At 31.8% G+C, this 52,825-nt stretch overlaps 5 protein-coding genes across 5 annotated transcripts; all 5 read left to right on the top strand.

The window, feature by feature from the left end:
• The first annotated feature begins 4,046 nt into the window (after window positions 1–4,046).
• Window positions 4,047–8,650, top strand: LOC114760559 (uncharacterized). Its single transcript, XM_028949822.1, has 3 exons — window positions 4,047–4,568; window positions 7,222–7,482; window positions 8,275–8,650. Exons 1-3 carry the CDS (start codon window positions 4,134–4,136, stop codon window positions 8,461–8,463), a joined length of 885 nt encoding a protein of 294 aa, XP_028805655.1. The 5' UTR covers window positions 4,047–4,133; the 3' UTR covers window positions 8,464–8,650.
• A 10,264-nt stretch (window positions 8,651–18,914) lies between these two features.
• LOC114760564 (ethylene-responsive transcription factor ERF020-like) lies at window positions 18,915–20,243 on the top strand. The gene is made up of 2 exons (XM_028949828.1): window positions 18,915–18,925; window positions 19,498–20,243. Exons 1-2 carry the CDS (start codon window positions 18,915–18,917, stop codon window positions 20,015–20,017), a joined length of 531 nt encoding a protein of 176 aa, XP_028805661.1. The 3' UTR covers window positions 20,018–20,243.
• Window positions 20,244–25,803: 5,560 nt separating this feature from the next.
• On the top strand, window positions 25,804–26,361 carry LOC114760563 (ethylene-responsive transcription factor ERF019-like). The gene has a single exon (XM_028949827.1). It carries the CDS (start codon window positions 25,804–25,806, stop codon window positions 26,359–26,361), a length of 558 nt encoding a protein of 185 aa, XP_028805660.1.
• Window positions 26,362–39,459: 13,098 nt separating this feature from the next.
• On the top strand, window positions 39,460–40,026 carry LOC114760562 (ethylene-responsive transcription factor ERF019-like). The gene has a single exon (XM_028949826.1). It carries the CDS (start codon window positions 39,460–39,462, stop codon window positions 40,015–40,017), a length of 558 nt encoding a protein of 185 aa, XP_028805659.1. The 3' UTR covers window positions 40,018–40,026.
• A 9,952-nt stretch (window positions 40,027–49,978) lies between these two features.
• Window positions 49,979–50,527, top strand: LOC114760561 (ethylene-responsive transcription factor ERF019-like). Its single transcript, XM_028949824.1, has one exon. The coding sequence runs from the start codon at window positions 49,979–49,981 to the stop codon at window positions 50,525–50,527; it is 549 nt and encodes a 182-aa protein (XP_028805657.1).
• Window positions 50,528–52,825: the final 2,298 nt, after the last annotated feature.

Here is a 52,825-nt window from a genome sequence, read left to right as displayed (position 1 = left end):
GAAAAAATTAGTCCCCCATAATATGGTGAAACAAGGTTTGAATCTCTATTGGGATAGGAACCTATATTTAGTGCTCGACAATATATCAAATAACATTAATTTCAATAAGAGAATATCTATGTTTTAGCTAAAAATAATTATATTCATTGTTTGAGATTTTATTAGTTAAGAAGTTCACGCTGTGAATATTTGGTCCAATTTTATTTAGTTCAAATTCCTTTTAGGGAGAATGTAGTTAAAACACCTCAAAATTAAACCATGTTGAAATAACAGTTCAATATCAATAATTTAAACCTATTTAAATTGAGATCAACCAAAATATAACTAAATTAATATAATTAAAATATATAAACATATCTATACATAACTCTAAAAAAATAATATTTAAATAAAAAAGTATTCAAAGTAAATAAAATATCTTTGTATAATTGCAAACAATCTAATAAAATAGATTTGCTAAATTATAACATGACAATTTTTTTTTGAACTCAAAACAACCTCTTTTCAGATACAAAATGATAACCTTTAGAATTTGTTTTGTAGCTATTTTTTTCTTTAAGACTTTATTATAATTATACTTTTCGAAAACTAGTTTTCGTCAGTAATACCAAAATATGCAACTATAAAAAAAAATTAATAATAATAAAAAATTATAAAAGTAAAATAAAACTGCAATTGAGTTGATAATAATATTTGAATTTGGGAGTTTAGAATGACCAATATCATCAATGTAATGTATAAATTGGGAAAATCAATTTTTTTTTATTCTTGAAATTTTGACTTAGTTACAATAGTCCCTAAAATTTGATTCCACGGAACTTAGTTCCAAAACTTATGATTTATCTAAAATTCAGTTCCTAGTCCGTTTATAATTTTATCTTTAATATAAGTCAACACTAACTCATCCTATATGGCCAAAAAAAAAAACAGTAATAATACTATTAAAAATTACTTATGTGGCTTTCAACCCAACTCCTCGTGGAATTTATTAAAAAAAAAAAAAAGTAAGTAGAGACTAATTTTTGCCAACATGAGTTGGCACAAGTGGTCCAAATTTCTGGATACCGCCTCAAATTAAAGTCCCACCCAAGTGTAATATCTGAGTCATTTGAGTGGCTTGGAACTAATCCAGTTTGGCCACCCAAATATCTAGACCATTTGGTTGGATTCTCAATTCTGTACCATGAAATTGGCAACATTAAAAAGTTGTATATAACTACAAACTCTATTAGTCTTTAAGACTACCTTTTCTTGTTATTTCTTCTAATTCTAAATATAAAAACTAATAGATATGTTTATTTTGATCTTAAATATGAGATATTAATTTATTTTGTTTCCCAGGTTCATAATTGTTTTCCCTTAAACTCTTCTTAATGATTGCATATATTAAAAGGTTTTTCATCAAATGAATAATATTCAATGCTAATCATTCAAAGAAGTAACTCACACGTTTGTTCTTTATAAATAATTAACTTAATTAATTTTTTAATATGTACAAATTAATTATTTAATTTTCACATTTAGGATAGAAAGGAATATATTTTTCAAAACTAAGATCTCACTCTTGACATGGATGTTGTGCTGGAAAACCAAAATTTTCCCTCCAAATGTATATCCCCTTGTTATTATATATATATATATATATATATATATATAGGGAAATTTGAACAAATTGGTTTGTGACTTTGATATTTATATATTAGGAAGGGGATTGAGTAGTTTATTTTTCTAACATTAGCTGAAACTGTGAAGGCTGGAGTTAGTATTACAAGTTTAAGATCAACGATTTAACGTTGATATTCAAATTGAGCCTTTAAAAATTGAGCGAGCTCCATGCATGTTTGGTAACCTCCAATAATCAATTCAAAAAAAAATTTTATGCTTTATGAGATAAAATTCTTCTCATATGACACAAAATCACCTAAAATAAACTAATTTTCTTGTTGATTGCAATTGGGAAAATATTTCTATTGTTCAACACAGCAAATTTGTAATGACTTTTCCCCCCATAAAATTCCTGATTTCCCACTAGACTTACCAATTTTTTACCAACTTTGTGTGTGACTAGTTCGTTAAATGATCCAATTGACAAGAAAATTATATATTTAAAAAAAAGAAAGAAAGATCCCTCCATATTGTTGCAGGAAGATAGAGAAGGTAATTAAGAGTTTCATCTGGGGCAAACAAAAGATCAAGGAGGTGTTAATCTCATTAAATGGGATGATTTATGTCTTCCAAAAGATTTTGGGGGTGATGGTTTCAAGAAACCAGAAGCTCAGAATAATGCTTTGTTAACCAAGATTACTTTCAGACATAGTTCATCATCAAGCTCTCACGTTTGGAAGAATTTAGGCAAGGTTTGGGACCCCATTGAAGTGGACCTTAAATGGAATTCTAGAGATGGTGCTAAAATTAAATTGTAGGGTGACCATTGAGTGGGAGAGCATGGTCCTCCCAAGCTGCCAATTACTTTTGCAGAAGACAAACCTAGTGAGGCACTTTCACTCTCTCTATTTGCAAGTTTGAAAACTTTATCCCTTATGAGGGTTTTATTTTGCAAATGACCAAAATTAAGGCTTCATCTTCAAATAGGAATTAGTTTGGCATAACGAATCATAAGCTTTTTACAGCTCATAGAAAAAAAAAAAACCATGAGTAAGGTCTTCACATCGACAACAAGATTTGAATTTATGATTTTGTAAGTTATGAACTGACTCCTTAATAACTAGACTAATTTTCATTGACAGTGAAATTGGTTTCTAATCCTTCCTAACTCAATCGAGCTTCCTTGTTTATGGAACCTTTGGAAAAGTGGCTCCTTAGGAGCCTGCATCATAAACTAGGAAGCTGCAATAAATGAATCCTGTTTGGGATTATGTGCTGAAAACTGTAGAGCTCTCGACACCAACATGCTTTTCAGAAATATCACACATTCACCCTTCAAAATTGCTTAGACATTCTTTGGCACGCTACACAGGCTATAAACATTTTGAACATCTTTTGGTATCTCTTATTTGTTTATATCTCCTTTTGATATGAGTAGCTGGTGAAGCATGGGTTTTTTGGGTTCGCATCTCCTTTTGTAATTTCATTCTTTAGTGAAAATTTTCCCCTTTTCCAGTTTTGTTTTTTTAAAAAAAAAACAAGAAGAAGAAAGAAACAAGAGACAATAATGATACTTCGTTTATTATGCTATGGGCTAAGCTAGCCCAAAGTTCGTTGTGGTTGTTAGGCCCATTGTTATGCTTGACTACGTCCACCTCTTTTTTTGGTGTTTCTTTTTTTTTTTTCTTTTTTGTTTTTTCTTTGTAAAACCCCTAGTGTTCACTAATGATAGGATTAAGTCTAGTGAAATAAGCTAGTTTCTCACAACGTAAAGTAACAAAATTTAAAACCTTTTTAAAAAAAGTGTCTACATTTAGTGTCAGAAACAAAAACAAAAAAATAATTTGCTACATATTTTATTGTTGAGAAATTTTTCATAATTTATTTTATTAATTAGTAAAAATTTAAACTTTGTTTTCTATGAAGAAAATAAATTTGTGAATATTAACCTTTAATGGATATCATAATAAATTTGTTAACCTTTAATAAATTTATGAATATTAACTATAAATAGGCAAGCTCTGATATCATAATTCAATTCTTGATTTTCAATTAGATGATAAACACAAATAACTGATTTTCTAAACAAATCGGAGGGCTACATAACAATTTATTACTTTGATTATACATATACATATATATATATATATATATAAACAACATGAAATAATTTTTTTCCGAAAACATATAAAAGTTTTTGGAAAAAGAATATTATACTCATAAAAAGAAATAATTACCATTTTTTTTATAGCTGAAGAAATAATTACCAATTAAAAAAAGAATTAGCAAGTATGTAGGCAAAATTCAGGCAAAAAAAAAAAAGTATGTAGGCAAAATATTCTTTGTTTAAAAAAAGGGGGCAACAAAATAAAATATTTAAGAAACAGAAATGTGGCTAATACATGCTCGTCCCTTCATTATCACCTTTTTGTGGACTCTGAAGATGTCATGCAGAGTCAGAACCTCAACTTTCTCTCTCATCTTCCTTCTCCATTCATTTCTCCCTCCTCTTTCCACTCACCAGCTTCATGGCCGCATCTCCTTTCTCCCTTTCATGTTGCAAAATCCCATCTCTTAATTCCTCTTCTACCATCTCTCCTCGCAGATCCTTTCTTCTCTGCCCCTCAATTCCGTCATCCAACCACTGGTTTTTCCTCAAGTCTTCGTTAAACTACCATTACTTGTACGGCAACTCTGTTCGGCGTCTAAGATGTGAGGCAACTCAAGTTTCAGTGGCTGAAGAATCTTCAGCATCCGGAGGAGGAGGCGGCGGCGGGGGAAATGAAAACTGGATTCCGGTGGTGCCGGTTGCAGCGCTGCCGAGAGGAGAGCGGCGTGTGATAATTCAGGACGGTGAAACGATTTTGTTGCTGTGGTATAAGAATCAGGTTTACGCCATTGAAAACAGGTCCCCTGCAGAAGGTGCTTATAGTGAGGGTTTAATCAATGCCAAGCTTACCCAGGTTTGAGTACATTCTTTGACTTGTTGTTGGTTAAAATTCTTGTGAAGATAAAGCTAATATGCATAGTCTATGAATATTGAAAGGTTTCTCAAGAGTATTGTTAGCACTCTGATCATGTTAGGATCTCGATTGAGTTGGCTAGCTGCAAAGTGGATTTGATTTGGAAATATCTATGAATTCTTGTAATTACGAGTAGTTCTTATTTTAAGTCATTTAAGATAAGATGCTTCCTTGATGTTTAAACTTGGGATCAAATTTTATCTCGTAATATGCATGTTTGTCAGGTGCTTATGGAAAGACTACATATTAAGTTATACAGTATTGACAATTGAAACAACAGATACAGTTTTGTAAAATTCTTTGACAAGAATATCCAACTAACGCAATCTGAAAATGGAAAGTTTATCCATTGATATTTCAAGGAAAAAAGGGCAAAGACAAAGCTCAACCTACAATTATCAGATTTCAGATTTTAGCCGCTCATCTGTCAAGATTCTTGATTAGCTGATCTCTTCCCTCTCAAAATACAATATTTATCAGTAATCAGTTGCTCATGTTTTCTTCTCTAAGTTGATGTTGCAGTTGGATTAATGACATCGCTACCTTTATTGACTGAGGAAAATTGAGCAACGACTTGGTAGATTAGTCATAGGAAACAATGTCATAATCCTACTTGATGGAGCCTAGAGCCCATGATGGACTCCTCCTTCTTAATTGGCTAATATGGTTTTTGAGAGCAAGGGCAATTGGACTGAGTAGCTTCAAAAGGTTACTATTTTCAGTTTCATATCACCTTGGGTTAGCCATACTTTTGATGCTATTTGGAATATTTTGCTTTGTGCGGGGGGAGCATCCATTTTATGAGAATACTATTTTATTAGTGCCTCCCAAGTTCTGACAGGTCCTTGATGGAGTGTCTTCTGAAAGCTCTTGCTTAGTATGAGTAGTTTCTCTGGGTTAGAAAGTTAAATGCTTTCGCTGGTTTATCTATTTTAGAATGTGGAAAACCTGTGTTGCAAATTTCCTGTATTTTCCATATTTTTATATTTTTGTTTGATCCGATATGGGAAGCTTTAGATTAAGTATTATTTTTTATTTTCCTCAGAAAAATTGAATTTCAGTTTTCTTTTTAATTACAAGTGTGAGACTAAAAGTTCAAATAGGATTAGCCAAACATAATGGTGGAACCAACTTCAAACTAAGTTCTTGGCCTCTTAGATCGACATATATCAGTTCTTTTGCTAAAACACGTCTTCTTGACATTTGTGTCAAATATGGCAATACTGCTTTTTTTTTTTTTTTTAAATAAGCATGACTGTTGCATTTGGATGCAACACTTTTTACCAAATTATTTTGGTTGGGGGACTACATTTTTGGCATATCAGACTCAAAAAAAGCCATATTAAACTCTTATAGGGTTAAGGTGCAAATCTACCCATAAAGTATTTTTCCATAGGTGTCTAACACCATAAACTTTTCTTGGACACAAAAGTATAAATGAAGTTCCTAAAAGGGTGCAAAAATGCCATGGCCGTTAAGTCAACTAATTTTGACTGTTTAGCAAACATATGGGTCAAGAAAATGTTGCAGAAGTACACATAAAGTTTTCAAAATGATGCAAAAATGCCATGGTTGTTGGAAACTCCATATGTATTTTTTCACTATTTTGAAAAGTTCATGTGTATTTTTGCACTATTTTCTTAGTTGACATGTTTATTAAACGGTCAACATTAGTTGACTTAACTGCTGTGGTATTTTTGTACCATCTTGAAAACTGTATTTTTGCAACCAAGAAAAGTTTATGGTGTTTGGTGCCCCTAACAGAATACTTCATGGGTAGATTTGCACCTTAACCCAACCAGGTTTTTCTTTCCAAGAAATTAGCAAAACTATCATCCTAAGTTTTGCTTTAAGAACTTAGCTAAACTCTCTAGAAATGATTTCATGCCCACAATCACAAAGTGCTTCTCATAATAACTTCTATGGTGTTGATTTTCCATTGATATCTCACATGAGAATATATGAGAAGAGAGTGAATTTCAGCCTTGTGATTGCTTTACTCTTTTCACTTTAATCTTCTTTGCAGGTTGGCTTTTATAAATGAAAATATAATAGTTCGAGAATGCATTTCTAGCTGTTGCCTTCAAATTTAAGTTCCAGTCGATTCTGATTCCTTTGTGAATCTCTAGGCTCCTCGCTTTTAGACCACAGCTCAGCTTCTAAAATTTTCTCATTTCTTGAACTCCTATGTTAGCTAATTCAATAAAATCATTTCCGAAGAATGTTAGAATAATTTGGCTATAGGTAAACAGCAAAGAAAATTTTTCCAACACAAAGGTACTCGCACGACATATGATGATCGAACCAAGATTCATGGTATTTTCCAAAATGATTAATCATTGAAAATTTTCAAATTATAGTTGGTAGTGCCTTACCTATATAAATCTTGGCTCATCAAAATCAAATCTTAAATCATCTTTAAACATCATGAAACTTGAAAAGTATAATTGAAATCATACCTTTGACGCAAATTAAATTTTGGATACTAATATATTATTTAATATATCTATTAACACCTTATCTGGTAAATCTGTTCATAGTTTTTAGTTTGACCGAAAATCAACTGACCTCTTGCGGTCCTGTCTTTACATAGGATGGTTGTATAGTATGCCCAACAACTGATAGTACATTTGATCTACGGACTGGAGAGATCAAGGAGTGGTATCCAAAGAATCCAGTACTAAGAGTTCTTACCCCTGCTCTGAGGACACTTTTTGTATATCCTGTGAAAACTGATGAAGAGAACATTTATATCAGCATGAGAGGATCCGTAAAATCTGATGCTTCTACTGAGATAGTTTTTAGTGGGAAGGCTCAGCCTGGTGTAACTGCAACTGATGTCAATGTTGATGAGGTAATTACGCTACCTTCTGTATAATAATCACTGATTTTGGATATTTGGAGAACAAAAACATTGCAATCATATTCCCCTCTTCACAGAGGCTCAGATTGGCTAATAATTTCTTTTCCCTTTTTTAGTGAATTACATGAACCTTCTCTAAGTTCTGTTGAAATTACACATACTTGCCTTCTTTTTCTAAAGATTTTGGATCGATATGCTTTGAAAATAAGAAGTAAATTATGTCGATTTTCCCCAAGTTTTGCTAAAATAATGTAGATCACCCTTCTATTTTTATTTTTAAAATTTGCCTAAATCTCCCATGAAAACAACAAGAATACTACGTAGATTGCCCCTGAATTTTTGCTAAAACTGCACATGTATCCCTTATGTTTTGAAGAGTTCACATCATTTCATCACAGCTTATGGGAAGTTTGCGCGCTTTATTCTTTATTTCGTGAGAGGCCTGTATACGTTTTGAAATGGGGATTTCTGTCTAACAAACTATACATTTCATGAGCCACTTGTAGTGCGGCTTACGTTAGAGTTTGTGTAATGCATGGGATCTAAATTAGTTTAAATGAATTCAAGGAAGATTTGTGTTGATTTTATGCATTTTCAATGAAGTTTAAGAAAAATCTGTACAAGTTACATTGTTTTTTAATCATGTCTACTGTGCCTTTTCAAATATGACTCGCCGATTTTTATCTTTTTTTAGCCCACATGTACATGGGGATTTTTAATTTTCTTTTGTCATTTTATCTTTTGTTGCATTCTGTATAATTCATAGCTATACAATTTGGTCAGGTTAGAATGGTGGTTGACGAGGGGCAAGAGGGTTTTGGTTTCACTGGGAAGAATGAAATAATAAATGGGAAGGCTGCGATCATCGGCTTCCTTTTGTTGTTGGATTTTGAGCTCTTGACTGGTAAGGGTCTCCTTAAGGGAACTGGCTTCTTGGACTTCATTTATTCTGTCTCCAACGCCCTACAGTAGAAATTCCCTTTCTTCTTTCTGTTCTGAATTATATGTATACACTCCCCCATCCCCATGAAAAGAAACGACATATTGTATTGAATTTTAGTCAGCATATTATGTTGTTGGTTCTTTGTAGTAATTTGTATGTATTCTAACCTACGGTACATTGTGAAAATAGATCATAATAATCTTTCTTTTAAGAAAACACTCCCTCTTTTTAATATGAGAGTTACTTATCTATTTTGAGTAAATTAAGAAAGTTCAATAAATTAATTAATTATAACTAATATAATCTGAGCTATCTAAAATACTCATGTATGATATTAGATTGCATAGAGGAAGAATGATAAATCTGGAAGATAAAGTAGGTTAAGGTGTTGTAAGGATCAAATTTAATATTCCAACTAATTCTTATATTAGGAATGAAAAGAGTAAAATAAATTACTGTATTTATACGTATGATGTACCTTTTTTCTTCGGTGAGTGGATGATATTCAATAATGATATTCCAACATTTGGTCTTTTCTATAGGATTCGCGATCCTATATCAAGAGGATTCGCTTCGTCAGTAATTTGTGATCATAATTCTCATTTGCTTGCTTGTTCCCTTTCTTGACACAGCTCATTCATTATCTGTATGATAAGTTTGTACTTATTGTTTTCATAATAACGGTTAAGGTATCAGGTAGACAGGTATGTTGGTTCGGCTTCTAAATGCTCAAAACTGAAATATTTTTCGGGCAAAAAGAAAATATTTGGTTTGGGTGCGGTTCAGTTCATTTGGTTTGGGCCTTTGAATTGGCCCTGATGTGGCTAGCATTTTCCCTTATCTTAAAAAAACCCTAACCGAGTTGAAATTTCAGCATGGATAAGTTATAGAAATTTTAAACTGATCCTCTCTATTATCCTTATTATGAACTTTCAACTAGCAAGTACTCTGAGTCCTTTTTACAAGGTATTTGCTTAGTTTTAAGGAGTATTAAATATCTTTTCTTATATATGTCCATATTTAATGAGAAAAGTGAGAATATAAAACGATTTTATAATTTAACTATACTTTTAACTATTTTTATTAAGGGTTAAGGTGTATCAAACACCTCAAGATATTTTCTCAGGTACACCTAGCATATCGAAATATTTTGTTATGCATCCAGTATCCTGAAGTATTTTTCTAGGTACATCTAACACTCTAAAGTTTTTTTTTTGTCTTAGTATTGGATGCACCAAAAAATATTTTTGGGTTCTAGATACACCTTAAAAAAAATGTTTCGAGGTATTAGATGTACCAAAAAATACTTTATGGTGTTGGGCGTACTTAAAAAAAATTTTAGAGTACTGGATACACTACAAAATAAGAAAATACTTTGGAGTGCTGGATATACTTTATCTTTTTTATTAATATGTGTGAATTAGTTAGAAATGATTTGTAATATGAAGGAGGGTGTATACACGGGAATTCTAATAAAAAAAAAAGATAACTGATAAATTATTCATTTGTGAATTTAACTCAAAATTTAAAATTCCTGCATGCATAACTGCATTAGGCAAGTTATTATAGGATGGAAAAGTAGATATAAATTCCAACTACATATAAATTAAAACAGCACAACTATTGTAAAGAAAATTAGAAAACAGAAACGATTAATATGATTATTTTTTTTCATATAACGATGTAATTTATAAATAATCTTTCGGGTACTTTTTATAGAAGATAATTATGAAATACGACATGTTTTTATGTCAAAAAAAAAAGACATGTTTCTTTTAATAAAAGACATATAGGAGTTGTCTTAAATCTTGTTTATTGATTTTTCATTTTATCTTCATTTAATGACTCATATTACTCATGTTATTATATCTAATTCTCACACATTCTGTTCTCATTATACATTCTCTTTTCTCCACATAGATGAGGATTTTTTTAAAAAAAAACAATTACTTTTTTTATATATTTATTTATTATTTTAACCTAATTTTAATTAACATTTTGGAGTGTTTGATTTACAGTAAAAACACTTTTTAAAAGTAGTTTCACACAAATTGAAACGAAATTCCTTTGTATATTTATTTCATATGCTATAAAAAAAAATTTAATTTGTTTTTTATCCAAACATTTTGTTTTCAAAAATGTCTTTTTCCAAGTGGGAAGGGATTGAAATGGATTCTCCTCGACGGATGAATGAAGGGGTGATGGAAGACCCCTTCAAAGACTCTGGACATTCATGTGAACAAGAAAAACGACAAAATTCCACTTTTTAGTTGGCCGCCCATAATTTTTAGCCTTTGACGTTTTAATGATGAATTGAGGAGAGGGCCAAGTTGCTCCCTTGTCGACCTTTTTCTTAATCAAATTTCTTCCCAATGCCGCACGTGGGATCTTGTTGCAATCCAATGTACCAAATATTGTCATTAAACTGATTCAACAAGATATTCCTTTTATTCCTTTTTTTTTAAAAAAAATTATTACTTTAAAGCTTTATAAATTTTTAGAATACTTCTTGCTTCTTAATTTTTAAAGAAGCAATTATTATTTTATTATCTTAACTTTTTAAAGGGATTAATTTCTTCCACTAACAAAATGACACACCTATCTTGGAAAAACAATTAACAAAAACTAACTCAAATGACAATAATATAAAAGTAATCAATCAGTAGTTCAAAACATTGATAATTAAACAAAATACATATCAAGATAATGTGTAAAGTAATTTAATTATTGTGCCATATATACAAATTAAGAGCAATTAATATGAAATTCTGAAGCCGTGATTTTAATTGCATTTCATGCAAAAAAAAATTTTAATTTTGTTTTTCATACTATTATTTTTCTGACAAAAATTTGAGAGTTCATTAATTGGGGCAATAGGAGGCGCTGCATCAAAATTCTTGACCGCCTCTAGTTGGCTTCCATTTTTCCGATAGCAATGTCATGGATGACGTAATCGGTAATTCACGATATCGTTTCTCCACGCGCTGATATTTTTTTGGTCAATTCCAAGCGTTTCCTATTCTGAAGTGCTCCTAATTCATTGCTGCTGCTTTTGAGTTTTGATTGCAGTTTTTTTTATTTAAAAAAAAAGGACAAACATTACTAAGATTAAAGGAAAAGTTTATAGTACAGATTTAGTAAAAGAGTAGAATTTTAAATTAGAAAAGGAACCTAAAGTAGTAGTATTAATAAAAACTATAATAACAGTCTTCAGTATGTCTGAGAAATAGATTAGGGTGATAGAAAAGGTAAATAAAATTTTTTTTGATGCAGATAATGTTGAGCTTGTTTGATTAAGATATGAAGCCTAAATGGTAAATCCAACTCAAAGATGCTCTCAAGCAAAGAATATATGAAATGTTTGGAGAAGATCCACAAGAACGATATAACCATCATCATAATTGTTATGATATTGTAATTCTACCAGCAGAAGTAATAACTTGTGATTATAAGGTAATAAACAGGTCAAAAGGAGGCTGAATTGTAATAACCGTTCTTCTAAAAACTGCTTTAAATTAAATTAAATTAAAATTTCAAATCGGTTAAACATCAATTATAAGTCATATTAACATATTCCAATCATCAAAACTCATTTTGAATCATGATAATATCATTAATCATCATAAACCTCCTCAAAAACACAAACCCTAGGTTCAAATTTCTCAAAACACTAAATCCAAGAAAACTAATATGATTAAACACTTAAACTAGTCCATAGAAGTCATTTGAACTTAAAATAATCAGTTAAAATCTTAGCCTATTGGAAATCATTAAAAAATCCTAAGACTCAAACTTAAAAAATATAAGAAAAAATGATAGAAATAAGGTTATGAATACTGACTTTGATGTTTGGAAGAGCAAAAATTTAAAAATCGCATCTGAAATGGATTTATAAAACCTAATTTTAACACATTTATTATAGCAAACATCTAATAAACGACACAATGAACAATATGTTGTTCGCTATAACAAACATTTAACAAAGGTCTAGCAATGACACAGCCAACATACTATGTTATTTGCTATAACAAATGTTTAGCAAACATCTAGCAAAAACACAAATAAGAGATTCGATTGGGAAAATTCATAACTACAAGGATCTCCAAAAATTATAAATTAGGGCTTTTAGAAGAGCACGAAATATCTATTCTTTAATGCCAAAATGATCACTCAAAAGCAAGATCATTTGACCCTTGAAAACACCCAATTTTCAAGACTACTCAAAAAGGTTTAGAGATATAACCTCAAATTATTAATCTTAGTATTTTTAAGGCTCAACATCCAATTTCAACTACTTAATGCCTCAATTTTCTGGATAATCAAAGTTTAATTAACTCTAGTCCTCAGATTAAAACTTAGAATGTTACAACTATCGCTACCTTTTAGGATTTTTTTTCCCCTTAAAATCACACATATAAAACACTACATAACAAGGAAAAACAACAAGAAACTAAACAAGGAAACAAGTTTGGGTACTTGCACTGCATCTGTTCCTCGATCTTCTAGGTGGCATCACTTGGGGTCATGCACTTCCAAAAAACCTTCATAAGTCTAATGGTCTTATTCCTCAACTATTTATCCTTCATATCTAGGATTCTCTTCATCTCAGCTTTATAAGTCAGGTTCTCACGTAACTCAACCTTTTCGGATTCTAAGATGTGAGACGGATTGGGGTGATCAATTGTGACACATGGAACACATCACGTACATTAGACAGATGCAGGGGCAAAGCGATTCAAGAAGCAACTTTCCCAATCTTCTCTAAAATCTCAAACAGCCCAATAAATCTGGGAGTCAACTTCTTCTCCTTAATGGACCTCTTAATACCAGTCATAGGCGTTATCTTCAGAAACACATAATCACCTTTATTGAATTCCAAAGGTCTCCTCCTCTTGACTGCATAACTTCCTTGTCAACTTTATGCACTAGCAATTTCTTCTTAATAACATCGATCTTCTTAGTTGTGGCCTCAACTAAATTCGGTCTTAAAACTGTTCTCTCACTCAACTCAATCCAACAAAGAGGTGATCAACACTTATGTCCATATAATGCTTTATAAGGTGCCATTTGGATGCTAGCACGGTAGCTCTTATTATATGCAAGTTTGGCCAATGGGAAGTGATTAATCCAGCTTCCCTTAAACTCAATAGCACAAGCCCTCAGCATATCCTCAAGTTTCTAGATCGTTCACTCTGTTTGTTTATCAGTTTAAGGGTGATAAGCATTACTGAACTTCAATTTTTTGCCCAATACTATATTCCTTGACTTCTAAAAGTTTGAAATGAAACATGGATCTCGATCCGAAACTATGCTTAGCCACATGGTGTAGTTTCACAATCTCATCTATGTACAATTTCACCATTCTCTCGAAAGGATAGTTAACCTTATACAGTAAAAAGTGTATAGACTTTGTCAACTTGTCTACTACAACCTAAATAGCATTGTAGCTATCAAGTGTCCTTAGCAAACCCACAATAAAATTCATGGAGATGCTATGCTACTTCCATTAAGGAATCTCTAAACTTTGTAATAACCCTCCAAGGTTTCAATACTCTATCTTGACTTTCTGACGGGTCAAACATCAAAATACAAAAATTTGTCACCATTACTATTGTTTCAGATCATGGTGCATCTTGGTTGTACCTGGATGTATAGCATACCTACTCTTATTAGCCTTTTCAAGGATGATTTTCTTAATTTCCTTCTTATTGGCAACACAAATCCTCTTTTAATACCTCAACATACCCATATCCCCTATGTCAAAATCCTGAACCAGCCTATTTTCCAAATCTACCTGGATCCTTGCCAACTGATCATCCTCCTATTGAGCTACTATCAAGTCCTGATAGAACTCATAATCCCCAAACACTATGCATAAGGTTGCCTTTTCTGAGGGTATAACTAGTATATATGTCAACTCTTGTAACAAGTGTTTTTCTTTTAGACTTATGCAAAACACATGCACAAATTTCCTATTTAAGGCATTCGCAACTACATTAGCCTTTTCAGGATGGTATTTAATCTCAAAATCAAGGTCCTTGAGGAATTCCATCCAATGGCGCTGCCTATTATTCAACTTTTTCTGGTCTACCAAGCATTTCAAACGCTTGTGGTCACTAAACCCCTCAAACTGCGAGTTGTATAGATAACGTCTCCAAATCTTCAATGCAAAGCATACAGTTGCTAACTCCAAGTCATGAGTTAGGTAATTCTCCTCATGTGGCCTTAATTTTCGTGAAGCATAAGCTATTGCCTTATTGTCTTGTACTAGAACGAATCCTAATCCCTTCAATGAAGTATCAGTATACAAAATATAAGGTACCCCAGGAGTAGGAAGGGTAAGTATTGAAGCCATACTCAATCTGATTTTCAACTCCTAAAAAGCAGCTTCACACTTCTTTGTTCAAACAAAAGGCTAGTCCTTCTTAGTCAACTTGGTTACTGCATGGCAATCAGAGAAAAATCTTGAATGTATCTTTGATAATAGCCGGCTAATCCTAAAAAGCTTCTCACTTTAGTCACTGATCTGGAGACCTCCCACTTCACTATAGCGTCAACTTTACTGGGATCCACTAATACTCCTTGAGTAAAGACAACATGATGTAGGAACTTCACCTTCTTCAGCTAGAATTCACACTTGGATGGCTTAGCATGTAACTAGTGATCTCTTAAAATCCGTCACACAATGTGAAAATGCTCTTGATGTCCCTCTTCATTATTGACACATATCAATCTATCATCAATAAAGACCAAAACAAATCTATATAAAAAGGACTTGAAAATCCAATCCATATAATCCACAAAGACATATGGAATATTGGTCAACTCGAAAGGTATCACTAAGGGTCCTGGATAGTGTACTATTTTGGCCAAGTTCTCAACCCTTTTTAACTCAGCTACCTTTCAGGCTCTCATAGCCACAACCCATAACTTAACACATATGTCATCAAAAGTCTTAACTTCTATTGTTGCTGGTTACTGCTTCAACTTTGGCTTAGCATGATTCGTCAACTATTGTGCCAACCAAAAAGAGTGATTTTACTCTTGACGAGTAACATACTTCAGCAGATCAATAAACCTGGTAATTAACTGGTCCTCATGCATGTTGCCTTGCTTCAAGGTGTAAAGCTTAATTTTCTTCTATTGTCTCATGAATAGGAAAAAGTAGCGGCTAACAAACTTCTTGTTGAACTCCCCCAAATAACCCTCGAATCATCAAGGCCACTCACACTTCTCCACTACATTTTAGCTCGATCTTGTAAAAGCTCAATAGCTACATATGGTTTCTAATGAGGGTTACGGCCACATGCATAAAATATGCTCTCTAGCCTACTAATCCAGGTCTCAACACCCACAAGGTCCAAGTCTATTGGAAACATCTTCAAGTGATGGCATTCTATCTCCTTTTAGACATTCTTAGGAATTGTAGCCTCATCTATTTGTTGCTGCTTCCAAGATCATTACCTCCTATAGTTACTTTAGTAAAATCTTGGTAGGTTCTAAAATTACTCACTATTAGCTCAATATACCCATTCTCTCCTGATTCTTCAAGGACATTCTTGCTTTTTATGTCTTCCTCTAGGTTTCTTTCTCTTTCCTCCACTAGTGTTACCACCACATCTTTTAACTATTACCGTTAGGACTCTTGGTTGAACAGAATCTGCACCATCAATTCATTAGTTGGGTTTGTGGGTTTAACATCATCTTGTTAGTCTGTCGAGACCTAATCCATATCATCTTCCCTATCTAAGGATGCAACCCACCATAACAAAGGAATGAACAAGGAAGCCATACACACATAGCTAATAGGGAAGATTATGTGAGAATATTGTAACCACTAAATGCAATGTAACATAATGCAGTTTGTAAAACCTTTGGTTCTGACACTAGATTGTAACAACCGCTCTTCTAAAACCTGCTTTAAGTTAAGTCAAATCAAAATTTCAAACCAATTAAACATCACTTCTAACTCATATTAACAGAACCCAATCATCAAAACTCATTTGAATCATTACAATATTATTAATTATCATGAACCTCCTCAAAAACACAAACCCTAGGTTTAGATTTCTCAAAACTCTAAATCCAAGAAAACTAAACCGATTAGACACTTAGATTAGTCCATAGAAGTCATTCAAACTCAAAATATTCTGTTAAAATCTCAACCCATTCAAATATTCGGTTAAAATCTCAACCCATTCAAAATTATTGAAGAATCCTAAGATTCAGTTATCTCAAACTTGAAAAATCTAGGGAAAAAAATGGTAGAAATGAGGTTATGAATACTTATTTTAATATTTGGAAGCTCAAATATATTCCTCTAAGTCAAAAACACCAAATCTTAATAGAGCTCTATGAGTTCTTCTCCCCAAACCTCCTAAAAATCGCATCTAAAACTAACTTATAAAATCAATTTTCGATACATTCACTATAGTGAATATCTAGCAAACGACACAGTCAATACTGTGTTGTTGGCTATAGTGAACATCTAACAAATGTTTAGCAATGACACAGCCAACACCTTGTGTTATTTGCTATAGCAAACATTTAGCAAAAACATAAATAAGAGATTCAATTTCAAAAATTCATAACTAACTCCAATAATCTCTAAAAATTACAAATTAAGGCTCTTCTAAAAGCATGAGATGTTTATCTTTCAATGTAAAAAGAATCACTCAAAAGCAAGATCATTTGGCCCTTGCAAGCACCTAATTTCCAAGACTACCAAAAAAATTTAGAGATATAACCTTCAATCATTAATCTTAATATTTCTAAGTTCAACATCCAATTTCAACTACTTAACACCTCAATTTTTTGGATAATCAAAGCTTAACTAATTCTAATCTTCAAATTAAAACTTAGAATGTTACAAGAATAAACTGTGCACACATGATAATGCATAATTGGAGAAAAGTGCAATTGAAATTTGCAAATCTAGCAATTTTTACCTTTAAAGTTGGGCTAAAAATCAGTTAGTATAATGGGAATCTAAAATTTTAATATAGGGTGAAGAAAGGGTTTTTTTTTTGGGTCTTTTAATATGCGTCATATAATTAAATTTACTGTATGAGTATATGATTTTACCTTTAATTAATAGGAACTAAAAAAAATACTTTGTTCAATCCTATTTATAAAAAAAATTTAATTAATTTCATGATTCTTAGGAGATGGAAGTGTATATCTTTACATTTGTATAAAAGACAATGATGCATGATTTTTTTAATTTTACTTTTCATTGAAACTAGTGATTGTGTCTAAAATTCCAAGAGTATATCAATAACCAGATGTGATTAAAGAAGAGTAAAAAAATTTTCAAAATATTTAATTAACACATCTTTATTCTATGATTGTCTCCTCCTATTTATAAAACAACTTTACACAAATCAAATAAAACTTTAAACTAATTAGCTCTGCTTTAGAATATAAAATTTTTTTAAAATTTATCTCAATTTAATATATATTTTAAGAAAATAACATTTTAAAATATAATAAAAATTTAATAATGTAACTTTTAAATAGAATGAATTTTTTTTCCTCTAATAAGGACGCAAATAAGATTTTAAAGGGGATAGCGTGGCATCAATACGTACAGCGCGCGTGGGCCTTGTGAGAACATAGTTTAGGAGCCTCACAAAGTTTGTATCTCATACTTCATCCTTCCACTTGCGCTAAACTATGACCACCGTCCCCACGACCTTTATTTTGACCTAGCCACCTTTAAACTTTTTCTAAAAAAGTTAAGGAAGTGATTAGGTCATTTTTAGTTTCTGATTTGGAATTTACAAATTTGAGAAATTTTTATGTGTTTCACCCAAAAAAAAACATATTTATATATATGTATTATTTGCTCTTAGCCACACCGTAAGAAGAGATGGGATAGGATGAAAGGAGAGGAAAATTGTAATGACTTTAATTTAAAAATATATATAAATGTGAGATAAAATATTAATAAAAGAATAAATATGAGAAGAGAAGGAAAAATTTATTAAATTATAAAAAGATTGTTCCCATCTCTATTTTTCAAAATCAACTTGTTAAAATTTTCCCCCACTTGTCTCCTCTTAGACCAAACAAACTCTAAATGTAAGACAACTTTTAGAACCGAAACAGAGGGCAATATGAACTGTTTGGATTCTTTTTTTTTCCCTCATTTATTGCTGGTTTAATTCCAAAATAACATTTAATTCTAGCCATTTACTCATTTATTGCATTGAAGGGCAAAATTGTAAATATATTTTTTGAAAAGAGAGATAAAGAATATAAACACAAACCTTATAATGCATTAAAATTAATTCCTTCATCACGATTTTCCTTTTTTTCTTTCCCTCATTATTCTTGAGCTAAAATAGCATCCAATATCTTGATGCTACTTTTTAGTAGCATTCAACACACTAATTTTGTTTATAGTTCTAAGTTTGCTTATAATTTTAGGTACTAAATATATTATAAATAAGATTATAATATTAAAAGTACTAGAAAAATGATATTAAGGTACTAAGATTTGAATGTTTCATGCAATTGAGAAATAACATCAGAGTATAGTATAGTAAATGCTACTTTATCCTTATTCTCATTATTATATTTTTCTCCCAGCATTTTTCAGCAAAAAAATTGTTCAATAAAACATTTAATTAAAATATTTCTATCAAATTGTCATTGATTTGTTAATTGCAAGGGAAAATATCTAATTTAGGAGATAACAGAGACTAATGATCTTCATTGACCTAAGAAAAATTATAAGGCAGAGCCGTGGAGCACAGACACTATCAGATTATCAGATGTGTGGTGGCCAAAGCATTTAAGTGTTTGCTTTGAACTTTGAATATTTTGACTCTCCGTTTTCACATTTCATCTCATGGTCCACCTTCATTAATTAACACTTGCCCCCTGCCTTCTTCAAAGGTCATCATCGTCTTCTTCAAAGCCTATTTAACGCTCCTCTGATCTCTGGTTCTCCTCACAAACACTCACAGAATCACCATTCACGACTCACAAATCATTTAATCCATACGCACATCGGTCCATTTCTGGTTTGATGAGGTGTGGCTGCGGCGACGACAAAGGAAGCAGCGCCACAAGCAGGGACAGCGCCGTCAGTACAAGGGAGTCCGGCGAAGGAAGTGGGGCAAGTGGGTGTCGGAGATTCGAGTGCCGGGGTCACAACAGCGGTTGTGGTTGGGCACGTATACTTCGCCGGAGGCCGCAGCGGTGGCTCACGACGTGGCTTTCTACTGCCTGAGGAGACCGGCCTCGTTGGAGAAGCTTAACCTCCCGGAGATGTTGCCTTCTTGTTATGTCTGGCAGCAACCAGAAATGTCGCCGAGGTCGGTGCAGGCGGCAGCTTCAAATGCCGGCATGGCAGTTGATGCTCAGAGGATTGTTGAAGCCGAAGAGAAGAATGAGAAAAATGATGAGCACAGAGAAAACAGAGACATGAATGATGGGTTTTGGTGGGACTGGAATGGTGACGGCGGCGGCGGTGCTGACGGTTATTTATGGCAAGGAATCGCCGGCAGTTATTCTCAAGGAGAAGCATCGAGCATTACCGTTGATGATTATCTTCTCGATCTTCAACAATCTTAGAAATTCCGATTCACACATAACAGGGCAATCAGATTCTCTGAAATTTGCTTCATTTAGAGAAGCAGAAAAAGTGAATCTGTTTTTTCTTTTCTTTGTGTTTTTTTTTTTTTGGCCAGCACTAAGTGAATCTGTTTTATTTCATAGGCTTTAGTGTATATCTTTCATTCTTTCTCCGATTTTGTTGTACAAATCATGAATGTATTTCGAAAAGGGAAAAGGACCACGATTGAACTATTATCGTCTTTTGTGTACAGTACACTGATTATAAAATTCTATTTATAAATCACTTTTAATATGTTTTATTCATGATAAAAAAAATTTTATATTTCATTAACTCTTATTTAAAATTTAATAATTTTTTAATTTTATCTCTATTTAATATGCATTGTACCTCATATAAATAAGGTCAATACAATAATAAATAAAGAGTAAAATTATATATTCATATAAAAAATTTCTCTCAATGCCTTATAAATAAAACAAAATATGTCTTTTTTCTTTGCCATATAAATAGGACCAAAGGATTATATACTACCCCTACGCTCAATATGTTTAATATAATATTATAATTTTAGTTGACTAATATGAGAAAATTACAAAAATTACATAATTACTTAATTATAACAAAATTTACATGATCTTTCTAAAATTAAAAGGTGCTTATAGGAGAGGACAAGAATGAACCTGTCTCGATAATTTGGAGAGAACGGTTTTTCCGCCCCGTGTCCCGTTCCCTTTAGCTTTCGTTGGATTTCTTTTTACTCTTTTTAAATTGAAAACTAGTTTTAGACAAAGTATAAAAATTTATGATAAAAATTATATGAAAAAATAAATAAATATGAGAAAATAATGACCAAGAAAGAATGCTTTTATAATCTTCAAAGACAAAAAAATAAACAACTTAAAACATTCACCGCAAAGAATATCATGTAATCCAGACAAAATAATTTATAAATAAATAAATAAAACAATTGATAAATATTATTACCAAAATACTATTACAATAATAAATAAAATAAAGGTAATACATCGGGATGAGACCAAGACGAGACATGCGCCTCTCATCCCGTCCTCAAATAATTTTGTTTTGTTTTGAAAACTTTTTCGTCACAAAATGACTGGGCCAAGAATGGAATGAGACACAATTGAACACTCCTATCTAAAATATTTATGGCTATTATTAGTTTATATATTAATATATAAATAACGCAAATTAGTTTGCAGAAAAATAATAAATATAAATAATTTAGAGTAGTTTAGTTACTTTTTTAATCTTTTCAAATTAATCAACTAGATTTTATGTTAAAAACATAAGGTTTATAGATGTTAAGATAATTAATTAATACTATCTTGGGTCTATAATATAACAAAGAACTCTACAAAATTTTTTTTTTTTAAATTATTAAACCCAAAATCAAGTTTCCTAACAACACTTTAATAGGTTTTGACAATACTAAATTTGTAAATAATAATATATTTTTGTAGGAATTTCTTATTTGAGATTTAGTAATTTCAAGATTCTTTTTGTGGAATTCTCCCTTAATATAAGTACTAAATAATTAATTTGTCAATATTAAAAAAAATTAGTTAAGCTAATTATTCTTCCTAATAAATATATGTTATTTTTTCTAAAATATCCTTAATAATCATACGCATTTGAGTTACCTACTGATAATAATTTTCTCAGTATGTGCAATTATCATAGAGATTACTTGAGAACTAAAAGCAAAATGGATAAATATTTAAAACAAAGTGAGTAAAGTTTTATATTTGAACCAAATTGAATATTTAATTAATTTTTATATTAAGAATAAAAAATTATATATTAGTTATTTATAATAAATATATTTTAGTTTTTTTTAGTCATTACCTCCGTCACTCCTATTAATCTATGTAATCAATGTGGATAAGTCGGGTAAAAAAGTAAAAACTGTAAACTTTGAAGTAAGACTAATTGAAGTTTATATTCAGAAGCAAAAACAAATTTTTTAATTACATTGTACTCCTTTGGTTCTAAATATAAGACCATTATACACGTATGTATAAAGATCTTATATTTAGGACTGAAAAAGTATATATTTAGAAGAGAAAAAATAATTTTTATTTATTTATTCAGTAGGGCTTCTCCCTATACCACGGCAGGGCTAAAATCCAGTGGCTATGAAAGTTTAGACGGGGTCATTTTCAAATCCTCCCGTGTCTTATAGATTCTGACTTCTGAAGAGCCAGAGCCTGTCCATTCCAATGTCAAAATTGAACAACCATCTAATCTAATGGATAATTTTTTTTGGCAGAAAATCAGTTTGACTAATTTAGCTTTTAAGTAATACTTCCTCTCTAATTCTAAATCTTTTTGTTCTCGTACTCCTCCTTTTTCTTTTCTTTTTTTCATAAATTACAAATAATCAATTACATGTATTAAAATGTAAGTTAAAATTTACTAAAGATAATAAATATATAAAATTGTAATATTTACTATTTTTTTATAAGATCTAATTTAGAATTACATGAACATTAAATGCATATTCACCAATTTTAATTACAAATGATCTTTTTTCTTAGTATTTGTTTCTCTCCTGCCTTCTTATAAATAAGGCCTAAGGGTATATTTGAAAAAAAAACAGAAGTATGTTTTTTAATTTATTACTCTTAAACAATATTAACAGATTTTTTAAATCACACAATTCAATTAATTGGATCTTATAAAAATAATTAGAGCTAGTATTTTTTTTCCCCCTTTGAACATACGGTTATCTATAGAGAAAATGTGAGAGAGAAAGAAAATGAGTGAAAAAAAGAAGAGCTGATAAAAATATGTAAGTGAGAGGAAATAAAAATGAAAAAACATACATTAAACTTTTAGATATGAATTAGTAAAATCACTCATATATAGGGCTGTTCACGAGACGGGACAGGATTGGAATCAGCCTATCTTGGTCAAAAGTATGGCTTCTCAGGGACTTTTCAAGGCAAAGAAATACATGTGCTGTCTTTTCACCAAAAAAAAAACATGTGCTCTCAATTAAACTAGGTTTTGAAGGAGACCCCCAAGCCCCTCTACACTAAGCACCCAAGATGGCATTCCAGGAATATATGTTTCTCCGAGGTGTATTACAAAACACTCGATAGGCAACAGTAACCTCATTGCGCTTGGAATACAATTCAATTAGGTGGTTGGAGAGAAAGGTGTCGGAAGAAAGGGATAATCGGAAGATTTGTGCATGGAGAACCTTACCAGCAAGGAGAGCTTTCTTGCTAACACACAGCTGAAGAAGATTTGCCAAATTGGGAACATTCGTTTCCATGAAATCCCAGCAAAAACTACAAGTTTGAATACCAAGCACGGGTGTTATCATAATGCTCAAAATGGATGAAATTCTACATCTTAAAAAATTTGGTGGAAGTAACCTTGAAATAATTCTCCAATTATTTTTTTATAAAAAAGAAACTTAACGTAATCCTCCACCTCCTCTTCGCCTCTGCTTGATACGATTCATGTGTTAGGATTTCTAGTCATCAAAGTTACTAGTGGAGCAATAATTCAATCGGATTACCAAGGAATTTGCAGTGCCTAAAAAGTTACCAAACAAAAATAAAAGCAAGCCCCCTGTTGCTGAAAGGACAACTGCGTTGTGATGTGGTGGTACAAAATGGTTGCCGCAAGCCATCAGTTCTTTCTAGGTTGTTTTAGTGTTTACATTGTTCAGCCAAGTTCCAATTTTTTCCCCTGCGCAGCTGAAATTTTTTACTGTTCACACTCAAATTTTTTACGTGAACCCTTCCATTTTAGTTAACAGGGATTATAGACAAGATGGACTTGAATAGATCATACAAATTTATATTTACATGGATACTAAACATGAGTTGTCTTTTTTCAATGCCTACTAGTGTTGGGAATTTTTCAAGCTACTGAGTTCTTTAAGCAGGTTATTTCAGACCCATTTGGAACAGCTTATAAGTAGTTTATAAGTAATTTTTTAACAGTGATTTACGGAATATGAGGTGAGTATGTGAAAAGAGCTTTGTATCAGTTTACATGAAACGTGCTTATTAGAGATTTCTATCGCTCTGCCAAACAGGCTGAATTCATCGGCTTTTTGCTTATGGAAAAATTCCAACTATTGAAAAGCTCCCATAAGCTCATTTCACGTAAGTCAAGACAAAACTCTTCTAATATACTTACCTCGTATTACGGAAATCACTATTGAAAAACTACTAATAAACTGTTTCAAACGGACCCTAATAAACAAGCTTTAATTTAATGGCTCATACAGCATTTAGGATGAGGCTAGCAAACAATAAAATAACAATTGAAGCGATGCCTTGTGACTGAGCTTAGTCCATTTAGATAGAGAGACAAACAGGACATCGGAATTTTTATGTGTTTCATCCAAAATATATATGAACCTATTTGGAACAGCTTATAAGTAACTTTTTAATAAGGATTTATTGAATACAAGACAAATATATAAGAGAAGTTTTGTCTCAACTTACGTAAAATGTGCTTATAGAAAATTTTTCAAGTCCTCTCAAACAAGCACTATGTGTGTTTTATTTTCTTTTAACCACACGCTAAGAAGGGATGGGATAGGATAAAAATATTTATAAAGAGAATAGATACGAGAAGAGAAGGAAAAATTTATTAAAATTATAAAAAAGATTGTTCCCCATTTCTATTTTTTAAAATCCAACTTACTAAAATTCCCCCCACTTATATCCTCCCAGGCCAATCGAACTCTAAATATAAAAATATAAGAAACTTTTAGAATCAAATCAGAGGGCAACATGAACTGTTTGGATTCTTTTTTTTCTCATTTATTGCTGGTTTGATTCCAAAATAACACTTAATTCTAGCCATTTACTTGCGTTGAAGGGCAAAATTGTAAATATATTTTTCAAAAAGAAAGATAAAGAATATAATCACAAACATTATAATATATTAAAATTACTTCATCAAGATTTTTCTTTTTTATCTCATTATTCTTGAGGTAAAGTAGCATTTAATATCTTGATGCTATTTTTCAATAGTATTCGACATACTAATTTTGTTTACAGTTCCAAATTTGCTTATAATTTTAGATACTGAATGTATTATAAATAAGATTACAATATTAAAAGTACCAGAGAAATAATATTAAAATACTAAATGCAGTATCAATAAGATTTGAATGTTCAATGCAGTTCAAAAATAACATCAAAGTATGGTAAATGCTACTTTATCGTTATATTTTTCTCCTAACTCTTTTCACATAAAAAAAAAAGTGTTTATCAAATTGTCATTTATTTGTTAGGTAAAATAGCAAAAAACAACCGCTGAAAAAAAAAATTACACACATGGACCGTGGTTTATAAGAATCGTTATAAAAAAAAATCATATTATTGTTATCGAAACCCATACTAATATTTTTATGGGTCTTTATTTTTAATTTTTTTGCCATTTTTCCTATTTGCTAATTGCAAGGGAAGATATCTCATTAGGAGATAACAGAGACTAATGATCTTCATTGACCTAAGAAAAATTATGAGGCAGAGCCGTAGAGTGCAGGCTACAGCATTTAAATGTTTGCTTTGACCTTTGAATATTTTGACTTTCTATTTCATATTTCATGGTCCACCTTCATTAATTAACACTTGCCCTCTGCCTTCTTCAAAGGTCATCATCGTCTTCTTCAAAACCTATTTAACGATCCTCTTATCTCTGATTCTCCTCACAAGCACTCACAGAATCACCATTCACGACTTACAAATCATTTAATCCATACGCACATTGGTCCATTTCTGGTTTGATGAGTTGCAGCTCCGGCGACAACAATGGAAGCAGCGTCACAGGGAGGGACAGCGCGGTCAAGCACAAGGGAGTCCGGCGAAGGAAGTGGGGCAAGTGGGTGTCGGAGATTCGAGTTCCGGGGTCACAAGAGCGGCTGTGGTTGGGCACGTATACTTCTCCGGAGGCCGCAGCGGTGGCTCACGACGTGGCTTTCTACTGCCTGAGGAGACCGGCGTCGTTGGAGAAGCTTAACCTACCGGAGATGTTGCCTTCTTGTTATGTCCAGCAGCAACGAGAAATGTCGCCGAGGTCGGTGCAGGCGGCGGCGTCAAATGCCGGCATGGCCGTTGATGCGCAGAGGATTGTGGAAGCAGAAGGATGGAACGAGAAAACTGATGAGCACAGAGAAAACAGAGACATGAATTATGGGTTTTGGTGGGACTGGAATGGTGACGGGGGCGGCGGCGGTGGCGGTGCTGACGGCCATTTATGGCAAGGAATCGCCGGCGGTTATTCTCAAGGAGAAACATCTAGCATTTCCGTTGATGATTATCTTCTTGATCTTCAACATTCTTAGAAGTTCGGATTCACACATAACAGGCCAATCAAATTCTCTGAAATTTGCTTCATTCAGAGAAGCGGAAAACACGAATTCATTACTCTTAAGTGAATCTGTTTTTCGGGCAGCACTAAGGGAATCTGTTTTATTTCATAGGGTTTGGTGTACATCTTTCTCCAATTTTGTTGTATAAATCATAAATGTATTTCAAAAGGGGAAAGGACGAGGATTGAACTATTATAGTCATTTGTCTTTTCTTCTTTAGGTTACTTGTACAGTACACCGGTTATAAATATATACACACACACTGCCTCCTGCTCTTAACATGTTTAATATAGTACTAGTTGAATAATCTAAGAAAATTAAAAGAAGTTACACAATTACTTAATTATAACAAATTTTATATTATCTTTCTAAGATTAGAGGTGTACATGGGACATCCATATCCCGGTCCTGTTCCGATAAGTGAGACGCCTGGTCCATCTTTTTAATTGAAAACTAGTTATAGACGAAGTACAAAAACTCATGATAAAAATTATATAAAGAAAGTAAATAAAAATAAGGAAATAATAGCAAAGAAAGAATTTTTTTTAATAATCTTCAACGATAAAAAATAAACAAACTTAAAATCTTCACTGCAAAAAATATCATGTAACCCTTACAAAACAACTTATAAACAAATAAAAAAGTAATAATTGATAAATATTATTATCAAAATACTATTACAATGATAAATAAAATAAATTTATAACAATTAAAAACAAAGATAATACATTGAGACGAGACGCGGTCCCAAAATAATTTTTTCCCCCTCCCTTTTTGTCTTGTTTCGAAAACTTTCTTGTCCCAAAATGTCTGGGACAAGGACGGGTTATTAGGACTAGACACAATTGAACACCCCTGTCTAAAATGTTTATGGATATTATTAGATTTGATATCAATGCATAAATGAGAAAAGTTTTTTTTTGTCAAAGAAACGATGTATATTAATTCCAAAGAAACAGAGGCTCATCCTATGCCTTCTCTATAGTTCGACCTATCAGAAGTAAGCAAAAACAAAAGAGGGGATGGGGGAGCCAACTCCCAACCAAAAAACCACATCCCCTTACATCCAGATTTGGCTAGCCAATCAACTACCAAATTGCACTTTCTAGGAACAAAGGATAAGCTAAAGTCTGTAAAGGAAGCAAAAAAGCCCTTTCAATCAGCAACTAACCCGTTTGCTTTTCAATCAGGGCAATGAGTATTTTCCTTGATTGCTTTTACCAGAGGAAGATAGTTTGATTCCACATCCACCTTGCATAACTCTCTATCTTTATAGCAAAAGATAGCCTGATGTAACGCCTCAACTTAACTCTCAAAAACTAATAGTGCTCTACCTTTTTGACAGAACAGATCTACCACTTGGCCCCGAGCATCTCGCAGTACAAAGCCCACACCACTACGGTTTGTACCTGTTACAAAAGAGCCATCAACATTTAATTTTAAACTATTAGGAGTTGGAGGAGACCAAACCATATCTTCTTATTCATTAGCTGAGGAAACCGATTGAGATTCATTCCAGGGTTTAACACACCACAGTTCATTTACATCAGTAGAAGCAGTAGTCAAAACCAATTCAAATTTGGGTTTTTTGTTCTAAAAAATCAAACCACAACGAGCCTTCCAAATGTACCAACACACATAGGCCACCACAGCTTTCAAAAAGTCATCCTGCTTAAGTTCATGTAAGATTTTAGCAAGCCAAAAATCAAAGGAAACCACATTTAGCTCATGCACCACAATAGCAAGTAGTGAGGCAAACCAAACTCTACGCACCCAATCACATAAGAGTAAACAATGTTCAATAGTTTCAATGTGACCATAACAATGACTGCAAAAAGGAGAAACAAGGCATTTCTTTTTTACAACAACTTCATTAGTAGGTAAGGCCTTGGAGCAAGCCTTCCACAAAAAATGTTTAATTTTTGGTTGAACTTTAAGACCCCAAATTTCTTTCCACAAATCAGAAGGCACCTGAGTAGAAGAACTAGGACCCCTATTAGGAGAGACAGGTTTATGACACTGAAGCCATTTATAGCCCCATTTAACCAAGTAAACTCCATTCACACTCCCAATCCATATCATGCAATCCTCTAATTCGGACCTAGGAAGTCTAATATTTTGGATAGCTTGTGCAACACTGTCTGAAGCTGGAAGGTTTCTAAGATTCCACCTTCCTTGGTGTAGCAGGTCTGAGACCATCAACTCCTTTATGTCTTTTGGAACAGGACCTCCTGGTATACGAAAGCTCTCTAGATCTGGAATCTACAACTCCTGCCACACATTATCTTCCTCCCATCACCTACTCTCCAAAGGATGTACCAGAGAAAATCTTTCTACCATCAAGGACACTGTTCCAAACCCAAGAGGCTCTTGCCCCTTTCTTCGCATTTAAGAAGGAGCAATTAGGGAAATAAATTCCTTTAAGTATTCTAGCCCAGAGCTCATTCGGTTCAGTCATTAGCCGCCAGTATTGTTTTCCAAGAAGAGCAAGATTATAATCCTGAAAATCTTTGAAACCTAAACCCCCCTCTCTTTTGGATTTTGAAAGACTCCTCCATGTCTTCCAGTGAATTTTCCTACCACTCTCACCATCTCCCCACCAGAAACTAGAGATAATACTATCTAATTCAGCACAAGTACAAGCCATAGGGTAGGTAGGAATAGCATTAGCTATTGATTTTATAAGGACTTCCCTCCTTGCTTGTGAAAGAAATTTTTTATTCCAGCCCATGATTTTCCTCCTTATTTTATCCCTAACAAAGGCTAAGCCTTCCACTTTTGATCTTCCCCAGAGAATAGGTAGTCCCAAGTAATTTCCTGGGGAAGACACCACAGTAATACCAAGGCTGTGACTCACCATATTCCCTATAGTTTCAGGAGCATTTTTAGAGACAAACACACAGGATTTTTCCAGGTTTACTCTTTGACCATACGCTTTACAATAAATTTCTAATAAACTCTTGAAAAGCATACAATTTTTCTTATTTGCCCTTAAGAAAAATATCGAGTCATCAGCAAAGAGACAGTGTGACAAGACAGGGCAGCTGTTAGCCAATTTAATCCCTTGAAGATCACCCCTAAGCACGTGGGAGCTAACCATACGAGAGAAAACATCAGCTACAATTATGAAAAGATAAGGGGAAAGAGGGTCCCCTTGCCTCAGACCATAGTTTGGCTTAAAATCATCAATTTTTTTTCCTTCCACCCTAAGATTAAATTTCACAGAAGAGACACAATTCGTTATGTTCTGAACCCATTTAGTTCATTTTTAAAAGAATAGCTTCTAAAAATCCCCATTCTACCCTGTTATAAGCTTTATTCAGGTCTAGCTTGATAGCAAACTCATACGTATTCCCTAACTTGTTTTTCAAATAATGGAATGCTTCATGGACCATGAAAATATTATCCTACATTTGACATCGAGGGACTAAAGCTCTTTGTTGCTCTGTAATAATTCTGCTTAAAAGGGGTCTCATCCTATTACAAAGAATCTTTGAGAAAATTTTGTAGTAGAAATTACAAAGGCTAATGGGTCTAAAATGGTTTACTATCTCAGGAGAATCCACTTTAGGAATGAGAATAAGGTCTGTTTCATTAATTCCCTCAATCCCAGCATTATTTTTAAAACAGAAATGCACCTAGTAACAAATAGAAGGACCTATACTTTCCCAGGAATGTTGATAGAACACCCCTGGGAAACCATCAGGTCTAGGGGCCTTTAAACCCCCTAATTCATGAGCAGCAGCCTTTACTTCCTCATCCGTAATAGGCCTCAGCAACACAGCATTATCACAATCATCAATGACAGCAGGAACATAAGACAGAACCGGGTCACACATCAAATTATTACTTCTAGAGAACAAAGATTTGTAAAAATCACCAAAACATTGATTTATTTCTTGAATATTATCAGTCCACGAATCATTTTTTAACTTTAGTCGCACTATCTTATTTCTTCTTCTATGTTGAGCAGTAATGGCATGAAAAAATTTTGAATTGTCATCACCCCAAGTTAGCCAATTTACCCGTGACCATTGGAACCAGTATTTCTCCTCACGACTCCAAACCTCTTCCATTTTAGCTACTAAAGCCCTAGCTTTTCCTAGCATTAACCTCATTCCACTCCCCCTCATAATAGTTTCTAAACTCAGCCAAAAGCTCACATAACACTTTATTATTATTAGGAAAATCGTTTTTACTCCAGTCCACAAGAATTCTTCTAACTTGCTTTAAACAGGAAATGAAAGATAACAAGCTATCATCATAAGAGTCAACATTAAAGTGCCAATTCTGTTTAATCAAATCATCATAATGACAGTGATCAATCCAGTTTAATTGAAATTTAAAAACTTTATCCCCATGACAGCCATCATAGCTAGGAATAAGAAGCACGGGAGAGTGATCAGAACCCAACGGCTCAAGAATACTAATCTGGGCATTAGGACAAGCATTTCTCCAGACTCCATTGCACACTGCTCTATCCAGTCACTCTTTTACATCTGCCCCTTCCAAACAGTTGTTTGACCAGGTAAATCTCATCCCCTTGTAGTCCAAATCCATGAGCTGACAAGATGACAAAAAAGACTGAAACTCTTCAAATGATCTCAATGGTCTTGTACGACCCCCTCCTTTTCGAAGCCGTATAATAGATCGTTGAAGTCTCCACAGCATAACCAGGGGACATTATCCCCAGGATTGAGACCCCTTAATCTTCTCCACCAAGTTCTTCGATTCTGTATCGTGGGTGGCCTGTACACAAAGGAGATAAAACCATGTATAGCATCAAGACCTAACATAACCTTGACATGTATAATGTTGCTTTCAACTAAGATCACCTCTAGGTTTATACCCTCTCTCCACCAGAGAGCTAAACCACCCCCTATACCCACTGGTTCCACGTATACTTTGTTCTAAAAACCCAAACTCCTACGACAACGATCCACCTTCCTCACATGAACTCTAGTCTCCATAAGAAACACTAGGGAGGGCTTATATTTTCCACACAAGAATCTCATATTCTTGCCTGTCAAGGCCGCCCCAAGCCCTTCACAGTTCCAGCATATGAGACTTATGGCAACTTGGTGGCCCTTTGAGGCTGGGCACCAAGCCCTTCAGTAGAGAAAACGAACTGTTGAGAAACCCCATCTTTAGTCAAAAACTTGACACATGAAACTTCTTTTATTGGAATGTCGACCAACCCTGCCCCATAGTACTTAGCCTTACGCTTCTTCTTTTTTCCATTTAGAGGGTTGTTCTAACCTTCAGAGAAAACTACATGATTCTCACCTATAACATTAAGGAATTCTGCCTCCACAAACTTTGTCTTCTGTCTTTTTGCTTGTTGGAGCTACTCCGCATCCTCCAGACTTCTTTTCAACGTAACTTTGGCAAGTTTATGGACCAGAGAGCCTTCATAGGTTATCTGGAGTAAGTTGCTGCCATCCCAAGGGGGCGTTTGTTCCCCTACCTCCTCACTCTCCTCTGGAAGTTCAACAATATAAGGCTCAGAGGTACGAGATAGGCGTAAGACCAGAGACCCTTGAAACAGAGTTTTCCTGCAGTGCTTAGATGGACTAATCCACCTTTTCCTTTCCATTCTCATTGTCTTTGGGCTTCTTGTCTTTTCAGGGCCTTTCTGTGACTCAAATGGTTTCTTCAAATCATACTTCTCGTTGGGTGGGCTTGCTTGTTGATTCAGGGAATCCTCCTTTAGTTCCTTACCTTTCTCTGGGCTGTTCACTTCTTCATAATCCATTTCGCTATTCGGACCAATATCCAAGTGTAGGAGCCCCTTTGCTGATCCACCTTCTGAAACATTCATGCTACCAACACCTTCAACCCACGTGTTCTGTTGTACCCCCTGTTGTTCCGCATCTCTGCTAACTGTGTAACGGCCTTCCATACCCCCCTTTGAGCGTACCTCCTCCACGCTCCTACGGGAAGACGACTCCTCACGCGCCATCTCTATGTGCACAGAGACTCCTTCCCCTTCCCTGATCATTACCACCGCTGCCATTATCTTGACGGGGTTTACACGCAATGCTGCCGAATACATAGGTTGAGAAGGATCAAATTCAGCCATAACTCGTTCAGAATCACATATTCTTAAATCATGTCCAACCCTCCCACAAGTATAACAAAAACTTTGCAGCTTTTCATGGCACACCGATGCCCACACTTTCTCCAAGTCTAGTCTCAGAATCCAGAGACCCACCGTAAGGGGTTTAGTTAAATCAACTTCAACTCTAATGCGTACAAAATTTCAAAACAGCAAATCATTTAGCTTAGGTTCCTCGAAACATATTACCTCTCCAATCGCCGCACCGATCTTCACAATGTTCTTCTTGGTCATGATCTTCAGTGGTAGATTGTGTACTTGAATCCAGTATACACACTTAGAAGTAAGAAATTCATTCACCGTTAGCAACGGCGACTAGGGGCAAAGGTTCAAAAGAAACCCTTCTACCGCCCACGGACCATCTCTAAGAACTCTCTCAAACTCATGTTTGAGCTCAAAATGAAATGTGTAGATATTTTCCTCAGCAAACACAATTTCAAGCTTCCCTTTAACACCCCAACCTCTTTCAATCGCCTTTCGAAATGTCATTCGATTAATTGCTCTGGTTGCAACCAATTTCCCTACCACTACAAAACCCCCAATCTAGCTCGCAGTTTAGATGCTCACCCATTGCAATATCCATTTAAGCAATTTCAGAATACGGCCGCTTGTGGCCACCCCACAACAGAGGAGAAAGCACTCATGCTACGAGTGAAAAGAAACCGCTCTCACAGAGGAGAGAATCAGGCCCTCACGCGGAGAGAATAAACCCGTCATTCTCAGTCTGCATAAATGAGACAAGTTAGTATGGAAAAAAATGATAAATATAAATACTTTAGAACAATTTAGAATCTTTCTTAATCCCTTCAAATTAATTAACTAGATTTTATATTAGAGATAGGAGATAGTAGAAACTAACTAATTTATAGATGTTAAGGTAATTAATTAATACTACCTTTGGTCCATAATATAAGGGAGAATCCTACAAAAAGAAGCTTAGCATTGTTAAATCTGAAATCAAGTTTCCTAACAACACTTTAATAGGTTTTGACGATATTGAATTTGCAAATAACAGTATATTTTTGTAGGAATTTTTTATTTGAGATTTAGTAATTTCAAGATTTTTTTTGTAGGATTCTCTTTTAATATATGCACTAGATAATTAATTTATAAATATTAAAAAATTAGTTAAATTAGTTATTTTTAATAAATAGATGTTGTTTTTTCTAAAATATGCTTAATAATCGTGTGCATTTGAGTTACATATTGATAATAACTCCCCCAATATGTAGAACTATCATAGAGATTACTTGAGAGTTGAGAGCAAAATGGATAAATATGTTAGACAAAGTGAGTGGGGTTTTATATTTGGACCAAATTAAATGTTCAATTAAATTTTATATTAAAGATCAAAAGTTGTATATTAGTTATTTATAATAGGGTTAACATAATTTTTTGTCCTTCAAATTTGTCCTCATTTTGGTTTTGATCCCTTAAATTTCAAACTACAGGTTTTAGTCGTTCAAATTTCTTTTCATTTAAAATATTGGTCCTTATAATACAATTAAAATCTTGACTATTTTGCTCCTAGAGAGACCAAAACTTATAATTTGAAATTTGAGAGACTAAAACAAAAATAAAGACAAATTTGATGGAAGAAAGATTATATTAACCTTTTATAATAAATATGTTTTAGTTTTCTTTAATCATTACCTCCATCATTCCTATTATCTATGTAATTAATATGGAAAACTCGAGTAAAAAGTAAAAACTGTAAACTTTGGATTGGCCCTGATATTGCTAGCATTTTTCCTTAGCTAAAAATAACCCTAGCCGAGTTAAAATTTCAGCAATGGATAAATTATAAAAATTTTAAATTGATGCTCTCTCTTATCCCTATTATAAACTTTCAACTAATAAGTATGCTGAGTCTTTTTTATAAGGTATCTACTTAGTTTTAATGAGTATTAAATATCTTTTGCTAGGTATGTCCATGAGAAAAGTCAGAGAATAAAATGAGTTTAGAATTTAACATAGTTAATAAGGATAATATTTAGAATCAGTTGAATTTTCTTAACAAATTCGATATTTTTAACTATTTTTATTAATATGTGTGAATTAGTTAAAAATGACTTGTAATGTGAAGGAGGGGTATATATACGGGAATTTTTATTAAAAAAAGGGATAAATGATAAATTATTCATTTGTGAATTTAAATCAAAATTTAAAATTCCGGCATGCATAACTGCCTTAGGCAAATTATTATAGGATTAAAAAAGGTATATATAAATTCCAACTACATATAAATTAAAAAGCACAACTATGGTAAAGAAAATTAGAAAAGAGAAATGATTAATAGGATTATTTTTTCATCCAACCATGTAATTTATAAATAATTTCCCGGTTGCTTTTTATAAGCGACAATTTTGAAACATGACATTTTTTAAAATTATATTTTTATATTTTTATTATTTTTAATTAATTTTAATTAACATTTTGAGGTGATTGATTCATAGTAAAGACATTTTATAAAAGCAGTTTCACACAAACTTGTAACTAAATCCATTCATACATTTATCGTATGCTACAAAATTATTTTTAAATTTATTTGTAGTGTCTTTTTCCAAGTGGGGAAGAATTGAAATGGACTCTCTTTCATGAATGGATAGGTGTTGCGTGATGGGAGACCCCGTCAAAGAGTCTGAACATTAATATCAACAAAAAACCGACAAAATTTCACCTTGTAGTCACCGCCCTCAGTTTTTTTTTTGTTTTGGCCAAAACACCGCCCGCAACTGGCTTTTGACAATTTAACGATGAAGTGGAAGGGAGGGCCAGGTTGACCCCCTGGCCATTAATATTGAAATTCAATATACTCCTCCTTTTGCCTAATATTGTCATTTTCACTGATTCAACAAGATATTCCTTTTATTCTTTTTTCAAAAAATTATTACTTTAAAGCTTTTATAAATTTTTATAATACTTCTCGCTTCATAATTTTAAAATAACGATTCTTATTTTATTATATTAACTTTTTAAAGGGGTTAATTTCTTCTACTAACAAAATGATGCACCTATCGTGAAAAAACAATTAAGAAAAACTAACTCAGATGACAATAATATAAAAGTAATCAATCAGTAGCTCAAAACATTGATAATTAAACAAAATATATATCAAGATAATCTGTAAAGTAATTTAATTCTTGTGCCATATATATATAAATTAAGAGAAATTAATTTGAAATTCTGAAGCCGTGATTTTAATTGTATTTCATGCAAAATAACTTTTTAATTTTATTTTTCATATTATTATTTTTCTGAAAAAATTTGAGAGCTGATTAATTGGTGGATTGGGACTCGGGAGGCACTGCATCAAAATTCTTGACCGCCTCCACTTGGCTTCCAATTTTCCGGCAGCAACGTCATGGATAACGTAATTCACAACATCGTTTCTCCACGCGCTGATATTTTTTTTCCCCGCCAATTCCACGCGTTTCCTGTTCTCATTTCTAAAGAAGCTTCTAATTCATTACTACTTGTTTTGATTGCAGTTTTCTTCTAAAAAAGGGACAAATATTTCTGAGATTAAAGGAAAAGTTTATAATACAGATTTAGTAAAAGAGTAGAAATTTAAATTAGAAAAGGAAACTAAAGTAATAGTATTAACCAAAAACTACAATTACAGCCTTCAGCATGTTAAAATATATACTACATCCATTTTTTCAATATATGAGTTTGTTAATTAATTTGAATAGATTAAAAAAGCTTGTTAAATTCCTTATTCATAATAAATATTTATTTTCTTCTTTAGAATACCTTTACTAATAATATGTATTAGCTAAGACTACCATTTGATAAAATCTTTAACATGTGCAACTACTACAAGAACTACTTTGAAAAAAATAAATAAATATAAGAGACAAAGTAGATTAGAGTCTTATATTTAAAACTAAATTGAAAGCTAAAGTAGTTTTTATATTAAGGATCGAATATGATATCTTGTTAAACTAGTCTTTGAGGGAATAGCGGAAAGGGGCAATAAAAGAATTTTTTATGTAGATAATGTTGAGCTTGTTTGATTAAGATATGAAGTCTAAACGGTAATCCAACTCAGAGATGCTCTCAAGCAAAGAATATGTGAAATGTTTGGAGAAGATCCACAAGGAGGATATAACCACCATGATAATTATTATTGTATGGGTGTAAGAATAACTTGTGATTATAAGCTAATAAACAGGTCAAAAGGAGGCAAAATGAACTTGTGCATAATCAGAAAAAAGATTTGTTGAAATATGCAAATCTAGCAATTTTTCCCTTTAAAGTTGGAACAAAGATCAATTAGTGTAATCTGAACCTACATTTTAATATAGAGCAAACAAATAGTATTTTTTTTTGTTTTAATACAGGTCATATAATTAAACTTACTTTATGAGTATATGATTGTACCTTTAATTAATAGGAACTCAAAAGAGAATACTTTTTCCAATCCTATTTATAAAGAAAATTTAATTAATTTCATGATTCTTAAAAGATGAAAGTGTATATCTTTAAATTTGTACAAAGACAATGATGTATGATTTTCTAATTTTGCTTTTCATTGAAACTAGTGATTGTGTCTAAAATTTAAAAGGTATATCAATGACCAGATGTGATTAAAGAAGAGTATAATTTTTTAAAAAAATTTACTTAACACATCTTGATTCTATAATCATATCCTCTTATCTATAAAACGACTTTAGACAAATCAAATAAAACTTTAAACTAATTAGCTTTACTTTAGAATATAAATTTTTTTAAATTTATCTCAATTTAATATATATTTTAAGAAAATGACATTTTAAAATATAATAAAAATTTAATAATGTAACTTTTAAACAGAATAAATTTTTTCTCTCTATATAACACAAATAAGATTTTAAAGCGCATGATGTAGCATCAATGCGTACAGCGCGCGTGGGCCTTGTGAGCACAAAGTTTAGGAGCGTCACAAAGTTCGTCTCACAAACTTCTTCACCCTTCCACTTGTGCTTACCCATGACCACCGTCCACATAACCTTTATTTTGACCTTACCTTTAAATATTTTTTTTCCAAAAAAAAAAAAATTAAGGAAGTGATTAGGCCATTTTTAGTTCCTAATTTGGAATTTACAAATTTGAGGAATTTTTATGTGTTTCATCCAAAAAATATATTTATGTATTTTATTTTCTCTTTAACCACACTGTAAGAATGGATGGGACAGGATAAAAATATTTATAAAGAGAATAGATATGAGAAGAGAAGGAAAACTTTATTAAAATTATAAAAAAGATTGCTCCCCCTTTCTATTTTTTAAAATCCAACTTATTAAAATTTCCCCCCACTTCTGACCAAACGAACTCTAAATATAAGACAGCTTCTAGAACCAAAACATAGGGCAACATGAACTGTTTGGATTCTTTTTCTCTCATTTATTGCTGGTTTAATTCCAGACATTATTCATTTATTGCATTGAATGGCAAAATTGTGAATTTATTTTTCAAAAAGAAAGATAAAGAATACAAACACAAAATTTATAATGCATTAAATTTACTTTCTTCGTTAGGATTTTTCTCTTTTATCTCGTGATTCTTGAGGTAAAGTAGCATCCAATATCTTGATGCTACTTTTCAGTAGTATTCGACATACTAATTTTGTTTACAGCTTCAAATTTTCTTATAATTTTAAGTACTGAATGTATTATAAATAAGATTACAATATTAAAAGTACTAAAAAAATAATATTAAAATACTAAATGCACTATCATTAAGATTCGAATCTTCGATGCAATTCAGAAATAACATCAAAGTATGGTAAATACTAATTTATCCTTATTATTAAATTTTTCTCCTAACTTTTTTCACAAAAAAAGTTTTGTTCAATAAACTATTTAATCAAAATGTTTCTATCAAATTGTCATTTATTTGTTAATTGCAAGGAAAAATATCCAGGAAAAATGACAAATAAAGAAGCTTGAAAATGTAATATGCCAATTTAGAAAGCTAAGGAAATGTAATGACAGAGAGGAAAGTACTTTTTAAATTGGAATTTTGAAATTCAATGAAATGACAAAAATGTCTTTTGTCTTTAAAAAAAAAACCTCAGCCCCTCACCGGTAGCCGGCGGCCGACAACCACTGCCGGCAACTATTGGCCCAAATGGTCAAGGAGTTGTGGCTACTGGCCGCCGGCCACCACTGAGGAATTAAGATTTTAAAAAAAGAAAAGACAAAAGGTATTTTTTTTATTTCACTTAATTTCAAAATTTCAATTTGGGATGGACTTCTCTCTCTGTCATTATATTTTTTTTGGCTTTTTAAATTAGCATTTCATATTTTCAAACTTGTTTATGTGTCATTTTCCCAAATATCTAATTTAGGAGACAATAGAGACTAATGATTTATTCAACTAGGAAAAAGTATAAGGTAGAGCCGTGGAGTACAGACCATAGACACCAGAACTACAGAAATACTCCTCCGGTCCTTATTATAAGACCCAATTTGACTTTTTATTTAGTCCTAATTATAAGACCCAATCCATTTTGTTTCTTATATTTATGCATTTTTCTCCAAGATAATCCTTCTAATAATGATAGTTTAGCCAATATACTTAATTAGCAAGGATATTTTAAGAATGACAACACTTATTTATTATAAATAACCAACTTAACTTACTTCCTTAATCTCCTCAAATAAATCAATTGGGTCTTATAATTAGGACCGGAGGAGTATCAGATTATCAGCTGCGTGGTTGCTGAAGCATTTGAGTGTTTGCTTTGACCTTTGAATATTTTGACTTTCTATTTCATATTCCATGGTCCACCTTCATTAATTAACACTCGCCCCCTACCTTCTTCAAAGGTCATCATCTTCTTCTTCAAAAGCTATTTAACGATCCTCTTATCTCTGATTCCTCACAACTCACAAGCACTCACAGAATCACCATTCACGATTCACAAATCATTTAGTCCATACGCACATCGGTCCATTTCTGCTTTGATGAGTTGCAGCTCCGGCGACAACAATGGAAGCAGCTTCACAAGCAGGGAGAGTGCCGTCAAGTACAAGGGAGTCCGGCGAAGGAAGTGGGGCAAGTGGGTGTCGGAGATTCGAGTTCCGGGGTCACAAGAGCGGCTGTGGTTGGGCACGTATACTTCGCCGGAGGCGGCAGCGGTGGCTCACGACGTGGCTTTCTACTGCCTGAAGAGACCGGCGTCGTTGGAGAAGCTTAACCTACCGGAGATGTTGCCTTCTTGTTATGTCCAGCAGCAACGAGAAATGTCGCCGAGGTCGGTGCAGGCTGCGGCGTCAAATGCCGGCATGGCAGTTGATGCGCAGAGGATTGTGGAAGCAGAAGAGAGGAACGAGAAAACTGATGAGCACAGAGAAAACAGAGACATGAATGATGGGTTTTGGTGGGACTGGAATGGTGACGGGGGCGGCGGCAGTGGCGGTGCTGACGGCCATTTAGGGCAAGGAATCGCCGGCGGTTATTCTCAAGGAGAAACATCGAGCATTTCCGTTGATGATTATCTTCTCGATCTTCAACATTCTTAGAAATTCGGATTCACACATAACAGAGCAATCAGATTCTCAGAAATTTGCTTCCTTCAGAGAAGCAGAAAACACGAATTTATTGCCCTACGCCAATCTGTTTTATCTTTCTCCAATTTTGTTGTATAAATCATAAATGTATTTCAAAAGGGGAAAGGACGAGGATTGAATTATTATAGTCTTTTGTCTTTGCTTCTTTAACTAACTTGTACAGTACACCGGTTATATATATATATATATATATATATATATATATATAGACACACACACTACCTCCTGCTAGGGGTGTTCAACCCCGTTCCGGTCCCAGTCCTATTGGGATGGGACAGGACGGGACACAGGACGGGGTCGTCCCATCCCGGTTCCTTTCTTTTTTATTTTAATTTTTTAATTTTTTATCCTATTTATACAATATCATTTTTTTATTTTTTTTTTAAGATTTGAGACTATTGTATAGAATTAGATATATTTATTTAGAATTTTTATATTTGTTAATGATCTGAGATTATTGATGATTAGAATTTTTAGAAATCTAATTTTATTTAAAGTTTAAGCCCAAAAAAATATAATTAAAAAAATCTGATTTTATTTAAAAAAATTTTAAAAATTAAAAAACTTAAAAAAATAAAAAAAAAAATTTCTGGACGTCCCGGATCCGTCCCGTCCCGTCCCGACCAGGACTGGGACAACCCCGGGATGGGCCAGGACACAGGACAAATTTTTTGTCCCGTTACTGTTTATCGGGACGGAACCGAGACGGGCATGTCCCGATCCCGATCCGTCCCGTGAATAGCCCTACCTCCTACGCTTAATATGTTTAATATAGTACTAGTTGAATAGTTGAATAATCTAAGAAAATTCAAAAAGTTATGTAATTACTTAATTATAACAAATTTTATATGATCTTTCTAAAATTAGAAGTGTTCATAGGATGTCTATGTCCCAATTCTGTCTCGATAAGTGAGACAGGATGACTTTTTCATTCTGTATCACGTCTTGTTTCATCTTTTTTTTTTAATTTCTTTTTATTTTTTGAAATTAAAAACTAGTTATAGACGAAGTACAAAAACTTATGATACAAATTATATAAAAAGAATAAATAAAAATAAGAAAATAATGGCAAAGAAAGCTTTTTTTTAAATAATCTTCAAAGACAAAAAATAAACAAACTTAAAATCTTCATGGCAAAAAATATCATGTAACATATACAAAACAACTTATAAACAAATACAAAAGTAACAATTGATAAATATCATTACCAAAATACTATTACAATGATAAATAAAATAAATTTATAACAATTAAAAATAAAGATAATATAATATTTTAAAGTAATTTATTTATTTATTTTTAATCTCCTCAAATTAGTTCATTGCAGCCTATATTAAGGATTGGAGGTAGTATTTGGATGCAAGCAATAAACCTCATATCTTAGAAGGGAAAGATGTGTTTTGCTTAAATACATATAAAAGGCTTGAAGGCTTAGAAAACAACATGACAGAGAGAGTGTGCGTGTTGACTATGATAAGAGAAAGATGGATCGGCTTGGAAATGGAAATTTATAGAGAGAAAATATAACATTTGGTGAGACCAAAAAGAATAAAATTAATGGATGTTTATGAAGGTTGAAGAATTTTGTTATTTTTTTCCTTTTACAAAGTTAATGTATATTTTTACACCCAAGTAAATTTCATGGTGCTTAATGCCCTTTGATGCAAACTTTGTTGTTAAAAATGCACCTTAAAACTGACTTTCTGGGCCCCTCTAACGGTAAACTGACGGACCTTAACGGTATGGTGCCAGATGCTCCCTTTTGACAACTTCATGTATATTTTTGCACTCGAATAAACTTTATGGTGCCCAATGCTCTTTCAGGTAAACTCTGTTGTTAAAATTGCACCTTAACCCATTACTTAATGATAACAAATTTTATATGATCTTTCTAAAATTAGAGGTGTTCATAGGATGTCTATGTCCTAGTTATGTCATGATAAATAAGACAGGATGACTTTTTCATTCTGTGTCACGTCTTGTTTCATCTTTTTTTTTAATTTCTTTTTATTTTTTAAAATTAAAAACTAGTTATAGACGAAGTAAAAAAACTTACGGTAAAAAGAATAAATAAAAATAAGGAAATAATGGCCAAGAAAGCTTCTTTTTTTTTTTTTAATAATCTTCAAAGACAAAAAATAAACAAACTTAAAATCTTCACAGCAAAAAATATCATGTAACATATATAAAACAACTTATAAACAAATAGAAAAGTAACAATTGATAAATATCATTACCAAAATACTATTACAATGATAAATAAAATAAATTTATAACAATTAAAAATAAAGATAATATATTGAAACGAGACCAGAACGGGATGTGGTCTCGAAATAATTTTGTCCCCTCCCTCTTTATCCTGCTCTGAAAACTTTCCTATCCCAAAATGATTGGGACAAGGACAAGTTGTTGGGATGAGACACAATCAAACACCCCCTATTTAAAATATTTATAGGTATTATTAGATTATATATCAATGCATAAATGAGGCAAATTAGTTTTAAAAAAATAATAAATATAAATACTTTAGAGCAATTTAGTATCTTCTTTGATCTCTTCAAATTAATCAATTAGATCTTATATTAAAGATAGGAAATAGTAGAAACTAACTGATTTATAGATGTTGAGGTAATTAATTAATACTACCTTTGGTCCATAATACAAGGGATAATCCTACAAAAAGAAGCTTAGAATTGTTAAAGCCGAAATCAACTTTCCTAACAACACTTTAATAGGTTTTGACTAGATTAAATTTGCAAGTAACAACATATTTTAATAGGAAATTTTTGTTGGAGATTTAGTAATTTCAAGATTCTTTTTTGTAGAATTCTCCTTTAATATAAGCGCTAGATAATTAATTTGTAAATATTAAAAAATTAGTTATTTTTAATAAATAGATATTTTTTTTCCTAAAATATGCTTAATAATCATGTGCATTTGAGTTATTGATAATAACTCCCCCAATATGTAGAATCATCATAAGGATTACTTGAAAGTTGAGAGTAAAATAGATAAATATATGAAACAAAATGAATGGGGTTTTATATTTGGACCAAATTGAATGTTCAATTAACTTTTATATTAAAGACCAGAAATTATATATTAGTTATTTAGAATAAATATGTTTTGGTTTTTTTTAATCATTACTTCCATGATTCCTATTATCTATGCAATTAACATGGATAACTCGGCTAAAAATTAAAAACTGTAAACTTTGAATTGGCCCTGATATTGCTAGCATAAAACCCTAACCAAGTTAAAATTTTAGCAATGGATAAATTATACAAATTTTAAATTGATATTCTCTCTTGTCCCTATTATAAACTTCCAACTAATAAGCATTCTGAGTCCTTTTTATAAGGTATCAACTTAGTTTTAATGAGTATTAAATATCTTTTGCTACGTATGTCCATGAGAAAAGTCAGAGAATAAAATGAGTTTAGAATATAACATGGTTAATAAGGATAATATTGAGAATCAGTTGAATTTTCTTAATAAATTCAATACTTTTAATTATTTTTATTAATACGTGTGAATTAGTTAAAAATGACTTGTAATGTGAAGCAGGGGTGTATATATATAGGGGAATTTTAATAAAAAAGGGATAAATGTTAAATTATTCATTTGTGAATTTAAATCAAAATTTAAAATTCCGGCATGCATAACTGTCTGAGGCAAATTATTATAAGATGAAAAAAGGTATATATAAATTCCAACTACATATAAATTAAAAAGCACAACTATGGTAAAGAAAATTAGAAAAGAGAAATGATTAATAGGATTATTAATTAACATTTTGGAGTGTTTGATTTATAGTAAAAACACTTTTTAAAAGTAGTTTCACACAAATTGGAACTAAACCCATTCATATATTTATAGTATGGTATAAAATTATTTTTAAATTTGTTTGTAATGTCTTTTTCCAAGTGGGGGGGAACTGAAATGGATTCTCTTTCATGGACGGATGGGTGACGGGGAGACCCCTTCAAAGAGTCTGGACATTAATATCAACAAAAAAACCGACAAAATTCCACTTTGACAATTTAATGATGAATTGAAACAGAGGGCCAAGTTGAAGCCTTGGTCATTTTCTCAGTCAAGTTTCTTCCCCAGTACCACACGTGTTGAAATTCAAGATACTCCTTCTTTTATCTAATACTACCTCTAATCCTAAATATAAAAGTTAATTAACTAATTTGAGTAAATTAAGAAAATAAGTTAAGTTAGTTAGTTATAATGAATAGGTGTTGTCTTTCCTAACATATTTTTACTAATCAAGTTTATTGGTTAGAATTACTATTACTATAAGGATTACTTTGAAAAAAAATAGATAAACAATAGAGATAAAATATATTTGGATATTATATTTATGATCAAAATAAAAGTCAAACAAGGTCTTATGTTAAGGACAGAAACTAAGTATTGTCATTTACACTGATTCAACAAGATATTCCTTTTATTCTTTTTCAAAAAATTATTACTTTGAAGCTTTTATAAATTTTTAGAATACTTCTTACTTCCTCATTTTAAAATAGCGATTATTATTTTATTATATTAACTTTTTAAAGGGATTAATTTCTTCTACTAACAAAATGATGCACCTATCTTGAAAAAACAATTAACAAAAACTAACCCAGATGACAATAATATAAAAGTAATCAATCAGTAGCTCAAAACATTGATAATTAAACAAAATATGTATCAAGATAATTTGTAAAGTAATTCAATTCTTGTGCCATATAATAAATTAAGAGAAATTAATTTGAAATTCTGAAGCCGTGATTTTAATTTTATTTCATGCAAAATAACTTTTCAATTTTGTTTTTCATATTATTATTTTTCCGAAAAAATTTGAGAGCTGATTAATTGGTGAGTTGGGATTTGGCAGGCACTGCCTAAAAATTCTTAACCGCCTCTACTTGGCTTCCAATTTTCCAGTAGCAACGTCATGGATAACGTAGGGGTGTTTGGCAAAACCAAAACATAGGTTTCAGAATTACTTTTCCGCAAAACAAGGTAACCTCCTCCACATATTTACTTTGTAATTCGTAAAAGCACTTCTGAAATTATGGTTTGGTTTCTATCCAAACACCCCGTAATCGATAATTCACAATATCGTTTCTCCACGCGCTGATATTTTTTTGGCCAATTCCACGCGTTTCCTGTTCTAATTTCTAAAGTTGCTTCTAATTCATTGCTACTTGTTTTGATTGCAGTTTTCTTTTAAACAAAGGACAAATATTTCTGAGATTAAAGGAAAATTTTATAATACAGATTTAGTAAAAGAGTAGAAATTTAAATCAGCAAAGGAAACTAAAGTAATAGTATTAATAAAAACTACAATTACAGCCTTCAGCATGTTAAAAATATATATTACCTTTGGTTTTTAATATAAAAGTTTGTTAATTAATTTGAGTAGATTAAGAAAATTTGTTAAATTCATTATTCATAATAATTATTTGTTGTTTTTCCTAGAATACCCTTACTAATCATGTGTATTAGCTAAAACTATCTTTTGATGAAATTTTTAACATGTATAACTACTACAAGGACTATTTAAAAAATAAATAAATAAATATAAGAGACAAACTATATTAGAGTCTTATATTTAAAACCAAATTAAAATTTAAATTAATTTTTATATTAAGGATCGAAGATAGTATCTTGCTAAACTGGTCTTTGAAGGAATGATGGAAAAGGGCAATAAAAGAATTTTCAATGCAGATAATGTCGAGTTTGTTTAATTAAGATATGAAGCCTAAATGGTAAATCCAACTCAGAGACGTTCTTGAGCAAAGAATATGTGAAATGTTTAGAGAAGAGCCACAAGAAGGATATAACCACCATGATAATTATTATTGTATGGGTGTAAGTAATGATTAAAGAACCGGGCCGAATCGGACTGTCGAACCAGTTGAGTTGTCAGCCAGACTCGTTAACAGCTTGATTTTGACCAAAAAACCGTTCATATGGTTGAGCCAGTTTGGACCGGAGTTGAGCCATCATTAAGCCAGAACCCGAAGTTGGACCGGGAACCGGAACAATTTTCAGAAAACCGAACGGTTTTTAAGCCTGACTAAAAAAATACTAAAAAATTAAAAAATAGAAAAAAAATAAAAAATTGACCCCCTTAAATATCCTAATATATTTTTAGACTATTTATAACCATATAGTATTATTTCATTGAAAATTTCATATATTGTGGTGTTAAAACCGTGAGTCACTAGCTTTTTTGTTTCGATGTCTGGTCTATCTTTTAAAATAATATTTTGATATGAGTGAATTAATAATTTTTAATATTATTAAATATTTTAAACATACATAAATTTAAATATATAAGGTTTTAGTCCATTTTCAGTGATTTCAATATAATTTTAGATTATTTAAATGAATTTCTAAATTATTTAATAATTTGATAATTTGATATTTTTCATATATATTAATTATATGTATATAATATTGTTTTAAATTAATTTACACGTCTTTGGTATGATCGAACGGTCCGATTGTCCAACCGATTGAACCATGACCCATTGATTTTTCCGATTCGACTTCCAGTCTGGCTTTTGAAACATTAGGTGTAAGAGTGTCGGATTCTAAGAGTAGAAGTAACAACTTGTGATTAAGAGATAATAAACGGGTCAAAAGAAGGCAAAATGAACTCGTGCATAATCGGAAAAAGGGTTTGGTTGGAATCAGCAAATCTAGCAATTTTTCCCTTTAAAGTTGGAACAAAGATCAATTAGTGTAATATGAACCTACAACTTTAATATAGAGCAAATAAAGAGTATTTTTTTTGTCTTAATACAAGTCATATAATTAAATTTACTTTATGAGTACATGATTGTACCTTTAATTAATAGTAACTCAAAAGAGAATACTTTGTCCAATCCTATTTATAAAGAAAATTTAATTAATTTCACGATTCTTAAGAGATGAGAGTGTATATCTTTAAATTTGTATAAAGACACTGATGTATGATTTCCTAATTTTGCTTTTCATTGAAACTATGATTGTGTCTACAATTTAAAAAGTATATCAATAACCAGATGTGATTAAAGAAGAGTGTAATTTTTTAAAAAAATTTAATTAACACATCTTTATTCTATAATCATCTCCTCTCATTTATAAAACAACTTTACATAGATCAAATAAAATTTTAAACTAATTAGCTCTAATTTAAAATATAATTTTTTTTTAATTTATCTCAATTTAATATATATTTTAAGAAAATAAAATTTTGAAATATAATAAAAATTTAATAATGTAACTTTTAAATAGAGTAAAGTTTTTCTCTCTATATAACACAAATAAGATTTTAATGGGGATGGTGTAGCATCAATGCGTACAGCGCGCGTGGGCCTTGTGAGCACAAAGTTTAGGAGCCCCACAAAGTTTGTCTCTCACGCTTCTCCACCCTTCCACTTGTTTTTATTTTGATAGGCTCTCCCCCCTTCCACTTGTACTTACCTACGACCACCGTCCGTATAACCTTTATTTTGACCTGGCAACCTTTAATTTTTTTTTTTAAAAATAAGGAAGTGATTAGGCCATTTTTAGTTCCTAATTTGGAATTTACAAATTTGAGGAATTTTTATGTGTTTCATCCAAAAAATATATTTATATACATACATTTTATTTCCTCTTAACCACACAATAAGAAGGGATGGAATGGGATGGGATGAAATGGGAGGAAAAATTGTAATGACTTCAATTTAAAAAAAAATATAAAGGTGGGATAAAAATATTTATAGAGAGAATGGATATGAGAAGAGAAATCAGATTAAAAAAAAAAGATATGAGAAGAGAAAGATAAATTTATTAAAATTATTGAAAACATTGTTCCCCATCTCTATTTTTCAAAATCCAACTTACTAAAATTTTCCTCCACTTACGTCCTCTGGGACCAAACAAACTCTAAATATAAGATAACTTTTAGAACCAAAACATAGGGCAACATGAACTCTTTGGATTTTGTTTTTCACATTTATCGCTGGTTTAATTCCAAAATTACATTTAATTCTAGCCATATACTCATTTATTGCATCGAAGGGCAAAATTGTAATATGCTTTTTGAAAAGAAAGATAAAAAAATATAAACTATCATTGTTTAAAAGGAGAATTAGAGAGAGGGACCAATAGGGAGTGATATTTATGGGAGATGATCATAAAAATTAAAATTACTTCAAAAGACTAAATATTTAAATATAAATTTAAAAATACTATATTGTCTCTATCCAAACCGCCTACATTTTTCTTTATATTTTATTTTTAAAACTAATACGAGTTAATTCATTAAATTAAACATGATGCAACGTACATAAAAATCAATTAAAAAATATGCAAACATTGTTCATTCATGTAAAAGTTGAAGTTTCCTTTTGTTTATGAAAAGCTAAAATTTTCTTTTTAAAAACATCACATATTTTAATTAAAAATAAATTAATATAATTTTATTAAAATTCATATTATTATATAATTTATTATATACTTGATTTTAAAAAATTCAAAAAAAATTGTATAATCTATTTTTTATTTTATAAAAAACTTATTTCATATTTAAAAATAAAAAATTCATATAATGTTAACAAAATTAAAGAATTTAGATAATCTATTATATTATATGCTAATACAAATAAAATATAAAATATAAAAAAATTAACAAATATAAAACGAATTACATTTCACTCAAAAGAATTACAACAAGGGGATATATTCCTAAAAAAAATTTGTTTGTAAAATAAATAAGTTTAAATATGTCAAATTTTCTTTGACTTTTTAAAAATTGTTTATATAATAAATTATATGATAATCTAAATTTTGATAAAGTTGTATAATTTTTATTCCCAAAAAATTTTTGTGATGATTTTAAAAATAAAATTTTAATTTTTATAAAGAAAATAAAACTTTAATTTTTACATGATTGACCAATGCTTGAATATTTTTTAATTGATTTTTATGGAGATTGTAAATTTTGAGAGAAATCAGGTTTAATTTAGTAATATTTATTAATTCGTATTAGTTTTAAAAATAAAATGTTAGAGAAAATATAAAAGAAAATGTAGGGGGTTTGGATAGGACAACATGGTATTTTTAAATTTATATTTAAATATTTAGTCCTTTTAAATACTTTTAATTTTTATGATTTTCTCTCATGATTCTAACTTCCAATTAGTCCTTCTCTCTAATTCTGTTTTGTTTAAAATGTGTGAATTAGTTATATTTTCCTAATGAATAGGACTGCAAAAAAATTATATAATTTCACACAAACGTTATAATACATTAACATTACTTCCTTCATCAGGATTTTCCTCTTTTTTCCTATTATTCTTGAGGTAAAGTAGCATCCAATATAGTAGCATTCAACGCACCAATTATAAATAAGATTATAATATTAAAAATACTGGAAAATAATATTAAGGTGCTAAATACATTATCAATGAGATTTAGATGTTTGATGAAAGTACGGTAAATGCTACTTTATCCGTATTCTTATTATTATGTTTTTCTCCTACCTTTTTTCACACAAAAAAAAATTTGTTCAATAAACCATTTAATTAAAATGTTTCTATGAAATTGTCATTTATTTGTTAATTGCAAGGGAAAATATCTAAATTAGGGGATAATAGAGAGTAATTATCCTCATTGATTATCAGTTGTGTGGTGGATAAAGCGTTTAAGTGCTTGCTTTGACCTTTGAATATTTTGACTTTCTGTTTTCACTTTTCATCCCATGGTCCACCTTCATTAATTAACACTCGCCCCCTGCCTTCTTCAAAGGTCATCATCGTCTTCTTCAAAACCTATTTAACGATCCTCTGATCTCTGATTCTCCTCACAAGCACTCACAGAATCACCATTCACGACTCACAAATCATTTAATCCATACGCACATCGGTCCATTTCTGCTTTGATGAGTTGCAGCTCCGGCGACCACAATGGAAGCAGCTTCACAAGCAGGGACAGTGCCATCAAGTACAAGGGAGTCCGGCGAAGGAAGTGGGGCAAGTGGGTGTCGGAGATTCGAGTTCCGGGGTCACAAGAGCGGCTGTGGTTGGGCACGTATACTTCGCCGGAGGCGGCAGCGGTGGCTCACGATGTGGCTTTCTACTGCCTGAGGAGACCGGCCTCGTTGGAGAAGCTTAACCTGCCGGAGATGTTGCCTTCTTGTTATGTCGGGCAGCAACGAGAAATGTCGCCGAGGTCGGTGCAGGGGGCGGCGTCAAATGCCGGCATGGCAGTTGATGCCCAGAGGATTGTTGAAGCCCAAGAGAAGAATGAGAAAACTGATGAGCACAGAGAAAACAGAGACATGAATGATGGGTTTTGGTGGGACTGGAATGGTGGCGGCGGCGGCGGTGCTGACGGCCATTTATGGCAAGGAAGCGCCGGTGGTTATTCTCAAGGAGAAGGATCGAGCATTTCCGTTGATGATTATCTTCTCGATCTTCAACATCCTTAGAAATTCGGATTCACAGATAACAGAGCAATCAGATTCTCTGAAATCTGCTTCATTTAGATAAGTTTATTACTCTCTAATTTAGTGTATATCTTTCTCCAATTTTGTTGTATAAATCATAGATGTATTTCAAAAGGGGAAAGGACGAGGATTGAACTATTATAGTCTCTTGTGTTTGCTTCTTTAGGTTACTTGTACAGAACAGCGGTTATAACAAATTTTATATGATCTTTTTAAAATTCGGGGTCTTCATGGGACAGTACAGGGATGACTCCATCCGGTCTTGTCTTGATAATTGGATTTTTTTTTATAACAATTTTATACTAGTTGACAGTTTTTTTTTTTGATATAAACCATCCGGTATCTAACCGCGTCTTTTCTGGGCCCCAGCCTCTTTGGGCCAGTTGTACCCGAGCGATCGACTAGTCCGGATTCGGGCCGGGCGACAAGTAAAGCCCTCCCCGGTACCCTTTTTAACAATTGAGGATTCGAACCCCCGCCCTCAAAGAGCAGAGACTCGCCTCACTTGTGGCCTAGCCAGTCACCACTAAGCCAGGAGTATTCGGGTTACTAGTTGACAGTTATTCTGTCCCGTGTTTTGTTCTGTTTCATCTTTTTTGTGTGGATTTTTTCTTACTTTTTTAAAATTGAAAACTAGTTATAAACAAAGTATAAAAACTCATGATAAAAAATTCTATGAAGAAAATAAATAAAAATGAGGAAATAATGGCAAAGAAAGAATATTTTTTTATCTTCAAAGAAAAATAAACAAACTTAAAAAGTTCATTATAAATATCAGGATTAATACAAATTTTAGTCCCTCAAATTTAGCCTATTTTCATCTTGGTTCCTAAAATTTCAAACATGTGGTATTAGTCCCTAATTTCAAAGCATTGGCCTATCTTGACGCTGTTAAATTCTTCTAACATAACATTGACACCGTTGAGTTGGACATATAAGCTAACCTATTATACGTGGTATGATGACTTGGACATAAATTTTTTTTTTTTTTAAAAAAAAACATGAGAAAGAAAACGCACGCCCACAGCAAAACGAAACACACACGCGCGCGGACGATTAAAGTAAAGACAAAGGGAAAAGGGTTACGTCAAGACGACCCACTTGGTGTCGGCCATTACTGATGTGGCTGTCATCGGAAAAGTGGATTTGTCTTAGAGAATATCACGTAACACATACAAAACAATTTATAAACAAATAAAAAAAATAATAATTAATAAATATTATTATCAAAATACTATTATAATGATAAATAAAATAAATTTATAACAATTGAAAACAAAGAAAATATATTGGGACGGGACTAGGCCTGTCCGGAAATAATTTTGTCCTGTGCCGAAAACTTTCCTGTCCCAAAATAACTAGGATAGGGATGAGACACTGGGATGAGATATAATTAAACACTCCTATCTAAAATACTTATGAGTATTATTAGATTATATATTAATGTATAAATGAGACAAATTAATTTGAAGAAAAACGATAAATATAAATACTTTAGAGTACTTTAGTAACTTCTTTAATCTCTTCAAATTAATCAATCATATCTTATATTAAAAATAGAAGGTAGCAGAAACTAACTAATTTACAGATGTTGAGATAATTAATTAATACTACCTTTACTCCATAATATAAGGGAGAATCCAACAAAAAGAAGCTTAAAATTATTAAACCCGAAATCAAGCTTCCTAACAATATTTGAATGGGCTTTGACAATATTGAATTCACAAATGACAACATATTTTTATAGGAATTTCTTATTTGAGATTTAGTAATTTTAAGATTCTTTTTGTGGGATTCTCCCTTAATATAAGCCATAAATAATTAATTTGTAAATATTAAAAAATTAGTTAAATTAGCTATTTTTAATAAATATATGTTATATTTTCTAAAATCCTCTTAATAATTATTTGCATTTGAGTTATGTAATGATAATAACTCCTTCAGTATATGTAATTATCATAGGCACTACTTGAGAAGTGAAAGCAATATAGATAAATATTTGAGACAAAATGAATAAGGTGTTATGAATATAATAATATCTTTGTAGATGTCCATATATCTCCCTTTATCTCCTATATCTCCTATAATCTCTAAGATCTCCCATTATCTCTATATCCCACAATTATCTCATATTATCATGTGATCTGTAGATTCTATCAAAGATGTAAAGCTGTGCCTATAAATAGAGGCCATGTATAATGTATTGTGTACTCTTGAATGGAATGAGAAAGACTCTCTCTTATCAATCCTTTCTTCCTTTGTATGATTCTTCTCTATTTC

The sequence above is a fragment of the Neltuma alba genome, unplaced genomic scaffold (genome assembly GCF_004799145.2).
Source record: "Neltuma alba isolate B1F8T4 unplaced genomic scaffold, ASM479914v2 tig00010998_pilon, whole genome shotgun sequence".
Lineage (NCBI taxonomy): Eukaryota > Viridiplantae > Streptophyta > Magnoliopsida > Fabales > Fabaceae > Neltuma > Neltuma alba.
Note: the sequence above shows the minus strand (reverse complement) of the source record. Positions and strands in the feature narration are given on the sequence as shown.

What these genes read in the sequence shown, in the direction of transcription:
- LOC114760563 (XM_028949827.1), top strand. Translation starts at nt 25,804, where the DNA reads ATGAGTTGCAGCTCCGGCGACAACAATGGAAGCAGCGTCACAGGGAGG.
- LOC114760561 (XM_028949824.1), top strand. Translation starts at nt 49,979, where the DNA reads ATGAGTTGCAGCTCCGGCGACCACAATGGAAGCAGCTTCACAAGCAGG.
- LOC114760562 (XM_028949826.1), top strand. Translation starts at nt 39,460, where the DNA reads ATGAGTTGCAGCTCCGGCGACAACAATGGAAGCAGCTTCACAAGCAGG.
- LOC114760559 (XM_028949822.1), top strand. Translation starts at nt 4,134, where the DNA reads ATGGCCGCATCTCCTTTCTCCCTTTCATGTTGCAAAATCCCATCTCTT. An exon ending in TCAATGCCAAGCTTACCCAG is followed by an intron (nt 4,569 to 7,221) that starts GTTTGAGTACAT and finishes GTCTTTACATAG; the next exon opens with GATGGTTGTATAGTATGCCC. An exon ending in CTGATGTCAATGTTGATGAG is followed by an intron (nt 7,483 to 8,274) that starts GTAATTACGCTA and finishes CAATTTGGTCAG; the next exon opens with GTTAGAATGGTGGTTGACGA.